The sequence below is a fragment of the Macaca fascicularis genome, chromosome 4, assembly GCF_037993035.2.
Source record: "Macaca fascicularis isolate 582-1 chromosome 4, T2T-MFA8v1.1".
Lineage (NCBI taxonomy): Eukaryota > Metazoa > Chordata > Mammalia > Primates > Cercopithecidae > Macaca > Macaca fascicularis.
The window spans coordinates 73,970,604-74,042,692 of NC_088378.1; positions in this window are offsets into that span (position 1 = coordinate 73,970,604).

Below are 72,089 nucleotides of genomic sequence, written 5' to 3' on the forward strand. Positions count from 1 at the left end.
CATAAGCACAGGCAACCAAAGGAAAAATGGACAAATGGGATTATATCAAGTTAAAAAAACTGCACAGCAAAGGACACACTCAACAAAGTGAAGAGACAACCTACAGAATGGTAGAAAAAACATTTGCAAACTACTCATCTGACAACAAATTAACAACCAGTATATATAGGAGCTCAAACAACTCTATAGGAAAAAAATCTTATAATCTGATTAAAAAGAATAGGCAAAAGATTTGAATGGACATTTCTCAGAAGAAGACTTACCAATGGTAAATAGGCATATGAAAAAGATGCTCAACATCATTGATCATCAGAGAAATGCAAATCAAAACTACAATGAGATACCATGTCACCGCAGTTAAAATGAAATGTATTTTATTCAAAAGACAAGCAATAACAAATGCTGGTGAGGATGTCAAGACAAAGGAGACCTTGTGCACTGTTCATGAGAATGTAAATTAGTACAGCCACTATGGAGAACAGTTTGGAGGTTCCTGAAGAAACTGAAAATAGAGGTACCATATGATCCAGCAATCCAACAGCTGGGTATATACCCAAAGAAAGGAAATCAGTATATTGAAGAGATATCTGTACTCCTATGTGTTACAGCATTGTTTACAACAGCTAAGATTTGTAAGCAACCTAAGAGTCCACCAACAAATGAATGGATAAAGAAAATATGGTACATATACACAATGAAATACTATTCAGCCATAAAAATGAATGAGGTCCAGTCATTTGCAACAATATGTATGGAACTGGAGATCATTATGTTAAGTGAAAGAAGCCAGGCACAGAAAGAAAAACATTGCATGTTCTCACTTATTTGTGAGATCTAAAAATCAAAACAATTAAACTTACTGACATAGAGAGTAGAAGGATGGTTACCAGAGTCTGGGGAAGGTAATGGGGAATTTGGGGGATGTGGGGATGGTTAATGGGTCCAAAAAAAGCTAGAAAGGATGAATATTTAATAGTACAATAGGGTAACTAAAGCCAATAATAACCTAATTGTACATTTTTAAATAAAGAGTTTTGCTTGCGGGGATAGATATCCCATTCTCCATGATGACCTTATCTCACATTGCATGTCTGTCTCAAACATCTGATGTATCCCATAAATATATTCCCATAAAAATTAAAAATAAAATAATGATTGAAATTTTTCCAAATTTGATCAAACTAATCATAAAATCTGGCAGGAAGGAAATCAATTAGGTACAGAGAAACAAATATTAAAAGATATTATTAGATTTTTTATTAGAAATCATAAAAGCTAGAATAAAATAGAACATCTTTAAAGCAGCTAAAGAAAAAAACTGTCAAACTAGAATTTTTTACCCAGCAAAAATATCTTTCAAATATATGTTACAGACATACAAAAGCTGAAATAATTCATCACCAGCAGACCTGCACTATAAAATATGTTTCTAAATAAAAGTTCTTCAAGCAGAAGAAAAATGATAACAGAGGAAACTTGGATCCTCATGAAGGAATAAAAAGCACCATAAATGCTAACTACATGAGTAAATAAAAATATTTTGCTATTACTTAATTTTCTTTAAAAGGTAATTGACTATTTAAACAAAAAAGTTTTATGGGGTTTATAATATTTTTAAATCTAAATGTATATAAAGTGTGAGAGCAACAGCAATATTTTCAAGAAAGGGAGAAATGGAAGTATACTGTTATAAGGTTATTATATCATAGATGAAGTAGTAAAATATTATTGGTAGAGATGATATTCTATCGATCTTTCATGCTTCCATATTTATCGGCTTTGCCAAGAATGCAAAGTTCTAATCACTTTCTTCCCAGGTTATGATGGTGTTTGCAGTAAGCAATATTGAGGAATGAGGTAAAGTCTTCCTCTGGGAGGAAGGGTTGTCTTGTTTATTGCTTGCTATAAAATATTGTGTTCCCCAAGTTAAATATTTTTCTCCTATAATGCGAACCACTGACTGTGCATGCATTCATGTCACCCCACTGACCCCTGTGAGACTTGGGAGGTAAAAGGAACCAACACAAACATGTTGATGCTCATGCTGCCTGCTGTGCCATAAGTAATAGTCCATCACCTCCGACCTCAGAGTCTCATACCTCCTTTCAGTATCTATGAAACAATAACAGGATAATTTATTTATTAGCTTTTAAGTAGGATAAAATAACATTTAAGACCTGACAAATAACACTTGGAATTGACTGTGATAAGTTAAAGATGTGTACTACAAACCTTTAAAGCAATCAGTAAAACACTTACAGCTAATAAACCAAGAAAGGAAATAAAAGAAATCACAAAAGGCAATTGATCTAACGGAATGCAGAGAAGAAGGAAAAGAAGAGCCAAGGATGATGAGACAGGAATAAATATAAGATGATAAATTTAAATCTAACCATATAAATATTGTTTTTAAATGTAAATAATCTAACTACATCAATTTAAGGTTGGAACTGCTCAAACTGAGTAAAATGAGACCCAGCCACATGCGGTCCATGAGAAACAAATTTCATGTGTAAAGAAACAAATAAACTAAAAGTAAAAGGGTGGAGAAAGATATGCAACAAAAACACTAATCAAAAGACATTTTCAGTGGTTACATGTCAGACTAAGTAGATTTGCAGTGGTTACCTATCAGGCTAAGTAGATTTAAGACCAAAGAACACTATCAAAGATAGAGGATTATTTTATAATAATAAATGGTTAAATTCATCATGAAAAGATTACAATTCCAAACATTTATTAATCAAACAACAGACCTTTAATATACATGAAGCAAGAACTGATAGAAAAAAGAAGAAATAGAAAACTCTGCAATTATGCATGGATATTTTTAGCACCTCTACTTCAATAATTGATTTTAAAAGCAGATGAAAATCAGTAAGAATACACAACTCTTGAAGAGTGCTATCAACTAACAACATCTAATTGACATTTATGGAACACTCCACTTAATAGAAGATTAAACATATTTTCAAGTGCACACAGAATGTTTACCAAGAAAGACATTCTGGACCATGAAAAAAGTCTCAATGAGTTTAAAAAGAGTCAAGTTTACAAAGTGGGTTCTCTGACCACAATGAAATTTAACTAGAAATCAATAATAGAAGCATATCTGGATAATCCCCAAATGCTCAGAAATGAAATTACACTTTTCTAAATAACTCAGAGGTGAAAGAATAAATCAGAAGAGAAATTAGAATGTATTTGAACTGAATAAAAATGAAAAATAAAATAAAAATTTGAGGGATGCAGCTGGAGTAGAATTTAGAGAGGTCTATATTAGAAAGGAAGATGAATCTCAAATACTGATTTTAGCTTCTCCTTTAGAAAAGAGAAAAAGAAAAACAAATTAAATGAAAAGTAAAGAGAAGGAAATAATAATAAAAATCACAGCTGAAACTGACTAGATAGAAACATAACAACACAGAAAATCAGCAAAACCAAAAACTGCTGTTTGAAATAATTACTAAAATTGATATGCTCTAGCCAGGTTAATTGGGAATCATGAAAGAGAAAACACAAAGTATAAGTATCAGGAATGAGACAAGTCACATCACTATAGTTTCAACAAATATTAAAAGTATAATAAAAATATAATAAACAACTTTATGTCACTACATCTGACAACTTCAATGAAATGGATAAATTTCTCTGAGGACAAAAACTTAAAAATTTTATTTGGTAATTCATATGTCCTTTTATGACATATATTTCAAGTCCTTGCTCATTTATTGTGTGTTGTTTCTCATTTTATTATGGGTTATAGGGGCTCTTTATAAATTTTGCAAGCAAATTAGTAAAATCAGAAATAAAAGGGAATTAATATGAATATTGGAGATATAAAAATAATTATAAGAAAGAACAATGAACAATTATATCTCAAAATTTAAATGAAATGGGCAAATTTGGGGCCAGATGTGGTAGCTCATGGCTATAATCCCAGCACTTTGGAAGGCTGAGTTGAGAGGATTGCTTGAGGCCAGGAGTTTGAGACCAGCCTGGGCAACATAGCGAGACTACATCTCTGCAATTAAAAAAAAAAAAAAAAAATCCATTGAAAAACACAAACTACCAAAACTGACTCAAGAAAATAGAAAATCTGAATAGGCTTGTAACAAAGAGTTGGAATGATGATCAAGATGGCCTTAACATTACCCTCAGCTTCACTAAACTTTAAATAAACTTCTTTCTCACTATATGCCCCTGAGGTTCCTTTTCTTAGAAATTTTATTCAGAAAACTTGTAATTATAAATTCTTTATCTGCTTCTTTGAAGATGTAATTTCTTTCCAACCTCTTGCCAATTATATATTTCAGGAATATCTTTCTCAAGGAACTGGGACCCATCTCTCTGAAATGTCATCGTCCAATAAAAAAGTGTTGCTATCTCCCAGTTTCTGAGGGAGGGTAGAAGTAAGATACCTTGCTCCACATTGTGAAGCTACTTTCTGTTATAAAGATAGGAGAAGGTTTACTTTTTCTCTGGGAAAAACCAATTAGCAAACACTAATGGCCTATAATCCCCCTGGCCTTCTCCAGCACTGAAAACATTTCCAGACCTTTCTCTTGAAGGAACCAGGTATCCAGATGTGTTCTGTGCCCTCTGCCCTATGCTGGCACTAGTATCAGAATAAAAACAACTGCTGTCTGTCTGCTCATCTTGTTCGGCACATTTTTTTTCTTTAATAGTTAGCAATAACAATGAAAAAATTTCCACAAAGAAAAGCACAGGACCAGATAGCTTCAATAACAAATTTTATCAAACGTTTAAATAAAAATTAATACCAATCCTTCAAAAACTGTATTAGATAAATACATGAAGAGCCCTTTTATAGGAATATTATGAGGACAGTATGACCCTAATTCCAAGGCAAATGATATTACAAGAAAAGATAACTACAGATTAAAATGCCTTAGAACTATAGATACAATAGGGGCCACCCAAGATGGCTGAATAGGAGCAGCTCCAGCCTCCAGCCTCCAGCTCCCAGCATGAGCGACACAGAAGATGGGTGATTTTTGCATTTTCAACTGAGGTACCAGGATCATCTCACTGGGGCATGTCGGATAGTCGGTGCTAGTCAGTGGGTGCAGCCCAACCAGCAAGAGCTGAAGCAGGGTGAGGCATCACCTCACCTGGGAAGTGCAAGTGGGAAGGGAATTCCTTTTCCTAGCCAAGGGAACCTGAGACACACAACACCTGGAATATTGGGTAACTCCCACCCTAACATTGCACTTTACCAAGGGTCTTAGCAAACTGCACACCAGGAGATTATATCCCACACCTGGCCCAGAGGGTCCCACGCCCACGGAGCCTCCCTCATTGCTAGCACAGCAGTCTGATATCTAACTGTAAGGTGGCAGCAAGGCTGGGATAGGGTGCCCACCATTGCTGAGGCTTAAGTAGGTAAACAAAGCCGCCTGGAAGCTCAAACTGGGTGGAGCCCACTGCAGCTCAAGGAGGCATGCCTGCCTCTGTAGACTGCACCTCTGGAGACAGGGCATAGCTAAACGAAAAGCAGCAGAAACCTCTGCAGATGTAAATGTCTCTGTCTGACAGCTTTGAAGAGAGCAGTGGTTCTCCCAGCACAGAGTTTGAGATATGAGAACAGACAGATTGCCTGCTCAAGTGGGTCCCTGACCCCTGAGTAACCTAACTGGGAGATATCCCCCAATAGGTGCAGACTGACAACTCACACCTCAAACGGCTGGGTACACCTCTGAGACAAATCTTCCAGAGCAAGAAACAGACAGCAACACTTGCTGTTCAGCAATATTCTATCTTCTGTAGCCTCCGCTGCTGATACCCAGGCAAACAGAGTCTGGAGTGGACCTCAGGCAAACTCCAACAAACAAACAACAACAACAAACAAACAGCTGAGGGTCCTGACTGTTAGAAGGAAAACTAACAAACAGGAAGGACACACACCAAAACCCCATCAGTACATCACCATCATCAAAGACCAAAGGCAGATAAAACCACAAAGATGAAGAAAAAGCATTGCAGAAAAGCTGGAAATTCAAAAAATCAGAGCACATCTTCTCCTCCAAAGGAACACAGCTCATCACCAACAACAGAACAAAGCTGGATGGAGACTGACTTTGACAAGCTGAGAGAAGAAGGCTTCAGTCGATCAAACTTCTCAGAGCTAAAGGAGGAACTACGTACCCAGTGCAAAGAAACTAAAAAGCTTGAAAAAAGAATGGAAGAATGGATAACTAAAATAACCAATGCAGAGAAGTCCACAAATGAACTGATAGAGATGAAAACCATGACCAAAGAACTATGTGACAAATGCACAAGCTTCAGTAACCAACTCGATCAACTGGAAGAAAGAGTATCAGTGATTGAAAATCAAATGAATGAAATGAAGTGAGAAGTTTAGAGAAAAAAGGGTGAAAAGAAATGAACAAAGCCTCCAAGAAATATGGGATTATGTAAAAAGACCAAATCTACGTCTGATTGGTGTGCCTGAAAGTGATGGGGAGAATGGAACCAAGTTGGAAAACACTCTGCAGGGTATTATCCAGGAGAACTTCCCCAACCTAGCAAGGCAGGTCAACATTCAGATCCAGGAAATACAGAGAATGCCACAAAGATACTCCTCGAGAAGAGCAACTCCAAGACACGTAACTCTCAGATTCACCAAAGTTGAAATGAAGGAAAAAATGTTAAGGGCAGCAAGGGAAAGGTCGAGTTACGCATAAAGGGAAGCCCAGCAGACTAACAGCAGATCTCTCAGCAGAAACTCCACAAGCCAGAAGAGAGTGGGGGCCAATATTCAACATTCTTAAAGAAACGAATTTTCAATCCAGAATTTCATATCCAGCCAAACTAAGTTTCATAAGTGAAGGAGAAATACAATTCTTTACAGACAAGCAAATGCTTAGAGATTTTGTCACCACCAGGCCTGCCCTACAAGAGATCCTGAAGGGAGCACTAAACATGGAAAGGAATGACTGGTACCAGCCATTACAAAAACATGCCAAAATGTAAAGACCATCAATGCTAGGAAGACACTGCATCAACAAACGAGCAAAATAACCAGCTAATATCATAATGACAGGATCAAGTTCACACATGACAATATTAACTTTAAATGTAAATGGACTAAATGGTCCAATTAAAAGACACAGACTGGCAAATTGGACAAAGAGTCAGGACCCATCAGTTTACTGTATTCAGGAGACCCATCTCACATGCAGAGACATAGGCTCAAAATAAAGGGATGGAGGAAGATCTAACAAGCACATGGAAAACAAAAAAAGGCAGGGGTTGCAATACTAGTTTCTCATAAAACAGACTTTAAACCAACAAAGATCAAAAGAGACAAAGAAGGCCATTACATAATGGTAAAGGGATCAATTCCATAAGAAGTGCTAACTATCTAAACATATATGCACCCAATACAGGAGCACCCAGATTCATAAAACAAGTCCTTAGGAGACTTACAAAGAGACTTAGACTCCCATACAATAATGATGGGAGATTTTAATACCCCACTGTCAACATTAGACAGATCAATGAGACAGAAAGTTAACAAGGATATCCAGGAATTGAACTCAGCTCTGCACCAAGCGGACCTAATAGACATCTACAGAACTCTGCACCCCAAATCAACAGAATATACATACTTCTCAGCAGCCCATCACACTTATTCCAAAATTGACCACATAGTTGGAAGTAAAGCACTCCTCAGCAAATGTAAAAGAACAGAAATTATAACAAACTGTCTCCAGACCACAGTGCAATCAAACTAGAACTCAGGACTAAGAAACTCAGTCAAAACCGCTCAACTACATGGAAACTGAACAACCTGCTCCTGAATGATTACTGGGTACATAACAAAATGAAGGCAGAAATAAAGATGTTCTTTGAAACCAATGAGAACAAAGATACAACCTACCAGAATCTGGGACACATTTAAAGCAGTATGTAGAAGGAAATTTATAGCACTAAATGCCCACAAGAGAAAGCAGGAAAGATCTAAATTAGACACCCTAACATCACAATTAAAAGAACTAGAGAAGCAAGAGCAAACACATTCAAAAGCTAGCAGAAGGCAAGAAACAACTAAGGTCAGAGCAGAACTGAAGGAGAGAGAGACAAAAAAAAAAAAAAAAAAAACCCTTCAAAAACTCAATGAATCCAAGAGCTGGTTTTTTGAAAAGATCAACAAAATTGATAGACCACTAGCAAAACTAATAAAGAAGAAAAGAGAGAAGAATCAAATAGATGAAACAAAAAATGACACAGGGGATATTACCACCGAAAACACAGAAATACAAACTACCATCGGAGAATACTATAAACACCTCTATGCAAATAAACGAGAAAACCTAGAAGAAATGGATAAATTCCTGGACACATACACTCTCCCAAGACTAAACCAGAAAGAAGTTGAATCCCTGAATAGACCAATAACAGGCTCTGAAATTGAGGCAATAATTACAACCTACCAACCAAAAAAAGTCCAGGAACAGACGGATTCACAGTCAAATTCTACCAGAGTTACAAGGAAGAGCTGGTACCATTCCTTCTCAAACTATTCCAATCAATAGAAAAAGAGGGAATCCGCCCTAACTCATTTCAAGAGGCCAACATCATCCTGATACCAAAGCCTGGCAGAGACACAACAAAAAAAGAGAATTTTAGACCAATATCCCTGATAAACATCATTGCAAAAATCCTCAATAAAATACTGGCAAACTGAATCCAGCAGCACATTAAAAAGCTTATCCACCATGATCAAGTGGGCTTCATCCCTGGGATATAAGGCTGGTTCAACATACACAAATCAATAAATATAATCCAGCATATAAACAGAACCAAAGACAAAAACCACACGATTATCTTAATAGATGCAGAAAAGTCCTTTGACAAAATCGAACAGCCCTTCATGCTAAAAACTCTCAATAAATTCGGTATTGATGGAACGTATCTCAAAATAATAAGAGCTATTTATGACAAACCCACAGCCAATATCATACTGAATGGGCAAAAACTGGAAGCATTCCCTTTGAAAACTGGCACAAGACAGGGATGCCCTCTTTCACCACTCCTATTCAACATAGTGTTGGAAGTTCTGGCTAGGGCAGTCAGGCAAGAGAAAGAAATAAAGGGTATTCAATTAGGAAAAGAAGAAGTCAAATTGTCCCTGTTTGCAGATGACATGATTGTATATTTAGAAAACCCCATTGTCTCAGCCCAAAATCTACTTAAGCTGATAAGAAACTTCAGCAAAGTCTCAGCATACAAAATCAATGTGCAAAAATCACAAGCATTCTTATACACCAATAACAGACAGAGAGCCAAATCATGCATGAACTCCCTTTCACAATTGCTTCAAAGAGAATAAAATACCTGGGAATTCAACTTACAAGGGATGTGAAGGATCTCTTCAAGGAGAACTACAAACCACTGCTCAGTGAAATAAAAGAGAACATAAACAAATGGAAGAACATACCATGCTCATGGATAGGAAGAATCCATATTGTGAAAATGGCCATACTGCCCAAGGTAATTTATAGATTCAATGCCATCCCCATTAAGCTACCAATGACTTTCTAAACAGAATTGAAAAATACTGCTTTAAATTTCATATGGAACCAAAAAAGACCCTGCATTGCCAAGACCATTGTAAGCCAAAAGAACAAAGCTAGAGGCATCATGCTACCTGACTTCAAATTATACTACTGGGCTACAGTAACCAAAACACCATGGTACTGCTACCAAAACAGAGATATAGACCAATGGAACAGAACAGAGCCCTCAGAAATAATACCACACATCTACAGCCATCTGATCTTTGACAAACCTGAGAAAAACAAGAAATGGGGAAAGGATTCCCTATTTAATAAATGGTGCTGGGAAAATTGGCTAGCCATAAGTAGAAAGCTGAAACTGCATCCTTTTCTTACTCCTTATATGAAAATTAATTCAAGATGGATTAGAGACTTAAATGTTAGACCTAAAACCATAAAAACCCTAGAAGAAAACCTAGGTAATACCATTCAGGACATAGGCATGGGCAAGGACTTCATGTCTAAAATACCAAAAGCAACAGCAACAAAAGCCAAAATTGACAAATGGGATCTAATTAAACTAAAGAGCTTCTGCACAGCAGAAGAAACTACCATCAGAGTGAACAGGCAACCTACAGAATGGGAGAGAACTTTTGCAATCTACTGATTTGACAAAGGGCTAATATCCAGAACCTACAAAGAACTCAAACACATGTACAAGAAAAAAACAAACAACCCCATCAAAAAGTGGGCAAAGGATATGAACAGACACTTCTCAAAAGAAGACATTTATACAGCCAACAGACACATGAAAAAATGCTCATCATCACTCGACATCAGAGAAATGCAAATCAAAACCACAATGAGATACCATCTCACACCAGTTAGAATGGCAATCATTAAAAAGTCAGGAAACAACAGGTGCTGGAGAGGATGTGGAGAAATAGGAACACTTTTACACTGTTGGTGGGATTGTAAACTGATTCAACCATTGTGGTAAACAGTGTGGTGATTCCTCAAGGATCTCAAACTAGAAATACCATTTGACCCAGCTATCCCATTACTGAGTATATACCCAAAGGATTATAAACCATGCTGCTATAAAGACACATGCACATGTATGTTTATTGCAGCACTATTCACAATAGCAAAGACTTGGAATCGACCCATATGTCCATCAGTGACAGACTGGATTAAGAAAATGTGGCACATATACACCATGGAATACTATGCAGCCATAAAAAAGGATGAGTTTGTGTCCTTTGTAGGGACATGGATGCAGCTGGAAACCATCATTCTTAGCAATCTATCACAAGAACAGAAAACCAAACACCGCATGTTCTCACTCATAGGTGGGAATTGAACAATGAGATCACTTGGACACAGGAAGGGGAACATCACACACCGGGGCCTATTGTGGGGTGGGGCGAGTGGGGAGGGATAGCATTAGGAGATATACCTAATGTAAATGACCAGTTAATGGGTGCAGCACACCAACATGGCACATGTATACATATGTAACAAACCTGCATGTTGTGCGCATGTACCTTAGAACTTAAAGTATTAAAAAAAAAAAAGTATCGCAAGAGAAAGCTTTCACTGTGTAGTAACTTCTTATAATCAGTTATTTTTCCACTTGATTCAAGAAGGAATATTTTGCTTAATTTTTTGTTTATTCATTTACATATAAAGTTGTAGCCTGTATAGACTGTAAACCACTAACCCCTTTTACACTGTTCAATGTCATATATTTTGCTGTCTAGTTTTATATAGCTTAAAAATAAACTTTGTGTAATTGTAAAACAATAAAATAAATTATTGAATCATCTTCTGATGATTTAATAATTTGGTAAATATAACATGGTATATCTGGGGCATGCGTATCTGTGAGAGGTAGAGAGAGATGCTCTTATTTTTCTCTAGCTTATGCTTTCAGATGGATTATTTTATTCTGTTGTATATCAATAGTCTATGAAATAATTGGCAATTAATGGCTCTACTTACAAAAAAAAAGTAATGTAGATGCAGAAATGCTCAACAAAATACTGGCAAACCAAATCCAGCAACAAATAAAAATATGACACATTATGACCTAGTTCGAATTATCCCAGGAATACAAAGTTAGCTCAACATATGAAAATCACTCTATGTAGTATACCATGTTAATGGAATAAAAGAGAAAAATTACATGATTATTTCAATAGACACAGAAAAAACATTTGACATAATCTGACAACCTTTCATGACAAGGACATGCAACAAAATAAGAATAGAAGGGAGCTCCCTCAACCTGTTAAAGAGTATTTATTTAAAAAATAAATACCCACAACTATCTTAATAGTGAAAAACTGAAATCTTTCCCTCTAAGTTCAAGGACAAGACAAGGATGCCCATTCTTACCACTTCTATTCAACATTGTACTGAAAGTTCTAGTCAGGGAAATTTTGTAAGAAAAAGAAATAAAAGGCATCCATATTGGAAAAAAATGTGAAATTATTTTTATTTGAATATGACATGATATTACATATACAAAACCTATAAAAATACATATATATACACACACACGAACTAATAAGTCCAGCAAATTTGCAGGATTCAAAAATCAGTATACAAAAGGCAATTGAATTTCTATACTCTAGCAATAAACAATTTGAAAATGAAATTAATAAAATAATTCTACCGTCAACCAAAAAAAAAATAAGCTTTATACACTGACAACTATAAAATATTATTCAAACAAATTTTAAAGGATCTAAATAAATGGAAAGCATTTTGTGTTTATTGATTGAAAGACTGAATATTGTCAAGAAAGCAATATCGCCCAGATTGAGCTACAGATTCAATGCAGTCTTTATCAAAATTCTAACTGCATTTTTTGGTAAATAGAGAAGTTAATCTTAAAATTCACATGAAAATGCAAGGGGCCGCAAACAGCAAAAACAATATTAGAAAAGAAGAATGAAGTTGGGAGACTCACATTTCACAATTTAAAAAGCTACTACAAAACTACAATAATAAAGAGATGTGGTACTGGCAGAAGAACTGACTTATAGACCAAAGGAATACTATTGAAAGTCCAGAAATAAGGCCATACAATAAGATCAACTGATTTTGGATAAGGGTGCCATTGCCATTCAACAGAGAAAGAGTAGTCTTTCAGCAAATGGTGCCGGGACAACTAAATATCCACATGCAAAAGAATAAATTAGGCCCCTCACACCATATATAAAAATTAACTCAAAATAGAATAAAGACCTAAATATAAAAGCCCCATGTATAAAACTCTCAGAAAAAGTAGATGTATATCTTCATAAGTTTGAATTAGCAAGATTTCCTGTGCCTATCAAACCGTGATAGACCTATCAACATTCATTTCCAATCCTACTTCATTCAATGTATTCAGACTTCAGAAAATATCTCTACCTATGCCTATAACACTGGTCCTATTCTCCTGGGAACAGATTCATTTCTGCTGCTATTTCCTGCCCTCCGACTTTACTGTGCATTATTTTCTAGTGATTGCCAATAATTTCATCGGCTCCAATCCATGCATGTCCCTGTCCCTGAACTCTCAACCTCATAGTACACTATAAAATGCACATTCTAGTCCCATCCTGGCATGACTCTGTTCCAGCCCTTAATTATCATGAAATATTTCTGACCACAAGTGTTTATTCCTTGCATAAAATATGTCGGGCTTCAGTTAAGATTTAGAAGTAAAATGTAAAATAAGCCCAAAAGATATCCTATTTTTCCAAACTATTGTGATTTAAGAAAAAAAAAGCAAATTCATTTTTCAGGTGTCTGATTTGGAGATTGTACAAGTAAATAAAAATTGTACTAAATATTAGTAGAAGAAAGAGCTAAATAATGGAGAAAATACATATTCACATTTTATTTACATTTTCCTATTTACACATGAACTCTTATTTTTACCTGATTCATCATATTTCCTAAATTGCAAATGTACAGTTCTCATCTTCTTCAATTTATATTGCAGACTGAATAAACTGTACTGAATATTTAGAAACACAAACATCTTCTGTTGAATGATAAACTAGTCATGAGGGGAAGAATAGGCATTCTCATTCTCAGGAATAACCATATATATTTAGAATGCAAAGATTTCTTTTATTTAAGTCTGAGACCAGAGAACCTATTGTAGATATTCAATACTGATTTAGAGTCCAGCTAGGCTGATACGACCAAACAATAAATTGAAATTATTTTTCCTGAAGAAAAATTCATTAGCTGGAATAAGGAGGACGTATTTTCACCTTTTTTGTTTGAATTTAGTTCTAAAAGCTATGTTGAGATTAAAAGCTTGAAATTTATTTTAAGTGAGGTTACTTGGAGAGATTATTTAGTGATTGGTGCTCATGAATGTCATTCTCAGTAAGAGTCATAATTATCAAGTGATGCCATACAGTAATTAATGCTCTTGTACATTCTCTGGAACAGCCTGAGGTAAGAAGGCACAGACCCTTATCCCCACATTTAAATGAATGGCACCTATCAACATCCACTTACAAAATTTATGTCTCTCTCCCTGCAAAATTTGACCCAATGCTCTTTGGGTACCTGCCTGCTGTTGGGACAATGGCTGCAAGTTTCTGTTCATGCTCTGCCTAGAGAAGAGAAAATTGTAATCCTTACTCTTCCCTAGGCCAGGCACCCTCATTTTTCTTTCCTGGGTCAAAAAGTAGCAGAAGCAGCAATTAGTTATAATTTTATTTATATGACTGCAGTCTCTGTGAAGGAATCTCCTCAGGTAAAAGAAAAATATACAGCTTTAGTTTCATCTTTGAAAATAAGAACTTAGTCTTTGACAGCTAAAACACCTAGTCATTCATGTTTAGCATGAAGAAAATTTTGGGTTTATTAGACACAAACTAACAGATTACATGACTTACTAAGGTCAGTACAGAAATGGGAAATCTTATAAATTTGAAACTTATACTTTCCTTATGACTTTATGTCATAAGGTTATAAAATATGTAAAATATTATTAATTCATACAAAGAAAGCAATGGTATGAGAATCAGACCTAGTAGAAATAAGAGGAAAAAGCCCAAATATAAGGGATTACAGAGACCATATATAAGGACACAAAACAAGTCTTAGTACATTTAAAATATTGAAATTACACAGTGTCTTTTCAGAGATCAATGGAATGAAGTTAGATATCAATAACAGAAGGAAAAACAGAAAAACCCACACAAAAATATGAATTTAAACAACACACTCTTAAACAAATAATGGGTCAAAGAATAAACTCCCCCCCCAAAAAAATTAGAAAAAACATAAAGGCAAACAAAAACAAAGCACAATATACTAAAGCTTATGGGACTCAGCAAAAGGAGTGGAGTTTATAGCTGTAAATACCTACATTAAAAAAGAAGAAAGACGCCAAGTCTACACCGAAGTTTATATTTTAAAACTGTAGCAAAAGATGAGCAAGTCAAACACAACGTTAGCAGAAGGAAGAAAACAATAAAGAATAGAGCAAAGATAAAAAAAGAAAAGAGAATAGAGAAATATTAGTATAACTAAAAGTTGGCTCTTTGAACATATAAACAGAATTAACAAACCTTAAGTTAGACTGACAAGGAACAGAAGAGAGAATACGCAAAAACTAAAATTAAGAAGGAAAGTGGAAACATTACTACCAACCTTACAGAGATAAAAATAATTATGAATACTATGAAAAATGTGTATTAACAAATTAGATAATCTAAAAAAAAGACACATTCTGTGAAACATACAAATTACCTAAACTAACTCAAGGTGAAATGAAAACATCTCAATAGATTTATAGTAAGTAAGAGACTGAATAAGCAAACAAACACTTTCCAACGGAGAAAAGTTCTGGATTAGATGGCTTCATCAGTGAATTATACTGAACATTTAAAGAAGAGTTAATATCAATCTTTCTCAATCTCTTCTAAAAAGCTGAAGAAAAAAAAAAAAAACCTCCTAATTCATTCTATGAGGCTAGCATTACTCCAATACCAAAACCAGATAAAGATGTTACAAGAAAGAAAATAGCAGATTAACATTTCTTATAAGTATACATGTAAACCTTTTAAACAAAATATTAGTCAGTCGAATCCATCAGCATATTAAAGGAATTATTAACAAAGACCAAGTGGGATTTATCTCAAAAATGCAAGAGTGGTTCAAAGTAAGAGAGTAAAGCAATATAATAATATCACATTAAGAGAATGAAGAAAAAAATCACATGATCATCTCATTTGATGCAGAAAGGCATTTGACAAAATTCAACACCATTTTATGATTAAAAACTCTTAGACAACTAGAAACTTAGGAGAAATTCCTCTAAATAATAAAGGGCATTTTTAAATTTTCCTCCAGCTTTATTTAGGTAACATCAATAAATAAAAACGGTATATATTTTTAGTGTACAATGTGATGATTTGATAGACATATATAATGTAAAATGATTACATCAAGCCAATTAACATATGAACACCTTATGTTTGTATCAGTTTGCCTGTGGTGAGAACATTTAAACAATCAAATCTTAGCAGTGTTTAAATATACAAAGCATTGTTATTAACTATAACTACCATGCTGTATATAGATCTCCAAACTTATTCATTCTAACTGAAACTCTGCAATCTTTGAACATCTCCCTATCCTCCTCCAGTCCCAGCCTCTATTCTTTGCTTCTGTGAGTTCAAATTTTATAAATGGTATTTATGAAAAACCCACAATTAACATCATATTCAGTGATGAAAGACTGAAAGATTGAAAGCATTCTTCCAAAATCAGAAACATGACAAGAATATTTCAACACTGCTGTTCAACATTGTACGGTAAGTTTTAAACAGAACTATTAGAAATAGAAATAAAGAGAAAAGAAATAGAAAGCACCCAAACTGGAAAGGAAAAAAGAAAACTATATTTGTAAATGATCTAATCCCAAACATTCAAAACTTCAAATAATCCACAATAAAGCTACTAGAGTAATAAAGTTATGTATTTTGTACAATTAAGTTATAAAAATTATTTAAAGTTGCAGGATATAAGATCAACACACAAAAATCAGTTGTTTTTAATATACACTATCTACAAACAACCCCCAAAAGAAATTGTGAATAAATACCTGGTACAATGTGACTAAAATAATTAAATACATAGAAATAAATTTAATCAAGAAAGTAAAAGCCTCGTACACTCAAAATTTTAAAACACTGCCAAAAGTAATTAAAGACTTTGAAAAGTGGACAGACATCTTGTACTCATGGAAGAAAATTTGACGTTGTTAAGATGTCAATACTACCCAGAGCAATTTTTTTAAAAATTTATTTATTATTATTATTATACTTTAAGTTCTAGGGTACATGTGCATAATGTGCAGGTTTGTTACATATGTATACTTGTGCCATGTTGGTGTGCTGCACCCGTCAACTCCTCAGCACCCATCAACTCATCATTTTACCCAGAGCAATTTATAGATTTAACAGAATGCCAATCAAAATTGCCACAGATTTTTCATGCAAAAATGGAAATGCTAATCTTTAAACTGATGTAAAATCTCAAGGGTTCCTGAAAAACCAAAACAATATTGAAAAAGAAGAATAAATGCAAGGAACTCACACTTCCTGACTTTGAAACTTACTAAAACGCTACAATAATCAAGAGAAACTGATATCGGTTTAAGAACAGATATACATACTAATAGAATTAAAGAGAAAGGTCAGAAATAAACTCTCGTATATACAGTCAATTGACTTTTATTTTAAATTCAAGGGTACATGTGCAGGTTTGTTACATAGGTAAATGTGTTTTATGGGAGTTTGTTGTACACATTCTTTCATTACTCATATTAAACCTGGTACCCATTAGTTACTTTTCCCGATCCTCTCCTTCTTCCCACCCTCCACCCTGCAATAGGCCTGAGTGTGTGTTGTTCCCCTCTATGTGTCCATGTGTTCTCATCATTTAGCTCCCACTTATAACTGAGAATGTGCAGTATTTGATTTTCCGTTCCTGCATTAGTTTCCTAAGGAAAATGGCCTCCAGCTCCATCCATATCCCTATGAAGGACATAATCTCTTTTATTATTATTATTTTTTTATGATTGCCTAGTATGTACTCCATGGTGTATATGAATCACATTTTCCTTATGCAGTCTATCATTGATGGGCATTTAGGTTAATTCCATGTCTTTGCTATTGTGAATAGTGCTGCAATGGACATAAGTGTGCATACATCTTTGTAATAGAATGAATTATATTCCTTTGGGTATATATGCAGTAATGGGATTGCAGGATCAAATGGTATTTCTGCCTCTAGGTCTTTGAGGAATCCTCACGCTGTCTTCCACAATGGATGAAATAATTTACATTCCCACCAACTGTGTATAAGTGTTCCTTGTTCTCTACAACCTTGCCAGCATCTTTTGTTTTTTTGACTTTTTAATAATAGCCATTCTGACTGGAGCAAGATGGTATCTCATTGTGGTTTTGATTTGCATTTCTCTAATGACAGGGATGTTAAGCTTTTTTTTAAATGTTTGTTGGCCGTACAAATGTCCTCTTCTGAGAGGTGTCTGTTCATGTCCTTTTGTCACCTTTTAATGGTTTTTTTTTTCTCATAAATTTAAGTTTTCTTATAGATACTGGATATTAGACCTTTATCAGATGCTTAGTTTGGAAAAATGTTCTATTTTGTAGTTTGTCTGTTTATTCTGTTGATAGTTTATTTTGTTTTGTAGAAGGTCTTTAGTTTAATTAGATCCCATTTGTCAATTTTTACTTTTGTTCCAATTGCTTTTGGTGTCTTCATCATGAAATCTTTGCCTGTGCCTGTGCCCTGAATGATATGGCCTAAGTGATTTTCCAGAGTTTTTATAGTTTTTAGTTTTACATTTAAGTCCTTAATTTATCTTGAGCTAATTTTTGTACATAATGTAAGGAAAAGGTCCAGTTTCAATCTTCTGCATATGGTTAGCTAGTTATCTCAGCACCATCAACACACATAGGCTCAAAATAAAGGGATGGAGAAAATTCTAGCAAGCAAATGGAAAACAGAAAAAAGCAGAGGTCACAATCCCAGTTTCTGACAAAACAGACTTCAAACAAACAAAGACCAAAAAATACAAGAAGGGCATTACATAATGGTAAAGCGTTCAATTCAACAAGAAAATCTAAATATCCTAAATATATATGAACCCAGTACAGGAGCACACAGACTCATAAGCAAGTTCTTAGAGACCTGCAAAGAAACATAGAATCCTGCACAGTAATGGGAGGAAACTTTAACAACCCACTGACAATACTAGACAGATCATCGAGACAGAAAATTACCAAAGATATTCAGGACTAGAACTCAGCCCTAGATCAAATGGACCTGACAGAGATCTACAGATCCTTTCACCCAAAACCAACAGACTATACATTTTTCTCATCAACACATAGCACATACTCTAAAATCAATCACATAATCAGAAGTAAAACACTCCCTAGCAAATACAAAAAAACTGAAATCATAACAGTCACTTGATCCAGAGTACAATCAAATTAGGACTCAAGACTAAGAAATTTACTAAAATCCACACAACTACATAGAAATTGAACAACCTGCACCTGAATGACTTTTGAATAAATAATGAAATTAAGACAGAAATCATCTACATTTTTACAGTCAATTGATTTTTGACAAATGTACCAAGAACACACAATGAGGAAGGGATAATATCTTCAAAAAACTGTGCTGGGATAACTGGATATACACGTACAGACAGATAAAAGTGAACCCTATCTCGTATCTCATGTCACAAAAAATCAACTCGGTTGGGTGCGATGGCTCATGCCTGCAATTCTAGTACTTTGGGAGGCCAAGGCGGACGGATTTCCTGAGCTCAGGAGTTCAAGACTAGCCTGGGAAACATGGTGAAACCCCATCTCTACTAAAATACAAAAGAAATTAGCTGACTGTGGAGTTGCGCGCCTGTAGTCCCAGCTACTCCGGAGGCTGAGGCAGGAGAATTGCTTGAAGCCGGGAGGCAGAGGTTGCAGTGAGACGAGATTGTGCCCCTGCACTCCAGTCTGGGTGACAGAGCAAGACTCCATCTCTAAACGAAAAAAAAAAAAAAAAAAAAAAAAAAAACTCAAAATAGATTAAAGACTTAAACATAAGATCGGAAACTATAAAACTAATAGAAGAAAACATAGGGGAAAAGGTTCTTGACATTGCTCTGGGCGATGATTTTTTTAAATATAACCTTGATAGAACAGACAACAAAAGCAAAAACAGACAAATGGCATTGCATCAAAACTAAAATATTTTTGCACAGCACAGCCAATTTAAAAAAGCAACAAAGTTAAGAGAAAACCTACAGTTTTCTCCTATGGAAGAATATATTTGCAAACCATCCGATAAAGGATTAATATCTAAAACATATAAGGAACCCAAACAACTAAATAGCAAAAAAACACAATACCCATTTGAAAAATGAACTAAAAAATACTAAACATCACCAACCAGCAGGGAAATGCAAATCAAAACCACTATGAGATATTATCTTATACCTATTTAAACGGCTACTATCAAAAAGACAAATGTGTTGCTGAGGATGTTAAGAAAAGGGATCCTTTGTGCACCATTGGTGGAAATGTAAATTGGTATAACTATTATGGAAAATAGTGCGAAGTTTTCCTAAAAAATTAAAAATAGAGCTACCATATAAAAAAGCAATTTCACTCTTTTTGGATATATATATATATCCCTAAGAATTCAAAGCAGAGACTTCATCAGAGTTTTTATATGTTCATAATGGCACAGTTCACAAAAGCAAAAAGGTAAAAACAACAGAAATATCCATCAACAGATGAATGGATAAAGAAAATGTGGTATATATGTATACAATAAAATATTTAGCCATGAAAAGTAATAAAATGTTTGATATGTGTTACAACATGGATGGACCTTGAAAACACTATGCTGGGTGAAATAAGCCAAACACAGTAGGACAAACAGCATATGTAAAAATATACAGAAGTACAAATATGAGGTTCTTCGAAAAGGCAAATGTGTAGACAGAGGAAGTAGAACAGAAGTTACCAGGGGATGGGGAGATGGGGAGAGAAATGCTATGGTTTAATGGGTACAGAGCTTTTGTTCAGGTTGATGAAAACATGTTGGGTATCAATAGTGGTGATAGCTATACTACAATGTGAATGCATTTGGTGCCATTAAAACATACACTTAAGAATGGTTAAAATGATAAATAGTGTGTATATTTGATAAATATTGAGGCTAAACCAAAGACTTTACAAAAAGGAAAATTATAGACAATATCTATTATGAACCAAGTTGTGAAAACCTTCAATAAAATATTAGTAAATTTAATACAACGAAGTATAAAGGAATTTTATATCATGAACAATTCCAGATGTATGCTAAGTGTGCATGGCTGGTTCAACATTTGAAAATTAATTAATGTAATCCACCACATCAACAGTGTAAAGAAGAAAAATTGCATGATTATATCAATTGATATAGTAAAAGCATTTGACAAAATCTAATACCCACACATGATAAAAATTTTCAGCAAATGAGGAATTGAGGAAAATTTCCTCCACTTAATAAAAGATATCTACAAAACAACCTAATAAAAACATCATAACTGTGAGAAACTAGATGCTTTGTTTTCCAAGATTGGGAAAAAGTGAACATGTTCCCTTTTACTTCTCCTATTTGATATTATACTGGACATAGTAGATAGTGCTTTAAGATAAGAGGAATAAATAAAACATAGAAATTGGGAAGATATAAACAAAACTACGTTTTTCATAGACTACATGACTGTTTATGTATTAATAGAAAATCCCGAATAATCAACAAAAAATCCCAGAATTAATAAATAATTTTAGCAAGAGCACAGGATATAAGGCAAATATCCAAAGTTAATGGTTTTTCTTTACATAACAATGAATTAGAGTTTGAAATTTTTAAAAAAATCATTTATATTAGCATCAAAAGTTAAATACTTAAATATTAACAAAATATGTTTATAATCTATATGCAGAAAACTACAAAACTCTGACAAATGTAATCAGAGAAAATCTAAATAAATAAAGATATATTCTGGTTTACGAATTAAATTATTCAGTATTGTTAAGATGTTCATTCTTTCCAACTTAATTTACAATCTAAGTCAAAATCTAGTCAACATACAAGCAAGATAGTTCATGGACATTGCTAAAGTGATTATAAAGTTCATATGAAAAGGCAAAAAAAAAAAAGTGCATAATGGCCAACACAATACTGAAGAAGAATAAAGCCACACCTTCTTCAAAATTTACTATACTGCTACAATGATCAAGAAAATATAGCACTGGCAAAAGAAAAGACACGTAGAACAATGGGACAGAATAAAGGGTTCAGAAACAAATCCACACAAATATAGTAAACTAATCTTTAACAAAAGGAGCAAAGGAAACTCAATGGAGAAAGAGCTGTCTTTTCAACAAATGATGCTGAAACAATTAGACATTCATCCAAAAAGAATCTAGACACAGACTTTATTATACTTTTCACATAAATTAACTCAATGTAAACTTAAAACTATAAAACTTCTACAGAAAACAAGGGAGAAATCTAGGTGGCCTTGAGCTTGATAAGTTTCTAGATACAACACCAAAAGTAAAATGCATGAAAGAAAAAAATTGATAAGTTGGAATTTACTAGAATTAAGAACTTCAGCTCTGTAAAAGACACTTTTCAGAGAATGAAAAGACAAGATACAGATTAAGCAAAAATATATGTAAACATATTCTATTCAAAATATACAAAACACAAAACTCTACAATAAGAAAACAAAAAACAAAAATGGGACAAATATACAAAAAAACACCTCACAAAATAAGATATGTAGATGAAAAAATAAGTATATAAAAAGTTGTTCAACATCATTTGTCATTAAAAAAATGCAAATTAAAACAATGAGATACCACTATACATCTCTCAGAATAGCTGAAATCCAAAAAACTGACAATACTAAACCCTAGCAAAGACATGGAGCAGCGGGCTCTTTTTTGGTTCCATATGAACTTTAAAGCAGTTTTTTCCAATTCTATGAAGAAACTCATTGGTAGCTTGATGGGGATGGCGTTGAATCTATAAATTACCTTGGGCAGTATGGCCATTTTCACGATATTGATTCTTCCTATCCATGAGCATGGTATGTTCTTCCATTTGTTTGTGTCCTCTTTTATTTCACTGAGCAGTGGTTTGTAGTTCTCCTTGAAGAGGTCCTTTACATCCCTTGTCAGTTGGATTCCTAGGTATTTTATTCTCTTTGAAGCAATTGTGAATGGAAGTTCATTCCTGATTTGGCTCTCTGTTTGTCTGTTACTGTTGTATAAGAATGTTTGTGATTTTTGCACATTAATTTTGTATCCTGAGACTTTGCTGAAGTTGCTTATCAGCTTAAGGAGATTTTGGGCTGAGACAATGGGGTTTTCTAAATACACAATCATGTCATCTGCAAACAGGGACAATTTGACTTCTTCTTTTCCTAACTGAATACCCTTGATTTCTTTCTCTTGCCTGATTGCCCTAGCCAGAACTTCCAACACTATGTTGAATAGGAGTGGTGAGAGAGGGCATCCCTGTCTTGTGCCAGTTTTCAAAGGGAATTTTTCCAGTTTTTGCCCATTCAGTATGATATTGGCTGTGGGTTTGTCATAAATAGCTCTTATTATTTTGAGGTACGTTCCATCAATACCGAATTTATTGAGCGTTTTTAGCATGAAGGGCTGTTGAATTTTGTCAAAAGCCTTTTCTGCATCTATTGAGATAATCAGGTGGTTCTTGTCTTTGGTTCTGTTTATATGCTGGATTATGTTTATTGATTTGTGAATGTTGAACCAGCCTTGCATCCCAGGGATGAAGCCCACTTGATCATGGTGGATAAGCTTTTTGATGTGTTGCTGAATCCGGTTTGCCAGTATTTTATTGAGGATTTTTGCATCGATGTTCATCAGGGATATTGGTCTAAAATTCTCTTTTTTTGTTGTGTCTCTGCCAGGCTTTGGTATCTCCAAGACAATCCTAAGTCAAAAGAACAAAGCTGGAGGCATCACGCTACCTGACTTCAAACTATACTACAAGGCTACAGTAACCAAAACAGCATGGTACTGGTACCAAAACAGAGATATAGACCAATGGAACAGAACAGAGTCCTCAGAAATAATACCACACATCTACAGCCATCTGATCTTTGACAAACCTGAGAGAAACAAGAAATGGGGAAAGGATTCCCTATTTAATAAATGGTGCTGGGAAAATTGGCTAGCCATAAGTAGAAAGCTGAAACTGGATCCTTTCCTTACTCCTTATACGAAAATTAATTCAAGATGGATTAGAGACTTAAATGTTAGACCTAATACCATAAAAATCCTAGAGGAAAACCTAGGTAGTACCATTCAGGACATAGGCATGGGCAAAGACTTCATGTCTAAAACACCAAAAGCAATGGCAGCAAAAGCCAAAATTGACAAATGGGATCTCATTAAACTAAAGAGCTTCTGCACAGCAAAAGAAACTACCATCAGAGTGAACAGGCAACCTACAGAATGGGAGAAAATTTTTGCAATCTACTCATCTGACAAAGGGCTAATATCCAGAACCTACAAAGAACTCAAACAAATTTACAAGAAAAAAACAAACAACCCCATCAAAAAAGTGGGCAAAGGATATGAACAGACATTTCTCAAAAGAAGACATTCATACAGCCAACAGACACATGAAAAAATGCTCATCACTGGCCATCAGAGAAATGCAAATCAAAACCACAATGAGATACCATCTCACACCAGTTAGAATGGCGATCATTAAAAAGTCAGGAAACAACAGGTGCTGGAGAGGATGTGGAGAAATAGGAACGCTTTTACACTGTTGGTGGGATTGTAAACTAGTTCAACCATTATGGAAAACAGTATGGCGATTCCTCAAGGATCTAGAACTAGATGTACCATATGACCCAGCCATCCCATTACTGGGTATATACCCAAAGGATTATAAATTATGCTGCTATAAAGACACATGCACACGTATGTTTATTGCAGCACTATTCACAATAGCAAAGACTTGGAATCAACCCAAATGTCCATCAGTGACAGATTGGATTAAGAAAATGTGGCACATATACACCATGGAATACTATGCAGCCATAAAAAAGGATGAGTTTGTGTCCTTTGTAGGGACATGGATGCAGCTGGAAACCATCATTCTTAGCAAACTATCACAAGAACAGAAAACCAAACACCGCATGTTCTCACTCATAGGTGGGAACTGAACAATGAGATCACTTGGACTCAGGAAGGGGAACATCACACACAGGGGCCTATCATGGGGAGGGGGGAGGGGGGAGGGATTGCATTGGGAATTATACCTGATGTAAATGACGAGTTGATGGGTGCAGCACAGCAACATGGCACAAGTATACATATGTAACAAACCTGCACGTTATGCACATGTACCCTACAACTTAAAGTATAATAATAATAAATAAATAAATAAATAAATAAATAAATAAATAAAGACATGGAGCAACAGAAACTTTCATTTATTGCTTGTGGGAATGCAAACTGATACAAACACTTTAGAAGACAGTTTAGCTATTTCTTACAAAGTTAAACATAGTCTTATACAATCCAACAGTCATGCTCATCGTTATTTACACAATTGAGTTGAAAGATTATGTCCACAAAACATTTGTGCATGAACACTTAAAGCATCTCTATTCATAATTACTAAAAACTAGAAGCAACAAAGATGCTCTTAAATAGGTGAAAAAACTGTGATACCATCATACAATGGAATACTATTCAGCAATAAAAAGAAACAAACTATCAAATCGTGAAATGATATGGAGAAACCTTGAGTGCACACTGCTAAGTGAAAGAAGTCAATATGAAAAGGCTATATATTGTATGATTCCAATTATATGACATTCTGGAAAATGAAAAATTAATAGAGACAGTAAAAAGATCAGTGGTTACTATGGGTGTAGAAAAAAGGTAGAAGAAATAAGTGAAGCATACTGGTGAAATGATTCTGTATGATACTGTAATGATAGATATATGGCGTTATGCATGTATCTATAGAACTTTATCACAGAAAGAATGAAGCTTAGTATATGCAAATTTTTAAAAACTTATATTTTTCTCAAACATAGATTCTAGGTTATTGACAAGAATTTTATAAGTTTCATGCTTTCAGAGGCTTACTAATTATTCTCAGTGATATGCAAATTAAACATGATTGAGGAGTATTCCTTATAAGAACACAAATTCGGGGGCAGTGGTAGGCAGAATGGTTCATCAAAGATATCCCCATCTAATCCCTGGAACACAGGAATATGTTACATTGCATGGCAAAAGGGATTTAGATATAAGTAGGTCACAGGCTGTAATATGGGGAAATTATCCTGGATTATCTGAGTGAATTCAATCTAATATCATGGAAGGGCCAAGGTGCCAAGGAGTGTAGGCAGCCTTAAGGAGGAAAGGGAGGCTCTCCACTGACATTCAGTAAGGAAAGAGGGACCTCAGTCTTAGAATTGCACAGACCTGAATTCTGGCAATAACCTGAATTAGCAAGAAAGCAGGTTCTCCCCTACAGCCTCCAGATAAGAGTGCAGGGCCGCCAACGCCTTGATTTCAGCTTCAAGACACCCACTGTAGAGGACCAAGCTGACTTCAGCCAGACTTCTGACTTATAGAACTGTGGGATAATAAATTTGTGTTCTTTTAAACCATTCATTTTGTGGTAATTTGTTACAAGAGACAATTGCAATTTTGCCCGACTCAAAAATAGCTTTAAATTTAAAAATGTTTAGAAACAAGTGAGTTTAGCCCTTATGTAATGTATAAGTGAGCACCATGAAAAAGATACCAGCAGATAAAGTATTACATAAATATTTCTAAACCCTGTGCTACCTCTGCTATTCTGCTCTAGGGTTTATTTATTCATTCAATTCACTCATTCACTTAGATATTTTGAAATGGAAGTACTGAAAAGGCTTGAAAGAGAAAAACATAAACAAAAAACCAGCAACATGAATGTAAATGAAATAAGAAATAATCGGTCTTGATGGATTAAAGAAAAACAAGTGCATAGAGAAGGAACCACGAGAAAAAAAAAAAAACAAAACAAACAAAAAAAAAACAAAAAAAAAAGCAGAAATTCATGAAATTACACATACAAAATTAGCAACCAGTAACCTTACAGAGGCTTAATAAAAACAGTGGTAGGGACCTGGGTTCTGGTTTCCGCTCTGCCTCTGACTGAGACAGAACTTTAAACACGTCAATTAATTTAACTGGCCACTTTGTGAGCTAATGAAAATTTTCTAGGACCTTTTGGATTTCAAATTTGGAAAAATAATAATAAGAGGAGGAATGGCTCTGGGAAAATGTTCTAATATTCATGGAGTCCTCGTCTCTGACATTATTGCTGTGGACTCTATCTCAGAACTCCAAATGGTGCCATGACTCTTGTGGGACAGGAGAGCACTTTGAAAAGGCGAGTATCAAGAGAAAATGAGGCTGACATGAAAACAGAAAGTGACTGTTTAAGATAAAGTTCTTTTAAGGGACTAAAGTGATACAAATGGGTACTAACAACTAGATAATCATGAATATGATCTTTTTTGCTAAAAGAATAGCTCTCTGAAGACTTAAGGACTTGGCTGACTATTGAAGGTTGAGTGTAAATGGGAAGTTTCACCAGTTTGTTCCTCTGCACTGAAATCTCATTCAATTACACTTTTAATTTAACTGTTATTGAGATAGTTTTATGCTAGCAAGTAGATAATTTAGTGGGGGTAATAAGCAGAATTTATTTGGGCCATTAACTATTCCCTAAATGTTTCCATCTGAATGTTGCATCTTATTGAAACTGAAACTAAGTTTGTGTAAAAATTCCCCTAAGAGTAAATTGTAGGATTAACCGGTTTTCTTCTATTCTAAGAAAATTTGGTTAAGGTAGCATTAGCAATGATAAGGAAACAATAAAGTCATTTTTTTCCTAATTACTATAATTACAAGCTTTAAATGAGAAACATGAGTGATTAAGACTTCATACTGAAAACAGGGTTCTGTAAGTTGCTGTCTGAGGACTTGTAAACTCTTAAGAGGGAAGGACTCCTCTCAGCTGGGGACTGAGTTTTCTGCAACCATCTTAAAGAGACGACAAGATTTTCACAGAATTTATTATGCTCATGTAAAATGTTAATAATTGTAAATTATGTGCAAAATGTAAAATTAAGAATGTATGGCTTTCTTAACATAGTTAAGATTTTTGAGAAAGGTTGAAGAAGAAATTAAGAAAAAGAAAGGTTGGATCAAGGAAACTTAATAGGGAATGGAGTGGGTAAGAGAGAACAACCTGAAGACATTTTACAGAATTTCCAATAACTCGGATTTCTCTGACTTGGTAATTTCCAAGACACACTTTGATTTGTATTTGAATTATGACAACTAGGGTCAGAAGAGTCAGTTCACATGGGAAAAATAAATCTTTCAAATGCTAAATCTCATGAAAAAGCAGGATGATGGAATAAATAACAAATATCCTAAGACTCATTACAAAATTTTCAAGAATACATAGGTCAAGTCTATGTCATAAAAACATTTTTAAAAGATTCTTTTTCACCTTAAAATTATTTTTTTAAGTCAAGACAGAATGAAATCAGTTACGGTGCCTCAACTTTCAAGGAGCTGCTAGTTCTCTGCTGCCTGCAGCTGCAGAGACAATCTTTCATTTTTCACTTTGCAAGGCTATTACCTAAGGAATTGTACTCCTCTCCTCAGAGAAAGCCCATAGATTGGACACTGGATTTAGGAGTTGTAGTAAAGGAATAATCATCCCTATTTTATATAAATTGGTTTTATATTTCTTAAAGTACTATATCTAATAATATTAGCATGTGAGTCAGAAATATTAACACAGAATGCATATATCACTGAAGTGTCTACAAAAATTTTCTTGTGTTATATTTATATATTATTTCATCTTCACAATAAACTTGTGAGATAATTACAATGTTCACTTAACTTGTAGCCCATTAGTTGGCATTTCAGTAGCAGGAAGACCAAATTATTGAGAGCCTGATCAAGTATCTGGAAAGAATTAAAAAATTAATCAGCTCAAATCAAGGTCTGGAAAGGCCATATATTAAAATTTGTTCTACTATTAAGAGAGTCATTCGTTTTACTCTGTACCTAACCCTATGCTCACTTGAGGAATAACTCTAAAAAAATGAATCATGACTGAGTAGAAAATCAACTAGAAGAGGTATGGGGGAAAGGAGCAACGTGCTATTGATGGATACATTGAGAGCCAGTGGTCTGATATTTGAAACACTAACACATTTTTATTTTAAAGCAGACTTAGAAGCTCAAAATGGGAGCATTTATTCGTGGTACAAATGCTTCTGAGTTATTTTATCAATAAAATAACTTATCAAAAAGTAAAATTTTAATTGTGGTTATTCACATTTATCAACTAGTGTACTGTTCATAGTACTTTATAAATATGTTGGCATTTATATTCACCACAACACTATAATGTAGAAACTGTTAGTATCTCTATTTTACAGATAAAGGAACTGAGACATGGAGAATTTAAGAACTTTGTTCAAGGTCTCACAGCTAAGCAAAGACTTCTACCCAGGCAGTGTAACTCCAGAGCATGGATTTTTAATTATTGTACTTCAATTCATATGACCACTCTGCATAATCAAGGAACAAATGTATTACATACATTGAACTTGCTTTTTGAAGGCAGAGAAATAGACATATTTAAGAAACATTTTCTTCAAAATATTTTATATGTTTTAGTTTGTTTTTAAGTTTATACATTTGTTATGTGGGGAAAAAAAAACACTTTAAGAGATATCCCACTCTTTAGTAATATTAGTTTAAAAGTTTTGCAGTATTCAAAAGTTCTGGCTACCTAACTGTCCCTCTGAAAAGCTAAAGAGCTAGAAGAACCAAAATGAGAAACTGTTAATATCTCTGATCACTTTAGTAACAGGAGAAAGGGAGAAAATAATAGTCAGTTCAGACTAATACGTATTGTCTTCTGCATGCCAGGGCTGTCCATACTAGTGGCAGGCAGGAGGCTTGCACACTCCTCCACAGGGATCCTGGAGGTGTGTGTGTTCTGCTAAGAATGCCGCAGCTGACAACAGACACATGAAAAAATGCTCATCATCACTGGCCATCAGAGAAATGCAAATCAAAACCACAATGAGATACCATCTCACACCAGTTAGAATGGAGATCATTAAAAAATCAGGAAACAACAGGTGCTGGAGAGGATGTGGAGAAATAAGAACACTTTTACACTGTTGGGGGGACTGTAAACTAGTTCAACCATTGTGGAAAACAGTGTGGCCATTCCTCAAGGATCTAGAACTAGAAATACCATTTGACCCAGCCATCCCATTACTGGGGATATACCCAAAGGATTATAAGTCATGCTGCTATAAAGACACATGCACATGTATGTTTAATGCGGCACTAGTCACAATAGCAAAGGCTTGGAATCAACCCAAATGTCCATCAGTGACAGACTGGATTAAGAAAATGTGGTACATATATACCATGGAATACTATGCAGCCATAAAAAAGGATGAGTTTGTGTCCTTTGTAGGGACATGGATGCAGCTGGAAGCCATCATTCTCAGCAAACTATTGCAAGAACAGAAAACCAAACACCATATGTTCTCACTCATAGGTGGGAATTGAACAATGAGATCACCTGGACACAGGAAGGGGAGCATCACACACCGGGTCCTATTGTGGGGAGGGGGCGGGGGGAGGGATAGCATTAGGAGATATACCTAATGTAAATGACGAGTTAATGGGTGCAGCACACCAACATTGCACATGTATACATATGTAACAAACCTGCACGCTGTGCATATGTACCCTAGAACATAAAGTATAATAAAAAAAAATTAAAATAAATAAATAAATAAATTTTTAAAAAAAGAATGGGGCAGCTGAACTTTCGATGTAAATGGCTACACGAAGGTAACTACTCAACCCAGCCGTCCTGGACAGCCCTTTTGTAGGCCAGTTAGGTCAGTATGCCCCCTTTCATTCTCAAAATATACTGATATGGACTAAAGCTTGGTGTGGCTAGAAAGGTTGGCTCCTAGGTACCAAGTTTCCAGTCCAGCAAAATATCTTCAGCAGCAGATACAGAACAATGAGCTCGGACGAGGAGCATTTCAGTAGCAGGAAGACCAGAAGTCTTCAGTGTCTGAAAGTCCCCTACACCACCAAGCTGGAGAGCTCAAAAACATGTGAAATTTATGGCAGTCTAGTAGAATAGGATTTGGGGAATCAGTTTAATGCAAAAGGTAATACTAATATAATGTGACATTTCTACACACCATACTTCTCAACAGGGCTGAATCCATGGGCATTGTAACCTGTGTGGCTGCACAATGCCATAGTCAGAAAGGCCTTGTGATTGATTTAATGCTCTGTTGTTGACATATTGAAATTCCTAATAGTTTTTGAACAAGATGCCCTGGATTTTCACTTTGTACTAGGCCTTGCAAATTATATAGCCACTCCTGTTTGCAAGTATGCAGAGTGAAACCTACATGTACTACATAGAGTTTCAAACATTTCTGACATCTCCACACTACCGGACTTAAAGCTTACCTATTATAGTCAATAAGTTTTAGGTCTGAATTAAAACCTTACAACAAATACTTAATTAAATGTTTTCTTTTGTTTCACAATTTAAAATCTTATCAGATTAAATTTTAGAACACAAAACCTTCCAGGCAAAGTGGGTTAAAAAAATCCTTGTAGAATTGTATATTTTAAAGCCAAGTAATAATGGAATCCCTGTGGACTAAACAATATCACTTAGCAGCCTGCACAACGTGAAAGACTAAAAGCTTTTAATTAGACTTTTACTCAATAGGGGAGAAAAAAATAATTTGAAAGACTCACGGCTAAAGCTGAATTGTTAGTTTTAACTTTGAACACAATGAAGAAACAATTTGACTAAATTAGTTTAGCTGTGTATTCATTAGCCTTTAATAGAAATGTGAATGCAAACTGACTCCAGGTTATTGTATTTAGATCCAGCTTTTTAATTAGTGATTGGCAAAATGTTTATCTAGTTTGTTGTGGGAATGTTGAATCATTTATACAACAGGACTGTTGTAAACCTTCATGCAATCTTAATTGGATCTTTTAGGAAAACAAGATTTCATGTATATAAAATCCAAACTATAGTAATAAAGTTAGCTAATTTTTATCAAACTTGGCACTTAAAAAGAAAAAGTTGTGTTATGTGGCTCAGTGAGGTGAAGAAATAGTTTATGTCTATGTAGTTAACTACAATGGTCAGTTGAACTTGGGGTAAACCTTGCTTATCATTGGTTTTGAAGTTGTACCTGATTTCCAGGTGGTAAGTGGCGTACTAATCCTGTAATACTGGACACATTAATTAGCCTCTTTGAACCTAATTTCCTGCTTTGAGTTATTGTGAGTGGTCAAGATAATATATGAAAGGCCTTGTCCCTGTCATGGGCACTCAACATGTGGTAGCTATAATCATCATCATCATTGTCATCAATCAGGTGTTCTTTTAATGTACTGAAATTAAATATATTTTAACTATATTCTACCTATACTTTATAGATAAAATGAATCACATGTTGTAAAAATCAAAATCCTACAAAATTTAATATACAAAGGGCCATACAGAGAAAAGTACTTTCCCATTCACCATGAATAATGTGGCATATGTATGCATTATTCAATAGGTTATGTCATAATTATACAATACAATAGCAGCTTATCTTAGAGATTATTCTACATCAATACATATAATATGTGCTCATCCTTTTAGTGGTCACATGGATATTTCATAATTAAAATAAGTAGTGCATTATTGTGGGAAAAAATAGGTTATTTCTACCCTTTTGCAGTTGTAAATATATTGAAGTAAATATCTTTACTCATAGATTATTTTGTACCTGTGTAAGGATAGCTATAAAACAATGTTCTTAAATAACTTTTCTCTTTCTGCCATGGTAAATGATTTGTTTAGTATTTCCATCTTTCCAAAGTTGTTTTCAGTAATTTATAATCATAAATATTTATAATTCTATTCAAAATCATATTAATATTTTTCTATTTATATTTCCATATCTAATCTCTTATTCGTTATAGTCTCTTCTGACTTTTTAGTTTCTTCCAAATGCATGGTTACTTGCCTATTTTTATTTATTGATTAGGTTGGCTAATATGTGATCTCTTATTGTCTTGTTAACATTATTGAGATTGTCTTTGTTAGTACAACAGCTTTGGGATTTATTTCATTATGGAACTTTTATGATTTTGCTTATCTCTCTCTCTCTCTCTTTTTTTTTTTTTTTTTAGAGACACAAGATCTTGCTCTGTCAAATACTTACACTGTAGTGAGTAATGCAATCCATGGCTCAATGCAGCCTCAAACTCCTGGGGGTAAGGGATCCTCCTGCATCAACCTTCCCAAGTAGCTAGGTCTACAGGCATGCACCACCACACCTAGCTAATTGCTAAGTTTTTTGTAAAGATGGGGCCTCACTATGTTGCCCAGGCTGGTCTCCAACTCCTGGCCTCAAGTGCTCCTCCTGCCTCAGCCTTCAAATCACTGGGATTACAGGCATGAACCATCATGCCCAACCTTGTTTCCTAATTTTTAGTCTTCTGACTCTTTTTGTCCTTTTCTTTCTTCTGCTACAATGTAACTATGTTTTTGTTTTTATAACTTCTTGAGTTGAATGCTTAATTTAGTTATATTCTTATTTTTTTATTTAGATGAATTTTTAAGTTTATGTATTTATATTCTTTAAAACCAGAATATTTTACCCTTATTTTATTTTTACAAGTTTTTAGTATATGTATTTATACTTTTATAAGTATATGTATTATGCTTTTTTAATATGAGTTTTTAAGTATGTGTATTACACTATTTTTAAGTGTATGTATTATACATTTTAAGGACATATATTTTTTATGTATATGTATTATGTTTCTTAAAGTATAAGTATTATGCTTTTTTAAGTATGTTTTTATATATGTATTATACTTTTATGTTTTTAAGAATATGTCTTCATACTTTTAAAATTAATTATTTATTTATATGCATTTTTAAGTATATGTATTTATGCTTTTTAAAATTAGAACTATGTTTATGCCAGTAAACTTCATAACAGATAATACATAGACTACTTAAAAGACAAAAAAAATTAAAACAGATTAAAAAAAATAGAATACCTGAGTAACTTATATGAAAGTTTTTCAGTTGATTGTTACAACAAAGGAAGTATTTTCTCTGAGTACTATTTTAGTTGGATACAATTGGTTCTGCTAGGTACTATTATAATTATTATTATTTTCTAGATATTTCAAAATTTTAATTGTGGATTCCTATAATCATAAGAGTGTTTCAAGATAATTTTTAATTTTTAGGAGCTAGGATTTTATTTTCTACTTTTATTTTCCTCTGAGCAGAGAATTTTGCATTTACTGCTTCTATTTTGTTAATTCATTTCATTTTGGTTGTGCCTAATATAGTCATTATTAATGTACTATACATTTATGTATAGTACATTATATACATAATGTACTATGTACATAATGTACTTTTTGAGAAGAAATATACTCTTTTTTTTGAGTATAGTTTTATATTTATTTATACTTAATTAGATCTAACTTATTATTGTTTTATTTTTCTGTGTATTCACTTATTTTTCATCCCTTTAAATTCATATTGTCTGAGAGAAGTATATTAAAATCTCTTGCTACCAAATTCTGTCTGTATCATATCACATGTTCTGTGTTTTGCATCTATGTTATTTGGCACATTATACATGATTGTTAAATACTCATTGTGAATTATCATAATAAAGATTTTTTTGTGTCATTTAGGCCTTTTGTTCTATATTAAACCTTATCTGATACTAAAACAGTAAGCTAGACTTTTTTGGTTGTTTGAATTGTCTGGAACACCTTCACATATATTTTTATTTTTAACTTTTCTTAGTCATTTTGTTATAGTTGCATTTATGTATTCAGTAAAATTAAAAAGTGAATAAAAGGAAAAATCAATAAAACCAAAAGCTGTAGTTCTATAAAAACACAACGAAATGGATAAACTCTAGGCTTACTGAGAGACATCCAGAGAAAGAGATACAAGAAGAAAGAGAAAGGGAGATACATAGAATATAATTATCATTATCAGGTATGAAAGAGAGCATTTCTACAAGTTCAAAAGGTATTAAAAGCATAATAAAAACACAAGAACTACATTTATGCCAATAAATTTAGTAACAGATCAAATAGGTAAAAATCATATATAAACAGATTTAAGAAAAAAAAATAGAAAACCTGAGGAACTCTGTATCTATTAAAGTTTTTCAGTTAACAGTTACAACAAAATCCAAGGCCCAAATGACTTCAATAGTGAATTCTATCAATCATTAAATGAGGAAATAATACCAAAATGACAAAAACTTTTTGAGAAAGTAAAGCATGTGAGACTACTTCCCAACTTATTTTATAATGTTAGCATTTCTCTGATACCAAAATAAGACACAGATACTACAATAAACTTTTATAAATGCAGCTATGAAAAATTTTGCCTTAGCAAAACATTATCAAATCAAATCCAACAATATCTGAAGGTACGATTACACAATGACCAAGTATATTTTTCCCCTGGGAATATAAGAGTGATTCAAGATATAATTATACACACACACACACACACACACACACACACACACACACTCTAACACACACACACAGAAAAAGAGGAAAACCACATGCTTACCTCAATAGATGTGGAAGAACACTTAACAAAATTTGACATTCACTTATAAAATTCTCAGAAAATTAGTGATAGAAACGAACTTCCTCAATTTAATAAATAATGTCTATAAAATACTTACAACTAACATCATGCTCAATTATTAAAGAGTGAACGTTTTTTTCCTAAGACTGGAAACAAAAAGAGGATGTTTGCTAACACTACTTGTATTACATATTGCAATGAAACAAGTAGCAAGTTCAGTAAGTCAAAAAAAAAAAAAAAAGAAATAAAAGAAAAAAAGCAACGAAGGTATGAAGACAGGACAAAAAGATATTTTTAAAACTGTCTTTATTCTAAGACTACATAATGTGCACTTTGAAACTCTTAAGAAATCTACAAAAAGCCACCATGAGTGGTGGCTCACGCGTGTAATCCCAGCACTTTGGGAGGCCTAGACAGGCAGATAAGCTGAAGTCAGGAGTTCAAGACCAGCCTGGCCAACATGGTGAAACCCCATCTCTACTAAAAATACAAAAATTAGCCACACATGGTGGTGATAGCCTGTAATTCCAGCTATTCGGGAGGCTGAGGCAGGAGAATCACTTAAACCTGGCAGGTGGAGGTTTCAGTGAGGCAAGATCATGCCATTGCACTCCAGCATGGACAACAAAAGGAAAACTTCATCTCAAAAAAAAAAAAAAAAAAAAAAAAGTAAAGAAAAGAAATCTACAAAAAGCTATTATAATTCATACGTAAATTAGCAAAGTAATGAGTAAATCACAGGATACAAGGAAACTATTTTAAAAATCAATTGCATTTGCATATACCACAAATTTAAAAATTAGAACTTAAAATTTTACTGTTTACTTTCAAATTTATTCTAACATGAAATAACTAGGGCTGAATGTAATAAAATGCATGCCAGACCTGTAGACTATAAACTACAAAATAGTCTTGAGAAAAATTAAAAATCTAATTTGATAGAAAGCTATGCCATAATCATGAGTCAGAAGATGCAACATTGTTAAGATGTAACAATGAAACAATGTTAACATTGTTAAGGACATGATTTCATAATAAAAAGTCACTGCAATTTAGCAGAGGCATGAATAATTTTAGCAAATATTTTAATGTAAAACTGAATAACCATATAGAAAAAATACAAATCTGAACCTTTACTCCATAACATACATGAAAATTAAATAAATGTAACTAAAATATCTCCAAATTAGTCTACGTATTCAACATAATTTCAATCAAAACCCCAGGAAACTTGTAGAAATTAATGCACTGACCCTAAAATTTAAATTGAAATGAAAGAACCTATAGAACCCAAACAGAGGAGAGTGCTATTCAAAGTTTGAATCAATCATGCCAAGAGAAGAAAATGATCGGATTATAAACTTCCTAAGGAAACACATTTCAAAAGAAACCCCAAACATCATGAATCACTAGCTGCTTTGTTTTTTTATTCATGAACTTAATCTACCTTCTCTTTCATCAAGTAAATAAAAATGTGTAATTCTGATTAAAAATATAAAAGCTAGCTCTGGTGACCAGGCAAAGTGGCTCATGCCTGTAACCCCAAAACTGTGGAAGACAAAGGTGGGAGAAGTGCTCAAGCCCAGGAATTCAAGACCAGCCTGGACAACACAGGGAGACCCCATCTCTACCAAAAAGAAATACAGAAAGCTAGCTAGGTATAGTGATATGTGCCTATAGCCCCAGCTACTCAACAGGCTGAGGTGGAAGGATTGCTTGAGGTTGGGAAGTCAAGGCTACAGTGAGCCGTGATCATGCCACTACACTCCAGCCTGGGCAACAAAGCAAGACAGCGTCTCCAAAAATAAAAATTAATAAATAAACAAACCATGTTAACTCTGGTAACCAAGAAGAGAAGGAACTGAAGAACAGCAGGTCTATATGCAAAAGATGTTTTATAGCATGAGATTTAAGTTGAAGATTTACCATAAAACTAGAAATATCAAGTGTAATATTGTCATAAGAATAAATATATAGAATAATTAAACAGAATAGAGATTTCAGAAATTGATTTACTAACATGATACCAAATAATTTTCTTCTTTTTTACTTTTATTTTGGATTCAGCAGATACATGTGCAAGTTTCCCTCATGAGTAAATTGCATGTTGTTGAGCTTTGGTGTATGGATTATTCGGTCGCTCAAGTAATAAGCACAGTACCCTACAGGTAGTTTTTCAACCCACACTCCCCTCCATCCGTCCTTGCTCTAGAAGTCCCCAGTGTCTATTGCTGCCATCTTTATGTCCATGTACACCCACTGGTTAGCTCCCATTTATAAGTGAAAATATGTGAAATTTGGTTTTATGTCCCTGCACTAATTCACTTAGGATAATAGCCTCCAGCTGTATACATGTTGCTGTAAAGGACATGATTTCATAATAAAAAGGCATGGCAATTTAGTGGAGGCATGAATAATTTTAGCAAATATTTTAACGGAAAACTGAATAACCATATAGAAAAAATACAAATCTGAACCTTTACTCCATAACATACATGAAAATTAAATAAATGTAACTAAAATATCTCTCAATGTAAAAACTAAACTTTAAAAAATTCTAGAAGAAATAGAGAAAATTTTATGATCTCCGAGCAGGCAAATATTTCCTAGATAATAAAAAATGATAAATTGGACTTCACCAAAATCAAAAATATTTTATTTTCAAAAGACACTGTTAAGAAAATATAAAGACCAGCCACAGACACAGACTGCCAGATATTGCATATACAGTAATACATCACTTGATGATGGGGAAACATTCTGGGATATACCCTACTGCATTGATCTGGGCAAAGATTTCTTGAGTAAGACCTCAAAAGCACAGGCAACCAAAGCAAAACTGAACAAATAAAAAACTGACTTTTTATGGGGACTTGGATTGCACTCAGATATTACAGACTAGATTCTGAGTAGACACATTATTAGATTTTAGATTTGGATGCTTGAATGCAAAGCATTCAGCTGATTCAAAATGAGGCTCAGGACTTCTCACCAAACATCATTTCGAAATTGGGCAGAAGAGGTCCAAACTTTCAGCATAAGACTCAGGAACTTGCTTGGAGGCATCCTCCCTCAGGGATCTCTAAACGGTGCCTGATTTTTGTATGGAGTTGTAGAAAGAAAACTTACTGTTTGAAGTTGTTTCAGTTCAAAGGATTCTATTTTTCCCATGGAAAAATAGGATTGTACATCACACTTGTATCCTTTGTGTGTATATGTATGTCTATTTCTCTTATGTCTTACTTCATCTTTTTATTATTTTTCATTTTATCCTTTTAGTGTGTACTTTATCTTTATTTACTTTTTAATTAGCAGCACCTGTAGCTGGCATCATTGTTGAATGTAATTTTCTATACTGTATGGATAACTATGGTGTCCACACATGTAAAAAATACTAAATCTGAGAGTTCTAAGTTATCCTCATAATAAATAATAAATTACCCAGTTGAAAATATAATGTATTAAGCTATTTCATTACAAGTAGATATTAGGGTAAGATAAAGTTATTATTAGGCTTCTACTTCTAAAATACAGAAAGCAGATGCTTTTGTTGCTGGTGGGCTGGTTCAGTTCTTGACTTTACTGCACAAAAGAATGTGAGAGAGAGTCCAAAGTAAAAGTTACTGTAAAGCAAAAGTATACTCTGACAGTGGATCAGAGCGAGCTGCTCAAAGGTGAGATAGCACTGACTGATACTGGGGAAATTCCCTTTATGGGAGTATTATATGATTTTTCATGAAAGGGTGGGAAGGAGTGTTGATGTTAAGCATATTACAGATGGTTTTTTAAGCCTGCATGCACAGCAGCTCTACATGCTGGTATATACATCACATGCCTCATTAGCATCTTAAATTTCTACCCAGAGTTTACTATTGTAATGAGCATAGGTCAGCCCAAAGACATTGATCATGGGTTTCTGCACTTGCATGAGTTTGGGGATTTTCTCTTCTGCTCTTCTACCTCATTGCTGCAGGATGTTCTAACCACAAGCCCAGGATGCAGTTTGTGCATCGTTGTGTGTTTTGTTCCTCCATTTATTTGGCAAGTTTTGCCCCTAAAGGGGAGGCTATGACCACCATATCTAATCTACCTCACTTGGACTTTTATCTTGTTATTCTCCTCAGCCCATTTCTTACATTTCATCTGTAACTAAACAGAGTATAGTATTTCAGGTAAGAAAGATCTATGTTCAAATTCTGACTTTGTCACTTACCTTGATCCTTAAGTCACAACTCTCTGATCCTAAATTCCCTTCTCTATTAAAATAAAGAATAGGATAATAGTGGGAATCATAATATTCCCTTTCATGAGTGAGAGAGAAACTATAGAAGTTGGGCATGTCAGTAAGGCTTAATAGAGAAAGTGATATTTAAACTGTTCCTTGATTCACAGGTAGGTCACAAACAGATGAAAGTGTTGCAGTCCAGTTGGCTTTTTCTTGCCCACTACCTAGAAAAACACAGTACCCTGAAACAGTAGGGAAATGCAGCAGAGAAAGTTTAATAATCACAGAGCAGCTGTGCAATGAGGATGGGAGATAATTCTCAAACCCACCTCCTTAAGATATTGGAAGCAAGGGTTTTGAAGGACAATTTGATGGGCAGCAGACTAGGGAATAGATATTTCTAATTGGCTAGGTCAGGAGAAACAATATGCTTGTCAAAACTATGTTCAGGCCCTGAGTCACACTGAGTCAGTTCCTGGGTGGGGGCCACAGGACCAGCTGAGTCAGTTTCCAGGTTTGGGTCACTAGTCCAGGTGCCATCAGTTGTTCTATCAAAATGCAAGGTCTGAAAAATATTTAAAACACAAGTCTTAGGTTTTACAATAGCAATGTCATCTATAGGGGAATTTGGGGACACGGAGGTTTTACATCTTGTGACCATTGGCTATGTAATCCTGAGCAATACACAGTTATAAAAAGTCCAGTTATAAAACTGTGACTTGTTAGAGTTTAACTCTAATGTATCAGTCTGTTTCACACTGCTATAAAGAACTACCTGAGACTAGATACTTTGTAAAGGAAAGAGGTTTAATTGACTCACAGTTCCACATGGCTGAGGAGGTCTCAGGAAACATACAATCATAGCAGAAGGGGAAGCAAGGCACATCTTACATAGTGGCAGGAGACAGAGAATGAAGGAGGAAGTGCCACACACTTTCAAACAACCAGATATCACGAGAACTCACTCACCATCACAAGAACAGCAAGTTGGAAGTCTGCCTCCATGATTCAATCACCTCCTGCCAGGCCCCTCCCCCAATACATGCAGATTACAATTCGTGATGAGATTTGGGTGGCGACAAAAAGCCAAACCATATCACAAACCTACATCTTAGCAAAAGAAACAATGACTGGTTAGAGTTTAACTATGCCTACATCTTAGCAGAATTCTGGCCCCCCTACCATAATTCTAACCTTTGTGGCTTTTCATTAGTTTTACAAAACTGATTTTAACCCCCAAGAAAGGAGCGGTTTAGTTTTGAGACGTGACTATTATCATTCTTGCTTTAAAGCTAAACAACAAACTAAATACCTCCTATAGTTGGTCTAGCCTACATGTAAATATGAGCAAAGACAGCTTCTGAGGTTAGAAGCAAGATGGAGTCAGCTGTGTTAGATTTCTTTCACTGTTATCATTTTGCAAGGGAAGTATCAGAATGAAGAATGTAGCATTTGAAGAATGTTTTCTACAGCAAATGAACATAGATAAGAAATTACAAGGTATACTTTACAGCTATTCCAGTTTGTACATGGAGTAGGAAATTATGAGAGCTGTGAAAGATGACTATAAAGGCAGATTGGGATTAGCTCATAGAGAGCTTTAAATTCGAAGACACAGAATTTCAAATTCATATGATAGCTAATGGGTAGAAATAAAAATTCTTGACCAAGAAAATGATTGTTCAAAATTATACATAGAGAAGAGTATTCTGGTGATAATGAAAAGTACAAGTGATGCTTGACCAACCAATGACCATAATTCAAGAGAGGGTTAATTAGGAATTCACATAGAATGAGACAGGTCTAAGATACTATCAGTTGTAACATGCATCCCTATTTTATGTACCATCATGAAAAAATGCAAAGCCCTGATAATTAAACTCCGACACAATCCTAATACACCACTGATTTTAAGACATGTGCCAGTTTCAGACATTAACATTTGAACAAATATGCATGTTAGAATTGATGAAATACATTTTAATGGTTTAGTGAAAAGGAAGAAGAAATTAAAAGTCTTGACAGAATTTGATTTTCGAATTGCTGAAGATAGAATGGAAAAGGAAGAAATCAAACATGGACTTGAGATTATTTTAGTTGGATTTCTTGATGCCAGTATAAAAAAATGGGAAGTCATAATGAGAAAAAATGGTTTAATTGTGATGCCATTGGGATTTCTGGGTGTTGTCAAAGAGTCAGAAATGTGAAATACAGCTTGAAAACATGGTTGTTATTTGAGAGTGACATTTAAAAATCATCTCCTTACGAGTAATTTTTAAAGCCATGGGAATATGTGAGCTCACTAATTAGCAGAGGATGTAGAAAGAAAATAGAACTAAGGTTAGGAAGCTAAATTTCTGAAGGAGGATAAAGGAACAAACAAACAACAACAACAACAAAAACAAAAACAGAGAAAAAAAGAAGTAGAGAATAGAAAAACAGTCATTCTAAGATAGGGAATTCAAGCTGGGAAAGAAGAGTTTCCAGAAGAATGGGTTGGCCATTAGAGTCAGTGGTTATAGAACCAAGAAGGAAATCAGTTACTGCAGGAAGAAAAAAAATGGTTCATTTTCAACCAAAGTTAATTAAATGAAGTTAAACTTTTACATGCTGAAAAATAGTCTCAGAGAAACATGCAGAACAGATTTTATGTTCTTTTCTTTTTTGAGATTTTTCCAGTGTTTAACAGGGACACATTTTGTTTAAAAAGCTAGCATATAGGTGTTTAGAATCTGCCCCAAATTTTTAAAAGCTAATGCATGCAATTTACCAGTAATCTTAACTGAATCTGAAACATAGTGTCATAATAACTTCTCTAGTTCCTAGTACTGCAGATGGTCATTAGAATTTTCAAAGAGAAAAAATAAATGTAGCATCCAAAAATATAAAAACAAAGAGCAAAACATTTCTCTAAATGAATAAATAAATATTAATATGCATTATATTACAAGTACTTTCTAACGGAGATTAAGGATATCTGGTATATATTCATCCAGAGCCAAAAGCTCTACCAAGTCACACTTTCTCATAGAAAGCATAATTTCATTGAAAGGAAGCACCTTACCTTATGCCCAGCTCCTCACTCACCCCAATAGCAACCTGCTTATGTCACATGAAGAAATGACTAGCACTTTCTGGGTCTCCATGTATGCATGGGCAGGGACAATGGGACTACTCCCGTGTCAGCTTTTGTCCAGCTTCTGTTGTGTTTCCCAATTAAAAGAATGAACCAGCATTCAAATTCATTTATTGTTATACATTGCAGTTTTTGAGGAAATTGTAAAGTTAAATTCTCCTCTAGAAACATGCCTGGGTAAAGAAAAGGAGATTAGGAAGGAGTGAATCACCTTCTTCAATTGCCCCCACCCTGAACATTCTATACTGGCAAAGTCATAGTAAAATGAGCATTAAGGGGAAGACTTAATGCAGAAAATGTAAGCTCAAAAAGTAGGGACAGAAACTAACATTTGTTGAGCATTTAACTATGAGCCAAATCTTCTGCTCAGTGCTTGAGATACATTATTTTATCTCATTCTGAAAACTACACTGTGCGATGTATATTATTGGTCCCATTTTACAAGTTCTGATACTGAAGACCAAAGAGGTTATTTGTAATCTGTGAAAGAGGTTTAACAATATCTACCTTCTAATACTGTTGTGCAAATTAGAGATTATTCGTTTACTCAAAAATATTTATTGAGTACCTGTTACATTCCAAGAACTGTTCTAGTTACATGAATAATCGAGCACTGTGCATGCAACATACTCGCACTAAAAAGAAGGGCATGGATTTCATCTTATGGAATCACAAGCGAACAGAGAGGCAATCAAAGGATCTGCTCATGACTTCTGAGGAATATCCTTTTCCCTTAGTTTCCAGGCAGGCATTGATCATTGACCATCATCAGTGGACGCTTTGCTGTGTTTCCTTTCTAGACAGCTGTATACCTGGATAACACATTGTTAAATAAATGGACCAAGATGGCTCCTGTATATTGGCCTCTATGTTAATATAACAGGTTAGGACCATTATGTCAAAATCCACCAAACTCAAATTATTACACATCCAATTGCTTTAAATATAGACCAAATAAACATATTTTTAACCAGTTAGAGTGTGCCTAATTTGGCCACCTGTGAAACTACACCCAACACTTGCTGTCCATAGATGAGACAAACTAAGTATGCAAAACAACAAAAACAATTTGCAAGAAAATAATCATAAAGAAAGATTATGTTTCCAAGAGCTTATTATACCCCACCTCCCTATACACATACACGAAACCAAAAAAAGTCTCTAATAAAGGACCGTAATCAAAACTTTGCTTGAGAATATAGTAAATTGAAAAAAATGACACTGATTGTGCCTCTATCTACAAAATACTCTTATTAAAATATAAATTGTATGCATTTTATGTACAGTAGCTATATTTCTACAGTTCTTTATCAAGAGTTAATGTATAGTGTATTAAACAGAAAATATAGGGGTCTTCTAGTAAGAAAAATATATGGTAGGGGCACATTTAACCCATTAAAAATATAATTTGAAAAGTATTTGATGTATTATTCACATGCAAATAGAAATAGCTATATACTTCTTAATCCAGTTAACAGAAGCAATATTTTATGAAATATTGAAAAGAGCGGACTAAGTTTAAATTCCAGATTGGCCACTTAATAGCTGCAACATGGGCAAATTACTTATCTTCTCTGAGTCTCAGTGTTCTGATTTGCAAGCTAAAGATAGTAATGTTTAGGATGATCCACATGAAATTGCTGATATGCAACAGTTTTTTACCTACAGAGAAGGCAAGTTCATGTGGTTTAATTAAATAATTAACTCTTATATGTATGGTGAGGGAATTACAGAGATAACCTGTGACAAGCCTCCAGCATACTTCCTGGAATATAGTCAACACACAATAATGTTCCCTTATATTTCTCTCAATTCTCCACGGATGATGCTAACCATTAGGATAATCTGTATTCAATTTTCTGTGTCAGTGAAGATATCCACAGGATGGGAAACCAAATGCTGCAAGTGATAGTCATATATTGTTACAGCTGAATATAGGTAATAATTATTTCAGCCTACTATTTTTCTTTTCAAATCAGGAACCTGAATAGAGCCACTAATAGAGAACGTTTTACCATCCTAGATTAGAACCATGGTCTATAAACCCACAAATTTTCTTAGAGAGCTAATTCATCTTAACTCAAACTTCAAATGCCAGAAGGCCCAAGAGGGGCCTCTTTGTGGTAATGTAGAGTTTAAAATGAAATGTAACATCAGTGTTAATTTAGAATGATGTTATGTTAGAACTTAATAAACATTACCAACTGTAGCCATTTCATAATAATTAAGTTATGAGGAACATTTATTAAAATATTTAAAGGAAAGATCCCTAAAATAGAGCTAAAACATTAAGTTAGCAATATAGATCTTAATATATTTTCCATGCTGCCTCCTATAAATTTCTCTTTCTCACACTTACTATTTATACCTTTTCAAGGCCTCTTAGGCTTACTTATTTTATGTAAACTTTAGCATAATAATGCAATATTCACAAAATCTTTAAAAAGAACAGGCCACTCTCATTTTATAGGCATGCTGTTGTTTTATACACTGTTTGTTAAAGAGCATATACATGCTATATTCAAAATAAGAATACCAGCAGCAGGAAACAGCAGAATGTCATGACCACTTCAATTAAGAAGTATAGTTATGTGTTAGATTAATTAAAGCTCTAGGCTTTGATTCAGAAAAATATTGACTGCAATTCAGCCTCAACTAGATTCAAAACTGGCAAAAAGCAAACGTATTAATATGTGGTCAATAATGACTGACAGCCTTGGCAAAATCTGGTAGAAAATCAAGAAATGATTTTCTGGATATACAGTTTAAGCCTACTATAATCCATTTTTCATCTGCTCATACCCTGTCAGTGGTATTATTATATTGCCTATGGAACTCAAATTACAAAGCAATCTTTCTTTGCTTATGTTATACCATGCCAAGTAGGCCCAACAATTCAGAAATATAAAACCACTACTGCTGCCCATTTTCAATAGAAAGTAAATAATTGGCTAGGTTTTTATTTGAATAGTAGCCTTACTTTCCACAGATCAGAGGAAAGATAAAGTGGAACAAGTTAAGAAGGAAAAAAAGAAAAAGAAAAAGATTGCCTCAGAGGTGACTGAAGTTAGCAAGGGCACCCGAGAGTCAGGATCATAGCACCACTTTGTCATTTGTTTTTCTCAAAGTGTACCCAAAGGTGGTTTCTAGCTCTTGATTTAGGATCTAAGCAATCCTGTCAGTACTGTCTCCTTCATCAACTATTCTGTATTCACTCCCTAGCAAAGCTGGTTATCAATTAATTTTTTCTGATTAAATTTACAAGAATAATACGAAACAATTGCCCTGTGAATTTTGCCTCTGATACCCCAGCCGACCAAATGTAAAAGTGGCATATGGCATAAAAGCAAGCTGCAGATGGCCCAACAACAGCCGTGCACATCTGGCACATGGCTGTTTGATTTTGTCTTTGCCAACTCGCCAGATGACTCTTTCTGGAGAGAAGCCCAATAAGAGAAATTCACTCATCTTCCTTCTTTCACAAGCTCAATGTTTTAGTCACTCTTCTCACTCTCATCTGTACATCCTGAAACAATTATAAGATTCTCAGCCATTCTAAAATAAAAATATGTATTTTTTTCTGGTTCAATATGACAGTAAATAGAAACCAGGTTCTCCAATTTTACAACCTCTGTAACTAATTCAGAGCTTTATATCTGGAAGCTAGTTAGCCTATAAAATGGAAGAACATTTGGTGCAATGATTATTTAATGGTAAAAATACACTGATGAAAATCCAGGAATATCACTTTCCCTCCAAAAGCTTTGCAGCTAGATATTGGAATCAAGCTATCAAGATATTTTTAATCTCACTCAATTTGACAGTAGAGATACAATTGGAATAGAATATTAAGAAATCACTCTTATTACAAAAATTATTTTTATGGGAGGTAGATTTACATGTTCTAGGATAAGAGCATATATGCTTTAAATATGAGCTATCAGCATAAGATGTCTGTGGTTGTTATTTTTGCTAATCCCCAACTATTACCTATTCTCCCCATTTCCAGACACAGGATGTGATTGATGTTTGTGACTATGTGACTTGCTTTGGCTAATAAAATTTGAGTGCAAGTGACATATGCCATGTCCATGTGAAAGACTTCAAAGCCAGTATGTGATTTACTACATTTCCTTCCCACTGATGAAGTGACCCTGAAAGCACATGTATAGAAGGAGCCACCATCAACCTGGGTCTCTAAAAACTACAATGAGTAGATGTTTTGCTGCCAAGTCACTTCAGACATATAGACTAAGTGAGAAACTTTCGTTAAGCACTGAGATATGAGAGGGTTTTTTTAGTGTATTATTAACCCATCCTCACTAATACAAAGTCAAACATAAATTTCATTAATACAATCATCTTAACTTCAAGTTCAATAAAAAATATCCAGAGTGATTTAATAACTCAGGCAAACTACCTTATATAATCATATTGAAAAAGACAGGATTTTATTGATAAGTTGAGAGACTTTAGTCTCTGACTTAATTACCCCCCTTTCTTCTTGCTTTGCCACAGAGAGAAGTGAAATCAGATAAACTGGAAGTAGAAATGGAACCTTTATAGTAGAGTGTTATAATCCAGCATTTAATCTATTTCCATGCTGTTGTATGATCTGAAGCTTAATAGAAACTACTAGTAGAAACTCTAGAAGCCATATTTTCTTCAAGTTCCTGGAAAACAGAATACATGAAAATACCTAGAGATGATTTTTTGTTTTTTTACTGTAAGAAAAAAGTATTTGGGGAGCTATCAAGGATTTTTGTTTTGCTATTTTTGCTGTTTTTTGGCCGTTTTTTTTTTTTGTTGTTGTTGTTGTTCTATTTTAACAATTCTAACCTTGATTTCTCTTGGGCTGATAAAAGTTAGATATTAAAGACTTGACTTCCCATTATGGGTGACTGACACCAAGAGTCCAATGACTCACAGGGTTATGTCTGAACATTACCCAAATTTTTCTTCAGTGCCTCACAGTCAACATGTCCAAAAGAAAACAAGTCTCCTTCCTAAAATGTATTTCTTTTACTCAGTTTCCCAGCCACAAGAATGCAACCACCATTTCCTCAAGTTTTCTGAGTTAAAGGTACACGATCCACCCTTGACTTTGCTATATTTCCTGGTTTATGAGGTGATATGGCTTGGCTCTGTGTCCCCATCTAAATGTCATCTGAAATTGTAATCCCCATGTGTCAAAGGAAGGACTCAATGAGAGGTGATTGGATCATGGAGGCAGTTCTCCCATGCTGTTTTCATGATAGTGAAAAAGTTATCATGATCTGATGGTTTAAAAGTAGCAGTTTCCCCTGTATGGACTCTCATTCTCTTCTGCCACCTTGTGAAGAACTTGCTTGCTTCTCCTTTGCCTTTCACCATGATTATAAGATTCCCCAGCCATGTGGAACTGTGAGTCAATTAAAAACCTCCTTTGTTTATAAATTGCCCAGACTCATGTAGTATCTTTATAACAATGTGAAAATGAACTAATACAGATAATTGGTACCAGCAGAATGGGGTACTACTAAAAGTCTGAAAATGTGGAAGCAACTTTGAAACAGGCAGAGGTTGAAACAGTTTGGAAGGCTCAGAAGACAGGAAGATATAGAAAAGTTTGAAACTTCCTAGAGACTTGTTGAATAGTTTTCACCAAAATGCGGCTAGTGACGTGGACGATGAAGTTCAGGCTGAGGTGCTCTCAGATGAAGATGAGGAACTTGTTGGGAATTGGAGCAAAGGTTACTCTTGTTATGTTTTAGCAAAGAGACTGGTGGCATTTTGCCCTGTCCTAGAGATCTGTGAAACTTTGAACTTGAGAGAGATGATTTAGGGTATCTGGTGGAAGAGATTTCTAAGCAGTAAAACATTCAAAAGGTGACTTGGCTATTCTTGAAAGCATACAGGTATATATGCTCACAAAGAGATGGTTTGAAATTGGAACATATGTTTAAAGGAAAAGCAGAGTGTAAAAGTTTGGAAAATCTGCAGCCTGACCAGGTGGTAGAAAAAAAAAAAAATCATATTCGGGAGAGAAACTCAAGCCAGCTGCAGAAATTTGCATAAGTAATAAGAAGCTGAATGTTAATAGCTGAGACAAAGGGGGAAATGTCTTTATGGCTTCTCAGAGATCTTCAAGGCAATGTCTCCATTAAAGGCCTGGAGGCTTAGGAGGGAAAAATGGTTTCAGGGGTCAGGCCCAGGGCCCCACTGCTTTGTGCAGCCTCAGGACATGGCACCTTGTGTCCCAGCTAATCCAGCTCCAGTCATGGCTAAAATGGGCCCAGGTACAGCTTGGGCTGTGGCTTCAGAGTATGCAAGCACTAAGCCCTGGCAGCTTCTACATGGTGTTGGGTCTGTGGCTGTGGAGAAGAAAAGAATTGAGGTTTGGGAACCTCCAGCTAGATTTTAGAGGATGTCAAGGAGCACCTGGATGTCCAGGAAGAAATTTGCTGCAGGGGTGGAGCCAACATGGAGAACTTCTGCTAGGGCAGTACAGAAGGAAAGTGTGGGTTTAGAGGCCCCACACAAGGTCCCCAGTGGGGCACTGCCTAGTAGTGCTGTGAAAAGAGTTACTGTACTTCAGACCCCAGAAAGGTAGATCCAATGACAGGTTGTACCATGTGCCTGGAAAAGCTGAAGGCACTCAATGCCAGCCTGTGAAAGCAGTGGCAGGCACTGTACCCTGCAGAACCACAGAGGCAAAGCAACCCAAGACCATGGGAGCTCACCCCTTGCATTAGTGTGCCCTGGATGTGAGACATGGAGTCAAAGGAAATTTTAAAGCTTTAAGATTTAATGACTGCCCAGCTGGGTTTCCAACTGGCATGGGGTCTGTGGCCCCTTTGTTTTGGCCAATTTTTCCTAGCTGAAACAGGAACATTTACCCAGTGCCTGTATGTACCCCCATTATGTCTTGGAAGTAACTAACTTGCTTTTGTTTTTACAGGCTCATAGGTGAAAGAGACTTGCCTTATCTCAGATGAGACTTTGGACTCGGACTTTTGGGTTAATGCTGGAATTAGTTATGGCTTTGGGGGACTGTTGGGAAGGCATAATCGGTTTTGAAATGTAAAAAGGTCATGAGATCTGGGAGGGGCCAGAGTGGAATAATATGGTTTGGTTCTGTGTCCTGTCCAAATCTCATCTTTAACTGTAATCTCTATTTGTCAAGGGAGGGACATAGTGGAAGGTGATTGTATCATGGGGGCAGTTTCTCCCACGCTGTTCTCATGATAACGAGGGAGTTCTCACAAGATCTGATGGATTAAAAGTGGCAGTTTCCCTTGTATGCACTCTCTCTCTCCTGCTGCCTTGTGAAGAAGATGCTTACTTCTCCTTCATCTTCTGTCATGATTGTAAGTTTCTTGAGGCCTCCCCAGCCATATCAAACTCTGAGTCAATTAAAACTCTTTTATTTATAAATTACCAAGTCTCAGGAAGTATCTTTGTAGCAGTGTGAGAACAGACTAATAATATACTAGGTCTTGTTGACTTGTTTCCAAATTTTTCCCTTCTGTCATCACCATTTCCATTGTTTTAGGTCAAGATTTTCTTATATTTCATGGGGATATTGCTATAACAAATTAACTTCTTTTGGCATTTAGACTTGCCTCTCCCAAGTCCACTTCTTTTTGGCTACCAGAATTAACTCTAATCATGTCACTCTTCTGCTTGGCTCTCACTTTTCCAGTTGTTTTTTAGCTTTTTGCTTCATATGGTCATGTATCTTAATATTACAAGTGTCCAGCAGCAATAATTGTTTTATTAGTTGTCTTAATATTTTTCCTCTGTAGACATCCATCTTAATATCATAGCATTTTTTTCATTATTGTCCATTGTAATAATGATTTTAAAACTTTAAGAGCAAATGGGCAAAGTTGGGCAAGTGTAGTTTGTAAGAGACCCAGAGAGGGTTCTTATATATTTCACTCTGATTGAGAATAACTAACCTATGTAATAAAGTCTAAATGCATTATCATTGCATAAAAGATGCTTCATAATCTGAAAGCTGCCTGATTTCATAGTCTCAACTCCTCACCTATCTCCCTGCTTCTTCATACCCCTACCCACGAACACACATGCAAACACACATGTACAAATATATCCAACTCTACCAAACAACTTGGATTTACCTAAATCTTCCATGATTTATCACGTCTTCCTATATTTGCATATACTTTTTACTTTACCTGAAATACTCTTCTCCTAATTTTCCACATAATATCATCGTATTCATCATTCAAATTTCAATGTTACCACTTCGATGAAGATTTTTTTCTTCTTTCCCTGACCCCTAACATTACCTGATCTCTTATTTGTGCTTCTATAGTACTTCAAAAATCTTATTTTTAAAATGCACTCATCCAGCTTTATCTACCTGACTAGCATATTAGTTTGCTGGGGCTGCCATAACAACATATGACTTAAACAACAGAAATTTATTTTCTCACATTTATGGAAGCCAAAAGTGTCAGATCAAGATGCAGCATGGTTGGTTTCTTCTGAGGCTTCGCTCTTGGCTAGCAGATGGCCACCTTTACCCTGTGTCTGTACATGGTCTTCTCTCTGAAGATATCTGTGTCATAAGCTCCTCTACTAAAAGGACATTGGTCATATTGAGTTAGGGCCCACCCCAACATCCTCATTTTAATTTAATTACCTAAAGACTCTACCTCCAAATATAGTCACACTCTGAGTACTGGGAGTTAGGACTTCAATATATGAATGTTGGAGGAAACAATTCAGAATATAACAACTAGGTCATAATACTTTGAGTCAAGATCTGTCTTAGTGACTTATGTATTTACAGTTTCTAGCAAAACCTCCAATACATAACTTCAGTGAGAGCTCTAAAACCATTTCCCCTAAAAATAAACAGAGATGGAAGTCGAAGGTGGTCCAAGTCCATAAGGAGGAGAGGTCAGAGAGAGGACATGAGGATAGCATTAGTTCACAGGATTCAGTCAATGACTTAGGTCACTTATTTACCATGCTGTTGACCAGGCAAAAAGTAATCAAAAAAGGTGAAGGTGAAAAAAGGTAAAAGCAAAGAGCTTATTGTCACTGAGGATGAAATGGATTCAGTCACAAGTATTGGGAAATCAAGACATAAACCAGAAAATATAGTTCTTGATAGACAAAATAATAAGGCAGAAATCCTAACACTAAACCTTAGAGCTATTATTCGTGCCAACTTTTTAGTTGTTGTGGTCACATCTGTTAGCTATTACCACATGATACTATGTAACAAATTGCCCCAAATTTATTGGCTTAAAGTGGCAACTCAGGCATCTGTGGTTCAGCTAGGGTAGGGAGAGGTGGTTTACTCATCTACTCTAGGCCAAGCTGGCCAGCTCTGCTTCAAGTTTTTGTTGTTTAGGCTTATCCTCACTGTGAGTTGGATTCAGGTCAGCTCCATGTGAATTCATTCTGGGGTCCAGTGTAAATAAACAGCATCTACCCAGGGGAAGCTATTCTCATGGTGACAGCAAAAGTGCAAGAGGGCAAGCCCAACCAGGTTTGTCCATTTCAAGCCTTTGTTTGCATCATATCTGCTAACATTCCATTAACCAAAGCAAGTCACATGGTTGCATACAAAGTGAAGGTGGAATTTCACTCCACCTGTAGTAGAAGGGATAGCAACGTCACATGACAAAAGCCATGGGTACAGGAAGTAGTGAACAATTGGGACCAATTACACAATCTACCATAAGGACCTTCAAGATATTGAGGTTAACTTTACAGGAGAAAACGAAGTCAACCTTCAGTCACTTCATAGATTGTTTTCTCTTTACTTAGTCTTAAGTAAAGATGAAATTTACTTAGTAAAGATAAGTATATTTATCTAAAGATAAATGTACTTAGAAAAGATAAAATTTACTTAGTAAAGATAAATATCCTTATAAAAATGGAAAAGAATCATAATTACTCAAATAATATACAAAAAGATTTATTTAGTCATGAACCAATATCTTATTCCAACATAGAATTATATAAACTTTTATTAATTTTTGGTCCCTCCCAACATAATAACTTTTACCTGGCTGAATCTTACTCTTTGTACAAATCCCAGCATAAACAAAACTGTCAATGTTGCACTTGCTATTCTATGCTCTCACAGCATTTTCAGATTCCTGATTTTTGAAAATTTCCTTCTATTTCAGTATAGGGACAACCAGGTCTACGGTTATATTGTTAATTGCTGTGACAGAAACATCTAATACAGTATCTGGTGCATAGTGCTCACCAAGTATATGTGTGTTGAGTGAAAAAGAATGATATCCTTGGTTTACAGTCTTCTCAGAGTTAAGTGATGAGTCTAAGAATATTACCGGATCTTAGGAAGGCCTGAGACTGTGTCCTGCATCTCAGTCAACAGGACCTCTAAAGAATGCAATACAAGGTCCCTGAGTACAAACTAAATGCAATAGCTAACTCCAATTTAAACTCACACTTGAGCTATTCTGGTATATAAATAATACTTTTTTATCATTGTATTTCTTTATTAGAGTAGGTAAATGCTCCTTTAAGATGATTTATTTGCTATCTGTCCTTAGGATCAGAATATGTAAGTTAAACTCATTTTGGGGAGGTGAGGGGAATGTCTGAAACTGAGGGCAATTATCTTGTTAATAATAGAAATCCTTCTGGCATCAGGATTTAATGCAGGCCTATGTCTGAAGCTTGAGTAAAATCTCCAGATGATCTGTGTGCCTGGTGAACCGACAGAGCAGCAGTAGCTTCTGTGGCTCAGGAGAAAGGTGCTGACAGTTCAACATCACAGTTAGGCCAGGTTTCAAAGATCTGGAGGGATCAGGCCAAGACACTGGCCCCTTAGGGGAGATGAACAGGAATTCCAGGAAACTATTACTGCTACTAAATTTGCTACCATCTAATACAGTAGGTTATTGAATGCACTAAATAATGAAAGCCACATATTAAGGCAATGGTAGTCCAGTTTTTACCTCCCTAAAAATATTGTTAAAGGCATGTTTAGACATAATACCTAGTTCGAGTTGATTTGGGGGTGGTGAAGCCGCAAAGTTAATAAGGGAGTTGGATATAAATTATCCAAACTCCTTACCACAGCCTTTAGAGCCTCTATGATCTACCCTCCCAGCCTTGCCTACCCCTTCTCATCTTGGAAGCACCTGGATCAGGACCGATTCAAATATACCAGTATTAATTCTGACTGTCTGAAACTCAAATGCCGAAGTCTTTCCTGTGTCTATCCTTTTATCTCCACCATCTCCTGTACTTACAATGTTTTTCTAAAATGTCTTCCTGGATGGCTCCACATCTTCATTCAGATCTTTGCTAAAACACCACCTGCTGAAAAAAGCCTTCCCTGACCACATAATCCTCACTCCTGCCACCCTTGCTCCCTTTATTTTTCTTCATAGCGCTTGCCATTCTATGAAGTTATCTTATTTGTTGATGATACTCCCTACTAGAATAGAACTTCCTCAAGGATAGAGACTCAGTAAGTATCCTGAATGAATACATTCATGAATGAACAAAAGAATACAAGCAGAACCGGCAATAAGACTGCTGAATTTGACGTGAGTGACAGAGCCTTGTTGTAGGATTGATCTCAAAGTTTGGTATGAGATTAATTACAATAACAATTGCTAAGATATTATTCCACTTTTATAGAACATATGCATGGGCCAGGCACTGTGTAATGCACTTTACATGCATTAATTTATTTAACTATCAAATAACCCTATGAGACAGGGTACCATTTTTATTTCTGTTTTACAGGTAAAGAAATGGATAGTCTCCGGGACTATAAGTTGAAGGACTTTAGGTAAGTAAAAGGCAGCACAGAAAGAGTCCAGAATGTTTTATTTAAAGCATAAGCCCAATGCTGTGATGTCTACTGGGATACACAATGCAGCCCTGTTTGGTCCTTTGGTTTCTGGAAGTTATGCCACTAAAGTATGAATGCAACTACCTCATAGTTTTGTTTTCACTTCATTTTCACCCAAAATTTTGCTCATGTCACAGAGGATTTAAAATCTGTAATAAGCTTGATTTCAACTTTCCCTTTCCCTTCTGGGTCATTATGACCTTGATGACCTGTCATGGTTTCACAGATCTTTCCTATAGGTCTCTAAGTCCTTGAAACATGTACATTTCCTTTACTCTTTGTTTATTTTGGTTACTTCTTAGTAATATTATGCTTTTCTCACCCAGTATTCATCCTCTATTCTCTGTCACTGACTACTGCTTTCCTGGCCTCCACAGCACATTGTAACTAAATTTATAATCTCTTTTGTACATAAGATGAGGTTATTAATATATAAATTGGAAATTCCAATTTAGTGATCAATGTGTAGTTTCTCTTTTGAAAATTTTAATATTCCCATCACAATTAGTAATAACAAATGGCATTACGGTCTTTCCTGTTCTAATCTATTTTGCTTTCTCATAACTCTTTTATTAAGAGTATTTCAAAGAGTAAGAAATGTCTCTCAGGCAACCTCAGCATCTAATTTTCTGCTTTGGCTCCCATGCTTGCCATGTACACAGACATTCACACTACTAGAGTTTAAATGAGACAAATACGTTTGTGGTTATAGATCTGGAGCCCAAACAGTTTCTTCTTTTCAATGTGTCAACAAAAACATAATGACAAACAAAAGAATGAGTGGCACACAAATTTTCTAACCAGAGATAGCAATTAGACTTACAGTCAATGCCTGCAGTGGTAAAGTCAATATTAAAAACCTGAGCTGGGTGGTCAAAACTAGGCTATGTTCCTGGGAATTATGAATCCTGGCCTTGGAAGAAGGGACTATGGGATATAGTATTGCTTTAAGTGTTTACCCTCCAATGCGGTGTTCTGCATATTGTTAGCATTTCTTAATTTGTGCAATAAAAATCTATTGTTTGCAAGGCAATTCAATTTGAGATTTGGCTCAATGTTTATGGACTAGTTTAGAAATAAGTCAATCACTCTGATAGAAATTTAAATAAATACTAGCTGTATATAGTCTTTCTTCTAATTCACAGCTCTAAATACGGGGTTTTCCATTCATCTTTGGCATATTTTCATGTGGCTCCTTTCACTTACATGTTTGCATATGGCTGGTTAAATATAAAGTGGCATGAAAATCAAAGTTAAACAAATAATAATTAAAGGGGCGTAGCAAAAACAGCACATATCAATAGGGCTTTGTGGAGAGGGGACACAGTAGTAATTGAGACATGCATCTGAGAACTGCTGCTGCAACCAACACCTCTGAAGGAGGAAATATCTATGTTCTAATCAGATTTGATCTTAATAGGAAATGCCATACACAAAATATCCACGTGTAAGAAGGTCTAAGGTCATGGCTCTGAAATTAATTCTATAGTAAATCCACACATCAAACTCCATAAACTTTAACTGGAGTTAGGAAAGACAATTTCAGAACCTGGCTATGGGTGGATAATTTATGATGTGGTATGAAATAAAGGACTTTCTATACCTGAGCAACACAAAGGGCCAAATTTACTGCTGTCAATTACTTTTATACAACAGCAGGGTCAGCCTATGCCCCCAATTACTCATGTGCAGAAACACAACTGGTAGCAAGAAAATCAACAGATCCTCAGAGGTTGTAAAAGAAACATGGAAATGAATTGAGCAGATAACATTGGTCTCTCCATCCTCTGGCCCTAGGCACCAGGAAAGTCTTGTAGTATTAAAGAACCCACAGTCAGACATTTGGAAATTCTGACTCTAAAAGAATGCCTTAAGTTTGATTCTCCTTATTGTATGCAAGAGGGTATAGTCTGGAGATAAGTAGGAGCATAGTTGGAGTATCTCACACATCTTTTTCCTTTACCAATGACTGAAGCAGGACAGAGTGCTGTCTGGATACCAGAGCAGCTCTTGAACCAAGTAATTCTATGCAGAGGGGAAAGGTTTTACCTACCAGCTTAGTAACACTTAGCCTTTCCCTATATGTTTGGTACATGTCAAATCTACCGAAGTGAACAAGACAAAAGATAGAGCCATGGACCTGGCAAACCATAGTCCCAGTCTTCCCTCCCTTTTATAAGCCCATTTTCTGCCTACATTTTGGGAGTACGGACCTGGACCAAGTGTTATTGGTCACCTCTTCTCATATTTAGGTTAGTTGTTTTCAACAGTGCTCCAGTGTCTAGGGTGCTCCCTGTTCCTTAATCACAGAATTCCTGTATTTATTAGGTTTACATAATTCGGATCTCTGGTAAGGTTTTATTAAAATAAAGTGTTACACAGCTAAAGATTTGAAAAGCATTGTAGAAGTGTAAGCTCAAGTTTTTCTTCCATCTTCATTTATACTCCCTGAACTCCTCTTGAAGACATAGACAAACTATAGTTCTAAGGAGACAATGAGGACAGACTATGTGGAAGTGTAGCTTTTAGTATGTGGAATTATATATTGAACATGGATGCAGCCATTCTTTCTTTCTTTCTTTTTTTTGAGACGGAGTTTCACTCTTGTTGCCCAGGCTGGAGTGCAATGGCGCAACCTCGGCTCACTGCAACATCCGCCTCCCAGGTTCAAGCAATTCTCCTGCCTCAGCCTCCCGAGTAGATGGGATTACAGGCATGCGCCACCAGGCCCGGCTAATTTTGTTTTTGTTTGTTTGTTTGTTTTGAGACAGAGTCTCGCACTGTCACCCAGGCTGGAATGCAATGGCACAATCTTGGCTCACTGCAACCTCTGCCTCCTGGGTTCAACTGATTCTCCTGCCTCAGCCTCCTGAGTAGCTGGGATTACAGGCACCTGCCACCACACCTGGCTAATTTTTGTATTTTTAGTAGAGACAGGTGTTTCTCCAAGTTGATCAGGCTGGTCTCGAACTCCCAACCTTGGTGATCTGCCTACCTCAGCCTCCCAAAGTGCTGGGATTACAGGTGTGAGCCACCGTGCCTGGCCGAATGCAACCATTCTTACTGGGGAAGCTTGCTTCCATTTTCTTGGAAGAGCTCACTTCATTTATTTCCATGTAAGGTGAAGTTGCAGAGGTTCAGGTAAGGGTGCTTTCTAATGAGGAAGACTTATGGGATCAAGCTATAGTGTGGATACCCAGAGCAGCTGACATTGCTCTGTAAGTGGGCATGGCCAGGCTGGGGCCCTAGTAGAGGCCAGCAGACCAAGGAGCGCTCAGGTCAAACCAGCCCTGTCTCATGTTCAGGACCACCCTGCAGAGATCAGGTGCAACAATTCCCCTATAGCAGAGCACGGCCAGGAAGGCTGGCCGCTCTGCTGCAACATCTGTAGCAGATGTAGCCATCCCTCTAGGCTCTACTTGCTCTCATAAGAGCTAAAGTCTAGAGGGATGGCTGTCCCTGGTCGTGCTCTGCTACAGATGCTCCTGCACCAGACCCACTGGGCTCCACATCAGTTGGCTTGCTGCTTCACCACTTTGCTTGTCTCCTGGGGGTGCCATCCCAAAGAGATGGAGGTCAGGAATTAGTACAATCAGCCCAAGACCGAGGGTCTGTGCTGTGGGCCCAAGCCAGGTGTTCCCTGTCTGGTGATGAGCAGTGGAGTGGTGGGGGGTGGGGTTGGAATTAGGGACGATTCACTGGCCTCCTCTTCTTGCGTCAACTTCAGCTCCTTGAAGTGTGGATAAGGTACTGGGGGTCTTTGCTCCTTTGTTAGCCAGAGGCTACCAAGGACAGTTCCACAGCAGAGGCAGTGGCAGGGAGGCCCTGACAGAGCTATTGAGCCAGTAGCAACTTGGCAACTCCCTGGACAGAACTTCTAGGGGCAACGAAGGCCTCAGTGCTGGAGACCCCAATTAGGAGGCTCCACCTGGTGATGAACAACCGGATCTGGAAACTACTTGAAAAAGTAGTCTGGTCATGTTTTTGTAGGGCTGTACTGGGGTACCACTTATGCCCCTGGTTGGCTTGGACTTTCCAAAGCAAAGATAGTGGCTTGCCCCTCCCTCTGGGAGCTCGGTCCTAGGGAAGTTTGAAAACTTTGTCCGCTAGAGAACACTGAGGGGGGTGGCTGGAGACCCCAGTTGGGAGGTCCTGCTCAGTGAGGAGGAATAGGATCAGGGACCCACTTTAAAAAGCAGTCTGGCCACATTTTCTCAGGACAGCTATGGCTGTTTTAGGGGACCACCTCTGCCTCCAATCAGCTTGGACTCTCCCAAGTCCAAAGCCTGGAACCGCTAAGTCACCCACACAGCAAAGACGGTGACCTGCCCCTCCCTCTGGGAGCTCTGTCTCGGGGAGTTTTCAAATCTCTGTCAGCCAAAGAACACTGGCAGGGGCGGCAAGAAACCCCAGTTGGGAGGTCCCACCTAGTGAAAAGGAATGGGATCAGGGACCCATTTAAAGTCTGGCTATGTTTTCAGAGAGCAGCTGTCCTGTGCTTGGTACTGCTTTTGCCCTCGGTCAGCGTGAACTTCACAAGGTCTGAGGGCTGGAATGGCTAAGTCACCCAAACAGCAAAGATGGCAGCCTACTTCTCCCCATGGGAGCTTTGTCTCAGGGAGGTGTAACACTGCTACTGGTGGCTGGCTGGAATCCCAGGCCAGTGGGACTTATCCTGTGAGGTGCCACAGAAGTGGGACCTGCAGACTGTGGTCGCTTGGCCCCCTGGATTCAGCCTCCTTTCTAGGGGTGTGTATGGAGTGTCTAACCTCCCATTTAGCCAGAGTTGCAGCTGCTTTTGCCGAGAAGCCTGGAAAGCCCAAGTATCTCCTGGGCCTCTGTGCCTGCCTGAGCGGCTGGTCTCCCCAGACTCCATGTAGCTCTATGTGTCAGACTGAAGGCCCTGGTGGAGTGGATTCATGAGGGGATCTCCCGACCTGAGAGTTGCAAAGATCTATGGGAGAAGTGTCGGGGGCGGGGGGTCACACATTCACTCACCACTTCCCGGGGCAGGGGAAGTTCCCTTGGCTCTGTGTTGTTCCCTGGATGGGCCATTGTCCTGGCTTGCTTTTCTCTGTTGTCCGTAGGTCGAGTTTTTTCTTGATTAGTCCCAATGTGAGTATTTCAGTTGAAGATTCTGTATTTACTCACCCCTTCCATTTCTCTCCACGAGAGCCACACATACTAGCTGCTTCTAGTCGGCCAGCTTGACCACCTCCCCAGCTGTTTTTGTTTTTGGTTTTAATAGAGAAACAAAACAGCATTTGAAACAAACAAGTAGCACTTTGGGAGGCCGAGACGGGCAGATCATGAGGTCAGGAGATCAAGACCATCCTGGCTAACACCGTGAAACCCCGTCTCTACTAAAAGAATACCAAAAAATTAGCCAGGCGGAGCGGCGAGCGCCTGTAGTCCCAGCTACTCAGGAGGCTGAGGCAGGAGAATGGCGTGAACCCGGGAGGCGGAGCTTGCAGTGAGCTGAGATTGTGGCGCCACTGCACTCCAGCCTGGGCAACAACAAAAAAAAGTGACCATCCTGGGTTTACAGGCATGATACAATCGTGGTATCACAAACCACAGATGAGCAGCTGAGCTTGAACAACATATGGGAAATGCAGCTTGAATCATAATAGTGACTGGCCTCCTCAGCACACACAGAGGAATTTTACTGTACCTCTTAAAGATGAACTGGAAGTGTGTATGAGAACTTTTAATGCATTTTATAATGTGTTGCATACTCAATGTGTATTGTTCTAGTTCTCTAGTATGGCTTTAATAACTCTCCTTCTTTTCTTTTGTTTATGAATCCAAAGTTACAATACATTTCTAAATGTTAGTATGTCTGCTGTGAGTGGATACTGTCAGAATATTTCAATCAAGATTCTAGTATCTGCAAGGAAAATTTCTCATTGCAGAATTCTATTTTAACATCAATATTTCAGTGCTGTTATGCTATATATCCCATTTTTAATATAGTGTCTTAGTGAGGTCATGCTTCTATAACAAAATACCATAGGCTAGGTAGCATAAGCAATATAAATTTATTTTCCTATAGTTTTGGAGGCTGGAAGTCCAAGATCAAGGTGAAGCATGGTCAGATTATAGTGAGGGCTCTCTTCCTAGCTTCTTTCCCACAGCATTGTTTTATCAAACAAGAACATCACCAATTGCCCCATGAGAAATGTGTACAGCTGTTACCAAGATGGCATTGTATACATGTGTATCACTTCATGGTCACCAGATGACCAATGCAGCTCCAGTATCAAACCCAAATTCCATACAGTAAGAAGGGAGGAAGAAAATCTCCAGGGGTATCTGTTCATTTTACCAGGAAAGCAAGTTTCTCAGTTGACTCCTAGTCAGTTTCTTCTTAATGCATTATTGGTCAAAACTGGGTCAACCAGTCACCCTACCTGGAAGGGAGGCTGGAAAACAGGGTATGCAGCTTTCAATTTCTATACTTGGAAATATAGAAAAAATACTTTCAATTTCTATACTTGTGTCATGGAAGAAATGGATTAGGAGTGGCTAATGGGCAAGTCATCTGTGATAGGCAGAATTCTGACAGCTTCTGGTTTACATATACCTTCTCCCACTTATATTACATGTACCTTCTCCCACTTAGACACTCAAACTCTAATATAAGTACTGTTGTGAAGGGATTTCTTCAGATATAATTAAGGACCAGAATCATTGGAGTTTAACATAGGGAGATTATCTGGGGGAGTCTAACCTAATCACAGAGCCCTTTAAATATTAATCTAGATGTCAGTGGCAGAGAAGCCAAGGTGATTCCAAGGCACCCTTAATCCTTAAAGAAGGAAGAGGCTGCATGACAAGGAATGCGGCAACCTCTAGGAGTTTTGAATATCCCTTAGCTGACAGCAAGCAAGGAAATAGGGACCTCAGGTCTACAACCTTAAGGAATTGAATACCAATAAAAGTGAGCTCCAAACAGCTGGGGGGTTTTCTTCCTCCCACCCTTTTCTCAACAAAGTCTGGAGATATGAATTCATTTTACCTGATATCTGGACTTCAAGTCTAAAAGAAGCTGAGCTAAAAAGTAGCCATGCTGTGTAGCACTTCTGACCAACAGAACTGTGAGCCAATAAATGCATGTTGTTTCAAAGCCATTGTTTATGGTCATTTGTTACACAGCATTGGGGAATTAATACACCTCTAACACTGCCTACCATAACTCCTTTTAGTTTAGGAAAAGTCTAAAGAGTTTATTTATATAATAAAAGTAATGTAGGAAATAGTATGTCATGGGGAGGTCAGAAATACATTGAAGGAAGAGAGATGATTTGCTCAAGTTGGCATAATGAAAAGAGGCAAAAATCAGAAAGCAGTGGTGAGTTTTGACTCAAGTCTCTAGACTTGAACAATCTGGGTCCTAAATTTGGAGGTTACAGGAAGATTTTCTGTATTCAGCAAGTAAATCAAATGATTTCTAATAAGAAGAAAGTTTTCAAACTTAATTCAAAAAATAATAAATTAAGCATTGTTTTATAAAGCAATGACACCATCATTTGTGCTAAGATACTTACACATACAATTAAGATATGAACTTAGTTATGTTATGGCTTCACTTGCAAAGGGACTACTTGAGGCCTGGAGCACAAGAAGCATTTCTACAATTCAAATTTATTTCTATTCTAAAAAGCAACTTCAACTAAGCTATTGTAAGTGCCCCAAAATCATAACCGATTACCCAAAAAAGTTCATTTTACCTAAATACATGTAACATCACTTTCTCAATATTGTATTTATACAAACTAAAATAAGGAGTGAGAAAACAGTCAAAATCCACAAAAATGAACACGTAGTATCTATATCAATGTCAGAAAATTTGATTACCATGGGAGCCTTTGACACTTATTCAGAAATACAGAATCACTACCTAATTTCCTAGGATCAATGACAAGAACACTAACCCCATACCACCTGAGTCAAGTGGACACTGGGTCCAGTATTCCTACACTAGAAAAAAAATTAACCAGATGTACATATATGATCCAAATCCTGGCATCTTGCAGATTATATGATCATTTGTCGGTATAACACTGGGATACTTCGAAAAAAATAGTGAAGCCTAAAAGTCACCCAGCATATTAGAATTCTTGAAGAGAAAAGTAAAAATCACCCTGTCACTTGGTGGAACTGAAGGATAGAAAAATTAGACTTCCTTATGATTAATGTTAGTTCCTTCAGCTTCCACTCTGTCACCTACTGGTGACAGAAACCCAGACTGCAATCTGGGTTTGCATCGTGGGCAGGAAGGAGCAGTTAAAGCATGCATCAAGGCAAAGACAGAGCTAGCTTTTAAAGAAAGATTGCTTTAACTCTGCAAAGGACCTCCCCTTTCACATACATCATGTCTCTCTCTACGGCTCGCTCAGATTAGTGAGTATAATTAGACTGAATCTCTGGTGGCAGGATAGGTAGCAGCTGAATGGCTAGAAAATTACATGTTTTACTTCTACACTGCCAGAAGCTCATGTTTCCCTGTTTCAGATTTTGTTTTTGGGGAAAAAAAAAAGTTTTCCCAAAGAACAACTTTAAGTAGAGCTACATTCAAAATCTTTACAAAACAGCTAACATTATAAAAAGATAGTCTATAAGCACTGGGTCTTGTTGAATATGATAAGTAAGTTAATAAAATGTAATATTACACAAACCAGACAGGTTAAGAAAGAAAAGTAATGATATTAATTATACATGAATTATTTCAAGTTCATATAAAAATCTAACCATATTTATTCCTTGTATAAGTTGAAGGTAAAATCTTGATCTTTAAATCCTTACATAGGCATGCTTATTGTCATCTTGGACACCCTCAATTATAAATCATCTCCATAAGAAAAATGCATATGCATACATTTATGGCAGAGTACCTGAACTTATAGAATTATAGAAACATCACTTTTAAATCTTTCTCAATTAAAATTCTATTCATTATAGATTAAAAGATTTTAAAAATCCAAAATATAAGAAGGACATATAACTATTAAAAAATAATCCCTTCCTTCAAGAAGTGTACACCCTATGCTTGTCAAATGTTCAAATGTGATAGTTCCTTTCTCAGAAGCAGTACCTGGGTAAATGAAGGTGTGCTGTGAGACAAATTAAGGAATAACTTTTTAAAAAGGATGTTTAAATTAAAAGGCAGTTGAGAAATACCAGTAAGTTATTCTAACAAAAGGGGATAGTGGGATACAGTTTAGGCAAGACTTTAACAGATGAAGCAAACAAATAGAGAATGGCTGCTCAGATGGAGTCACGGGAAAGGACAAAGGATATATAAAGATATACAGAAGGATGTTGAAAGAGTACTCTGAAGCCAGGAAAGGAATCTGCTGCAAAGAGCAACAGATGGACATGTGAAAACTATAAAGGGTGAGGATCATTTTCAAAGTGGTGTCAAAAGAGAAAGAGCAGAGGAGTTAGAAGAAGTTGATGAAAAAGAAAGTTTATTATTAGACTAAAGAAATTAAGAAACACAAGGCTTAAAATTCAAAAACTAAGTGGTATAATTTAGAAATAGTAAAAGTAAATGAGTGTCAGGGGCCAGAGGGTGTGATGGACTAATAACTATCACAACGATTTTCACAAATGAAATAACTACACTACTTTACTGAGGAATGCAAAACCAAGGTCGAGAAGTCACAGGGGATGGGGGTGGCGATCCCTTTACTGATTGGTCTCAACCATACAGCAGGACATGTCCTGAAATTTCTAAAATGTCTGGTTTCATAAATATTCCCTAATATCCATGGAATGTCTTTAAATCTCTCAATTCATTCTCAAACAAAACCCCTTTTGTCATAGCAAGAACAGTATTCTTACTGTTCCAAACCTCTTAACTTCTCTTTATCGACAGGATCTCTTTCTCTGGTTGGAGTCAGCTTCAGTGGGCTATGATCTCTCTCAAATTCATGTCTCCAGCTTTTATCTTTCTCCTAAGTTCTAACCCTACATTTGCAATTGCCTCCTGAATGGCACAATGTGGTCATACTGAAAAACAATGATTAAACCTAACTTGTCTACTGTTTCCCTGTTGGTGAAAGGAACAGATAGACTTTCACTGTGTCCACCTCACAGTTTCTTTCCATCTTGTTAAAGACATCTCCACTTAATAGTTTGCAAAGCTACAAAATTCACAATTGTTCCATCTTTCTTTTTCTTTATAGCAAATTAGTCACTGAGTCTCATACAGTTTTCTCTAGAAATATACCTTAAATCCAATGCCTCTTCTTCACCACCATTATAACTTAAACACTCATCACTGACCTAATCCACCCAACACTCTTATAACTGGCCTTCCTGCTACCAGATTGACTCTTCTTCCAGCCATCCTCTTTAGTGTCGAGATAACTATTCCCAAAGTCAAACACATATGTAACAGTAAGTTATATTGCTCCTTTGCTTAAAAGGCTTCATGGTTTTCATTTACCTACTGGAAGAAGTTAAGATTCCCAATCAGGATAGTGAAGGTCCTTTGGGATCACATAGCTTATTTTTCCAACTTCACCCCCACTCACCTCTTGCTTTGCAGTCCACAGTCAAACTCAGTTTCCCTAAATACAATGAGCAGTGTGCTCCTCTGGCTCACCAGGATAATCCTATTCACTCTTCACAAAACTCAAATATTACTTTCTGAAAGCCCTTACGCTCCCTAGACACAGCAATGGACCCGATCTATCCACCTCCAATACATTCCTCTGTATTAAAATAACCCATTACTATATCTGCCACTCTAATGATACTTTGAGGGACTAGAGACAAATATGATAACATGCTCATCTCTTCAACTAGCACAGTGTCTGCTATGTCTTGTTTCCAAAAATATATTTCATAATTCACTACAAACGATGTGATTTCAGACTTTGATTTCAACTTAAAGTTTTCCTAAAGTATATTGACTGGTTTCTCCAATGTACAGAGAATACCTATGCAGCTGGAAAAAAAAAGATGTCAAAATGAAATAGAAAAGGACATTTGCCAAGTGCTTAGAAGTAGCTAGGAGAGAAATTGGAAGCACATATATTGTCTTGTCATATTATTTTTAGTCTCGATATAGCATGACATGAATTTAAAAGTATATGTTTATATGTAATCAAATGGATGATTATCAAAGTCCTAGAAGCCCATAAGAAAAACAAGGATGGTTACAATTTTCTTCCAATAATTAAACCAAGAAAGTAAACACAGTAGATATAAAGGTATTCTCTTTGGCCAGCAAAAATTGATCATAACCAAATTAATATTACAGATATAACTGAGCAAAGAATGTTTCATTCAAAAGAAGGTTGTTCAGCTATATGAGCATAAAAATTATTGTCACAGAGGCAAACATCTACAATGCCAATACAAGCACTAACAAGGAAAAAAGATACCTTTCTAGGCAAGTATAGATGTAAAGCTGATCTCACTAAAATATTTCCGTGTGGAGCTGGACATAGTAGGCTATCTCTAAGACATAGCCTTTATAATTACATGCTATCTCCTGACAAAATTTTCTCAATTAAAAATAGGAAAATATAGAGCAATTGGCACCAGTCTTAAGAAAACAAACTCTTAAAAATTAATGATAATTGAGACTTACAAAGATTAAGAATGGGGAATAGGATTACTATACATACTCCTGGAATCTGAAGTGTGATTTCAAGGAGGAAAGAAAGGAAATAATGCAATCTGAAAGGATAAGTAATGAGATCATATGAGATCATACACTTAAAATTGGTAATAAGGACATGATTTTAATGGACCAGAAACTAGACTGCTGAAAGTCAAGGAGAAAACAAGACAAAGAAAAGTAAAGACAAAAATACAAAGCTTATAAAGCACAAGGAAAAGTGACACATTGAGATCACACTTACAGAAAGATAAGAGCTTTCAAGTTTTGCTCACAGACCTGCAACATACCATTTTGTTCACGTAACTAGAAGTGACTAGAAGCAGGAGATGTCGGAAAAGTGGTAATCAAAAAAAAGAAGATAGTGATCAATAGCAATAAAGTACAAACCAAAGTGGCTCTACAATTTTTGCTTTCCATAGCAAACCAATCCCAAGAGGAAAAGATCAAAGTTTAGTTGTCAATACAGAGGATATTGCATCCAATGTAGATTTCAATATTAGGCTTCTTTTATTTTCTCTACTACAACAAAATCAACATTATCATGGTCTGCTTTGCGCTCAAGTATACATTTTGCCACCAGTTATGGGCAGCTGAAGGGAGACTCTCGAGCCCCATTTTATCAAGTTAAGAAGCTTTTATTTTATTGTAAATACATGTGTATTCCTTTCACATAGAGAAAAAAAGTTCATTATTTTTGAAATGAAAATTTTTAACAGTAAACAGATCAGTAACACGTTCTTGGCAAAGATAATCTGAACCGCTGCCATTTATCAGGATTTATCTAACCTTTATTACTTAGGATACTTTCTGTTATAATTTAAATATAGAACTAGGATAATCCCAAGCAGTTATTTGTTCTCTGAAATGGTCTCCTAAAGCAAGTGGTTCAAGTTCAGTAATTTAAAATTTCAAAAATCAAACAGAAAATTACACACAAAGCTGCTGAGAAGGTAATCTTTTTTTTTGGCACAGGTCCAGGCCACCAAACAGGTCTTTTGCACCTTCTATTTCCGCATGGAGAGTAAAAATTCTGAGATCTTTCAACTCTTATGGGATTAGCCAAACATGAACAGTAAGCCTACTAAAAGTTGATGAAACCTCCTTTAAAGCAAGGCTGTATGTTGTAACACATTACAGCAGCTTAGCAAATCTCAAGCTTTGAAGCAGATTACTTGATAATGAGCAGGGTCAGTGTTTTTACTTAGTTCTGCAGGGGATTGGAGTAGTCAGAAGGCAGGAGAATGAGTGTATAACAAATAAATTGTATTTATTTAAATTCTCCCAAATATTAATCAATAAATTGCACATCTGATGTTAATATATGTGTAGAGAAAATTGAAAACAATATTTCAAAGTATGATTTATCTACTTAACTATTACTTCCTATAATTCATAAATTACTTCTAAACTCCCTCTCTAGTAAAAAATGATAAACACACACGCTCATATGCACATATATACACACATACACATAAATTGACCCCAAACATTTACCATTTCTTTTTTTTAGGAACATTCCACTTCCACTTTTCTATAATAGTAACTTTAAAATATAAATAAATTATTGTTAACTACAGTCACCCTATAATGCTATAAAGCTCTAGAACTTATTCTTCCTATCTAGCTGTAATTTTGTATCCATCGACTGACCTCTCCCCACCCTGTCCTCCTCACTACCATTCCCAACCTCTAGTAACCATTATTCTACACTCCACTTTTACGAAATCAACTTATTTAGCTTCCTCATATGAGTCAGAACATGTGGTGTTTATCTTTCTGTGCTTGACTTATTTAACCTAGCATAATCTTTTACAGGATCATCCATATTGCCATAAATGATAAGATTTCATTCTGTTTTGTGACTGAATAGTATCCCTTGTGTATACATACCACATTTCTTTTATCCATTCATCTGTTGATGGACACTTAGGTGGATTACCTATCTTGACTATTGTGAATAGTGCTGCAATAAACATGGGGGGGGTGAAGATATTTTTTCAATATACTGATTTTCTTTCTTTTGGATAAATACCTATTAGTGGGATTGCTGGATCATATGGTAGTTCTATATTTAGTGTTTTGAAGAACATCACCAGAAAATAAAAAATATTATTATCATTTGTCTTTTATAACGTCATTCTAACTGGAGTGAGATAATATTTCATTTTGGTTTTGATTTGCATTTCTCTGATGATTAGTGATGTTGAACCTTTTTTATATACATGTTAGCCATTTGTATGTCTCTTGAGAAATGTCTATTCAGATGCTTTACTCATTTTAAAATCAGATTATTATTATTTTTGCTATTGAATGTTTTATATATTGTGGATATTAGTCCTTTGCAAAATGAATAGTCTGCAAATATTTTCTCCCATTTTTTATGTTGTCTCTTCACTCTGTTGATTGTTTTTATGGCTATGCAGAAACTTTTTACTTTGTCTATTTTTGCTTTTCTTGCTCATGCTTTTGAAATCCTACCCATATAATCTTTGCACTGACTAATGCCCTGAAGTATTTTCTTTATGTTTTCATCGAGTAGTTCATATTTTTAGACCTTAAATTTAACTATTAAATTCATTTTGCATTGATTTTTGTATTTGGTTGGAAACAGGGTTCTGATTTTATTCTGAATATGTAGTTTTTCCAGCACCACTTATTGAAGAGGCTGTCCTTTCTCCTTCAGTTCCTGTGTTGAAAATCAGTTAGCTGTAAATATATGAATTTATTGCTGTGTACTCTACTCTGTTCCATTGGTCTATGTGTTCATTTTTATACCAATACCATCCTGTTTTGGTTACTACAGCTTTGTATTATATCTTGAAGTCAGGCAATGTGTTGCCTCCAGTTTGTTCTATTTGCTCAGTATTGCTTTGGTTATTTGAATTCTTTTGTGGTTTCATACAAATTTAAGAATTTTTTTTTATTTCTGTGAATAATTTAATTAATATTTCAATTTGGATTGCATTGAATTTTTAAATTGCTTTTGGTATTACAGTCATTTTAACAATATTGATTCTACCAATCCATGAGAATGGAATGTCTGTATTTTTCATGCACTCTTCAGTTTCTTTTATCACTCTTTTATAGTTTTCATTGTAAAGACAGATCTTTTACTTCCTTGGATAAATTTATTCCTGGACATTTTATTTTTATAACTATTATAGTGGGATTACCTTATTAATTTCTTTTTTAGTTATTTTATTATTGTGTATGGAAACATTACTGATTTTTGTATGTCAATTTTGTACCCTGAAATTACTAAATTTGTTTATTAGTTCTAATAGGTTTTGGTGGAGTTATTAGGTTTCTCTCTATATAAAATCATGTCTGCAAAGAAAAAACATTGACTTTCTCTTTTCCTATTTGAATGCCCTTTATTTCATTCTTTTGCCTAATTTTTCTGGCTAGAACGTCCAATACTATGTTGAATATGAGTGATAAAAGTAGGCATCTTTGTCTTGCCCTGTTCTTTGATTTTAGAAAAAGAGCTTTCAGTTTTTGACCATTTAGCATAATATTAGCTCATACAAGGTCTTTACTGTGTTGAGGTATGTTCTTTCCATATCTAATTTGTTGTGAGTTTTTATTTTAAAAAGATGTTAAATTTTATCGAATGCTTTTTCTGCATATATTGAGATGATTATATGGTTTATATCCTTCATTCTGTTGATGTGATGTATCAGATTTATTGATTTTTCATATGTTCAACCATACTTATATCTGTGGGATAAATCCCACTTGATCATGGTATATTATCTTATTGATGTGCTGTTAAATTCAGCTAGGTAATATTTTATTGAGGATTTTTGCATTTTTGTTCATCATGGATATTAGCCAGTAGTTTTGTTGTCATGTCCATGTCTGGTTCTGGTATCAGGGCAACGCTCATAGAACAGTTAGGAAGAATATATAGTTCTTCAGTTTTAAAAAATAGTTTGACGGCCAGGTGCCATGGCTCACACCTGTAATCCCAACACTTTGGGAGGCTAAGGAGGGCGGATCACGAGGTCAGGAGTTAGAGACCAGCCTGACCAACATGGTGAAACCCCATCTCTACAAAAAATAAAAAAATTAGCCACGTATAGTGGTGCACACCTGTAATCCCAGCTACTCAAGAGGCTGAAGCAGGAGAATCACGTGAACCCACGAGGCAGAGGTTACAGTGAGCCAAGATCACGCCATTGCACTCCAGCTTGGGCGACAGAGTGAAACCCTATCCCCCTGCCATCAAAAAAAAAAAAAAAAAAAAAAAAGTTTGAGAAGCATTGGTGTTAGTTTTGGATGGTTTGGTGGAATTCAGCAGTAAAGCCATCCAGTCTTGAGCTTTTCTTCATTAGAAAGTTTTTATTACTGATTATATCTTGTTACTCATTATTGTCCTGTTCATGTTTTCCACTTCATTCTAGCTCCATCCTGGTAGGTTGTATGTGTCCAGAAATTGATCCATTTCCTCTGGGTTTTCCAACTTGTTGACATGTAGTTGTTCAAAGTAGTCTCTACTAATTCTTAGTATTTCTGTGGTATCAGTTGGAAGATCTCTTTTTTTATTTCTCATTTTATTTAGTTGTGCCTTCTTTTTTTTTTTTTTTTTTGTAGTCTAGCTAATGGTTTGTCAAGTTTGTTTATCTTTTCAAAAAAAAAACACTTTTGTTTCACTGCTCTTTTGTAATTTTTTGTCTCTATTTCATTTAGTTCTGCTCTCACCTTTATTATTTATTTTCTTTTACTAATTTGTGGTTCCTACTTTTCTAATTCCTTGAGGTGCATCACTAGGTCTCTTATTTGAATTTTTCTAGTTTTTGAATGTTAGTGTTTATTGTCGCAAACTTCCTTGTTTTTTACTGGTTTTGTTGTATCCCAAAGGTACGTTGTGTTTCAATTTTCATTTATTTCAAAAACATTTTAGGCCGGGCGCGGTGGCTCAAGCCTGTAATCCCAGCACTTTGGGAGGCCGAGACGGGTGGATCACGAGGTCAGGAGATCGAGACCATCCTGGCTAACACGGTGAAACCCCGTCTCTACTAAAAATACAAAAAAAAAAAAAAAAAAGTAGCCGGGTGCAGTGACGGGCACCTGTAGTCCCAGCTACTCCGGAGGCTGAGGCAGGAGAATGGCGTAAACCCGGGAGGCAGAGCTTGCAGCGAGCTGCGATCAGGCCACTGCACTCCAGCCCGGGTGACAGAGCAAGACTCCGTCTCAAAAAAAAAAAAAAAAAAAAAAAAAATTTTAAACTTCCTTCTTGATTTTTTCATTGACCCGTTGGTCATTTAAGAGCATGGTATTTAATTTCCCTGATTTGTACTGTTTCCAAAGTTCCCCTTGTCATTAATATATGATTTCAATTTTTAAAAATTTGTTGAGGCTTGTTCAGTGGCCTAGCATGGTCAATCCTGGAGAATGTTCTATGTGATGATGAGAAGAATATGTATTCTGAAGCTGTTGAATGAAACGTTCTGTAGATATCTGTTAGTTCTATTTTTGTGTGTGGTGCTGTTTCCGCAAGTCTTAGGCTTCTTTGTTGATCTTCTATCTAGATCATTTGTTCAGCGCTGAGATTGGGCAGTGAAGTCCCCCAATATTATTGTATTTGTGTCTATCTCTCTAATTCTAATAACATTTGCTTCGTATGTCTGGGTGCTCCAGTGTTGAGGGCATATATATTTGTAATTGTTATGTTCTCCTGCTGAATTGATCCCTTCATCACTGTATATTGATCTTTGTCTCTTTATTTTTTATTTAAAGTCTGTTTTTCTGATAGGGAATCTTTACAGCTGAAGTGA